The sequence below is a fragment of the Pinus tabuliformis genome, chromosome Q, assembly GCF_031772625.1.
Source record: "Pinus tabuliformis cultivar Carrire ecotype Pingquan chromosome Q, CPIR1, whole genome shotgun sequence".
In the NCBI taxonomy this organism is placed as follows: Eukaryota; Viridiplantae; Streptophyta; class Pinopsida; order Pinales; family Pinaceae; genus Pinus; species Pinus tabuliformis.
This window is the reverse complement of record NC_142296.1, coordinates 207,975,737-208,047,825: the sequence shown is the minus strand read 5'-3', so window position 1 is coordinate 208,047,825 and position 72,089 is coordinate 207,975,737. Positions and strand designations below refer to the sequence as shown.

General features: G+C 38.6%; 3 protein-coding genes across 3 annotated transcripts; 1 reads left to right on the top strand and 2 right to left on the bottom strand.

Moving 5' to 3' along the window:
- The first annotated feature begins 17,742 nt into the window (after nt 1–17,742).
- LOC149218939 (uncharacterized) lies at nt 17,743–18,702 on the top strand. The gene has a single exon (XM_089386666.1). The coding sequence runs from the start codon at nt 17,743–17,745 to the stop codon at nt 18,700–18,702; it is 960 nt and encodes a 319-aa protein (XP_089242792.1).
- Nucleotides 18,703–22,911: 4,209 nt separating this feature from the next.
- Nucleotides 22,912–24,053, bottom strand: LOC149218938 (NDR1/HIN1-like protein 10). Its single transcript, XM_089382506.1, has one exon. The coding sequence runs from the start codon at nt 23,738–23,740 to the stop codon at nt 23,063–23,065; it is 678 nt and encodes a 225-aa protein (XP_089238632.1). The 5' UTR covers nt 23,741–24,053; the 3' UTR covers nt 22,912–23,062.
- A 23,671-nt stretch (nt 24,054–47,724) lies between these two features.
- LOC149218937 (NDR1/HIN1-like protein 10) lies at nt 47,725–48,715 on the bottom strand. Its single transcript, XM_089382505.1, has one exon. It carries the CDS (start codon nt 48,539–48,541, stop codon nt 47,864–47,866), a length of 678 nt encoding a protein of 225 aa, XP_089238631.1. The 5' UTR covers nt 48,542–48,715; the 3' UTR covers nt 47,725–47,863.
- Nucleotides 48,716–72,089: the final 23,374 nt, after the last annotated feature.

Genomic DNA, 72,089 nt, shown 5'->3' with positions numbered 1-72,089 from the left:
CTGATCTCATTGTTATAGGAGATGATCTATGCTCAGATCTAGACAAGTCAAAGTGTTGACTTCTGTTGTAAATGTACTCTCTCTTTCTTTCTCTGCTGAACTTTGAAGATAAAAGAAGATTTGATCAAAGGGTTTCCCCACACATTGTGGGGTTTGTCCCTGGCTCGCGCCATATCTTGTGTCCTCTTGCCTTGGCTTGTCTTCTGCGTTTTATATTTATGTTCTATCTGCAGTTTATCATAATGTTGATGTGATTGCTAACTGTGAAAATTTAAATAAATTTCTCTAGCATAGAACATACCCAAAACTTAACACCCATTCCTTGACTTGTACCAGTGTTCAATGTGGACTGCCTTCGACCATACTTCCCACCATTGTTAGACACATCAGACATTGCAAAATAGCTCACACCTACAAAGTTAAATCCAAACTGCATGGAAAAAGCCACAAATTATCGAATCATGGACACACAAATCAAGAACACCCGACAGCAAAGGATCCAACTATATTGAGTTGTCAAAGCATGCCAACTCCTTCACCAGGGCAAGTGGTTCACCAAGGACCAAGTTCAACATAAGTTTCCTCATCTCATGGAGGAACTCAACGGAATGGGGACCATTTCTTCCTAAGGGCAGAGGAATGATCCAGGTGGATATTGGTAGCCATCGGCCTATTCCACTTAGACCCCCACCATTGTTTCTTTCAGTTTTTCAGTTTTCTTAATTGTGCCACAATTTACTATTTTTGGCAATTTTTTGGGTCCTCAACATTCAGAGCCGTTTTGAGGCCCTAAATGATGTTTTTTTAGAAAATATATGACGATAAATATGAGTTTTCAGCTAGATATTTGTTGTCAAAAGTTGTATTCCTCAGATAGATCTTTCTATCGAGGTATCATATGTGTCAAATAGAGATTGTATGCCAAAGTTACGACCCCTGAAAGTTGATGTACCAATTTACCCCAATGGAGCCTATAGTTTGGTGTTTCGTCTCCTAGGGTTGGGTTTTTGGATGTTTCAGGGTTTTCAATTGTTTCTAAATAATAAATAGGCCCTCAAGCTTCATTGTAATACAATTCAGAGGCATGTAGCTTCCACATCTCTTCTCAGAGATAAGCCACCATTGCCCGAGCTAGTTTATTTCCATTCTATATCTAAGCATATTTAAGTTCTTTGAAGTTAATGAAATGAAGTTCTATTTCTGTTGCATCTTTGTGTTTATGGTTATATCTTAAATTTGTTGTGTTCCTATTTAAATTCGAATCAGTGAATCTCTTACTCTAGTCCTGTTCAGTTCTGAGGCTCCAACCTCTTGGGCTCCAACCCAACCTTGGTATAAACTGGTATGTTGCTACACTCTATTCAGCTGAGGTTCTCTCACTCCTACTCTCCTACTCCCGGGGATCCTTTATATATCAGACCCATGACTCTGTCGATGGCCGACAGCCGATCCTCCACTGCTCTGATGGACTGGATGCGATATGGTATTAAACCATAGTTAATATGCCCGTCGGGTCCACAGCCTATCACAGTCGGTGCTTCCAATGTGGCAAGGTCTTACGACTTGTGATATGCGACGGATGCGATCATAGATTAAGTCATATTTTTAATGTGCGGTGGGTCCGCGTGGATATGCTTCGCAGTCGGGAGTTGCCCCTGGCAGAGTTCTGATGTGATATCGCTATTGGCGATCACAATGGACCGCTTGACATATTGTAGCTCCCACTTCCGAAGTACCAATGCGATACTCACTATCGGCGATTGAAAGTCGCACAGGGTCAGGGCTCAATGTTAACGTATACCCCTCATAGTGATGCGATGTGCCGAACCCGATACAACTCAACACTCCCATGTATAGAGTTTCAAGTCCGCAATCCGCATCCGATAGTGTATTTTCCCTAGAGCCAAGTCTTCCGCCTCCGATAGTGTTAAGCCTATGTATATGGGCTTTCTGTCCGCCGATAGTGTTAAGGCATGCATACATGGGTTTTACGGGTCCGATAGTATATATATATATATATATATATATATATATATATATATATATATATATATATATATGGTTTTGTGCCTCTGATAGTGTAAAAAACACATATGTATGATATATGCTCCTCCGTCTATATCTTCATGCATATAATTATTTTGTGGCCCGATAGCTCCCGATAATATAAATGCACCCATTGCTCCTCTGATGGCTCTGTCTGCTTCCTTATAGCTCTACTTGTTCCTCTGTTGCTGTGATGGCTGTCTGCGTCCTCTGTTTTGCTCCTCTTGGCTCCTTTTACTCCTCGAATATTGCCATATTAACATCAATGAGAATATGTGTCCAACAATCTCCCCCTTTGTTATTGATGGCAATATTCCTCTGCTCTCCCCCTTTGACATCAATGGCAAAGGAATGCATATGGACTCCCCCTGTCAAACTGCTCCCCCTGTCTTGCTACATCTTTATGAATGAACTTGAGTGATGATAAAGAAATAACCTCCATCTTTTGATGCAAATGTTCGCATGCTTCTTGAGGAAGAGGTTTTGTGAAAATATCAGCTATATGCTCCTTAGTATTGATATATTCTAGGACGATGTTTTGTTCAGCGACTTGCTCATGGAGGAAATGATACTTGATTGGTATGTGTTTGGTTCTTGAGTGCATCACTAGATTTTTGCTGAGATTGATAGCACTTGTGTTGTCACAATAGACGGTAATTAGTTGATCTGTACATATGTCAACATCTTTTAGAGCTTCCTTCATCCACAGTATCTGAGTACAGCAGTTTGCTGCAGCAATATACTCGACTTCGTCTGTGGATAATGATATGGATGATTGTTTTTTGCTGAGCCAAGATACTAAACAGTCTCCTAGGAAGAACACATTTCCACTAGTACTTTTCCGATCATCTATACTTCCAGCCCAATGCGCATCAGTGTATGCAATGACAATCAGTGTTGAGCTCTTTGGGTCTCAAAGACCGAAATCAGAAGTTCCTTTCAGGTATCTGAGAATTCTTTTTACATCTAATAAATGGGATTGTTTGGGAGCAGATTGAAATCTTCCCACCATTCCTACTGCCTGCATTATGTCTGGTCTTGTAGCTGTTAATTATAGAAGAAATCCAATCATTGTCCTATAATGAGTTGCATCTACTAGAGGGGAGTCATCATCTTTGCTCAATTTGTAGTTTGTGGTCATAGGTGTGCTCATGGGTGCACAGTCCTCCATTCCATATCTTTTGAGCATGTCTTTTAGATATTTGGTCTGAGATATATATAGTCTTGCTCTGTTTTGAGATACTTGAAGTCCAAGGAAGTGAGACAGCTCTCCTATCATTGACATCTCAAACTCTTTTGACATGTTTTGAGAAAATTCATGGCTCATTTCATCATTATTGCTAGCCAAGATCAGATCATCGACATAAACAAGAGTAACTAATAACTAACCTTCATCTGTCTTTATGTATAGATTACTTCCAGCCACTCCCTTTTTGAAACCTTGTTGTTGTAGATAGTGATCCAATCTTGCATACCAAGCTCTAGGAGCTTGTTTCAACCCATATAAAGCCTTTTTTAACTTACAGACAATTCTTTCCTTCTGTTAGATCAAAACCTTATGGCTGCTCCATGTAGACTTCTTCCTTGAGTTCTCCATTTAGAAATGCTGATTTCACGTCCATTTGAAAGATTTTGAATCCTTTTGAGCAAGCAAATGCCAAGAACATCCTGATAGCTTCCATACGGGCTACTGGTGCAAATGTCTCTTCAAAATCAATTCCTTCAATTTGTGAATAGCCTTTGCAGACAAGCCTTGCCTTGTTTCTAATAACCTGTCCTTCCTCGTTCATTTTATTTTTAAACACCCATTTGGTTCCTATTATGTTTTTGTCCTTTGGACGAGGTACCAGCTCCAATGTCTTGTTCTTCTCAATTTGGGACATTTCTTCTTCCATGGCTTTTACCCAATGAGGATCCTTACTTGCTTCTGCAAATGTTTCTGGTTCTATCATAGATAGAAGGGCAATGACTTTTCTCTTGGGTGTAATTGTTATCCTTCTTCAGGTCTGCACACCTTCATCTCTATCGCCAATAATCTGCTCTTCTAGATGATCTCTTTGGACAAACTTCATCTTTGAAGGGGTATGAGGTGGTTCTTTCTCCTCTTCTTCTTCCTCATCTATTTCCTCTTCTTTAGGTTCTTCTTCTTTAGGTCCTTCTTCTTCAATGAAAAATCATCTTCATATTCTTCAATTTCTTTTTCTAGAAGTAGTTCATCAACCTTTACATCAATGCTTTCCACTATTTTCTTCAGTCGAAAATTGTAGCACTTGTAAGCCTTGCTCCTTGTAGAGTATCCAAGAAATATCCCTTCATCAACCCGAGAATCAAACTTTCCTGGTGAACCATCATTGATTTTTATGAAGCACTTGCTTCCAAAGATCTTGAAGTACTTTACTGAAGCTGGTCTTCCTTTCCATAACTCATGAGCTGTTTTTTCACAGTTTGGTCTCAATTGAGTTCGATTTAATGTATAGACAGCCGTCCCTACTGCTTCTCTCCAGAATTTCGACTACAAGTCTGCTGCTAGTAACATTGTTCTTGCCATTTCTTGCACTGTTCGGTTTCTTCTTACAACTACCCCATTTCGCTTAGGTGTTCTGGTAGCAGAGAATTCCCTTTTAATTCCATGAAAATTACAGAAATTACTAAACTTGTTTGATGTGAATTCTCCCCCTCTGTCTATTCTAAGGCACTTAATTTTTTAATCTTTTTCATTCTCTACAAGGGCTTTTAGATTCTTAAAACTTTCAAAAGTTTCAAATTTATACTTTATAAAATATGTCCACATCATTCTAGTATAGTCATCAACAAATAACACAAAGTACCTTTCTCCTTGGAGTGCCTAATTTATAGTTGGTCCACATAGATCAGCACGGATGATCTCCAAGGGCTTTGATGTAGAGAGCTCCTTTGTCTTGTGGCTGGTTCTGGTTTTCTTTCCATGTTGACATGGACCACATACTCCTTGATTTGGTTTTAACAGCCTTGGGATGTCTCGTACAGCTTTGATCTTGCTGATATTGATCAGATTTTCGAAGCTTGTATGTCCAAGTCGCCTGTGCCACAGCCAACTCTCATCTGTTTGACTCAAGTAGCATTTATTTTCTTGAATCTTGTTCAGAATGTAAATGTTGTCTGATGTTCTCACCCCTTTTACCACAAGTTCCCCTGAAGCAGAGTTCCTTATTTCACACTCTTTGGTGCTGAAAACAACCTTATGTCCTTGATCACAGATTTGGCTAACACTCAGGAGGTTGTGTTTGAGTCCGTCAACTAGCAAAGCATCTTGAGCTTTTCCTTTTCCATTGATCAGAGTAACTGTTCCTTTTCCTGCAATTCTCCCAGATCTGCTTCCAAAGGACACATTCCCTTTCTTTTTGCTCAGTGAGACAAACTTCCTTCTATCTCTTGTCATGTGTCTGGAGCACCCACTATCCACAAACCAATGGTTTCCATTATTTTGAGCATATAGAGCCAGGTCGCATTTATCAATGCTGGAGTTCTTGCTACTCGTCTTTCTTCCTTTGAGTGGACAGTCTTGTTCATAGTGTCCATTCTTGTAGCAGAAACAGCAAATTAGATCAAATTTGGTCAAGGGATCAAATGAATTGAAGGTTTTGATTTGTCCCTACCTTTTGGGGGCATATGAGTTGATTATTCGGTCCTTTAGCTTTGTCTTTTCACTTCTGCGAGCCATACAATGTCTGGCTTGATGATCGAAGTTTTTACAGTGAAAGCAGTGTCCAAGAAATATGGTTTTGTACTTGTTGAAGCAACCACAGTTTGAGTCAATTTCCTTCCTGGGAATTACTCCTCCCTCGTTCTTTGGATTTGCGATGGGCCCTTGGTGGAGTACAGGTTTTTATTTGTTGTAGTGTCCATGATTCGACTCCACATTCTTCTTTGGGGTAATTCTCTCTTCATTCTTGGGATCTGGGATGCACTTTTGATAACATACTTTTTCATATTTTGGATTGCAGGAAAGTGCATCGGCATAGCTTTTCGCACTATTCTTAGTGCTTGAGGATTCTCCTTTGAAACCTATTCCAGACTTGTCATGTTGAGATTTTTGATTTTTCATAATAGTCTCAAGTATTTGAGAGCTTTTACAGCCCTTTTTAATTTGCTCCTACTCCTTTCTTAGAGACACTATTTCAGCCTCACGTTCTTCGCAAGTCTCTTCTTTTTCTTTAAGCTTTGCTTCCAAGAGATCTTCTCTCCTTCTTATTTCCTCGTTTTCCACTTTGAGAGAAATGATTTTGTTCTGTAATTTCTCATTTTCCTCAATGGCGCTTATTAACAGTTCATCTACATTTCCTTCCAACCCTGAGTCATCATCATTTGCGAGTGCCATGAATAATGTTTCTTGGCTTTCATCATGATCACTTTCCTCATTTGATTTCTTTTTGATGACCATAAACTCATCCTCATTAGACTCATCTTGCTTGGAGAAGAAGTTTTTCTTATTGAACCCTTTCTTTTTGTGTGCCATTCTTTTAGAATTTCCTTCATCATCACTATCATGTTTATGAGGACATCTTGCTACATAATGACCTATTTTACCACATTTAAAACAGATAAGAGGATACTTGCCTTTAAGCTTCAATCCTCTCTTAAAGCTTTCGTACAAATTGAGCCAATTCGGATTCCACATCTGACTCATCACTACAGTCATTCCTTTCTTTCCCCTTTTTTGACTTTGAGGCCTTGAATGTTGCACCTTTGGAGCTTGGGCCACCTTTCCTCATTTCATAGGTAGTGAGAATTCCATGGAGTTCATCCAGTTTGAGGGTATCTAGATCTTTTGTTTCTTCTATAGCGCTTATTTTGGAGTCAAATCTGTCTAGAAGAGACCTTAATACCTTTTGAACAATGGTACTTTCTTCAATTTTTTCGTCCAATCGTTTCAAGGAATTTACCACTTCAGCTACTCAGAGGAGGTATGCTGCAATATCTTCTTCTTCTTCCATCCTCAAACTTTCAAATTGTCTTCTGTGAGTTTGAAGATTTGCCTTTTTGACTTTTGAGTCTCCATCGTACAAGCCAACTAGCTTCTCCCACATTTCTTTGGCAAAGGTGCAGTGCATGGCTTTTGTAAACTTGGAATCAGTGATTCCACTAGTGATGGAGTTCAAGGCCTTTGCATTTTCAATGTAGGTTTTCCTCTCGTCTGGGTTTGTTGGAAGAGTGGAAGTCGTTTGGTATTCATTTTGAACAAAATGCCAGACTTCAGGTCCAAGGGACATTAAGTAGTAGGTCATTCTTTTCTTCCAGAAACCAAAGTTAGTGCCATCGAACAAAGGAGGTCTTCCTAATGCTTCATGATTTCTCATCACGGCTGCAGATCCTTCTTCAAGCTGTTAGGCTAGTATGAAGAAGCCTGCTTTGATACCAATTGTTGGAAATACTAGGGGGGGTGAATCAATATTTCTTATTTTTTTTTTTTAATTGTTCTATTGATTGCCAAAAGCATATATAGATATGTATATGTATACACAGAACACAGAAATCAACAGCTGGAATTAATGCTTTTATTAAAAACTCAAGACAGTGCAATGAAATAAATACAATATAAGTATATATCTGATTGTGAATAGTTGCCAACCTCCAACTTGGACTTTAGTGAGGCTCCAACCTCCAGAGCACCAACTCTATTTTGCAGTGGATCTACACTTAGGAGCACCTACCCCCAATGACTTCAGTCCTGTTCAATTCTGAGGCTCCAACCCAACCTTGGTATAAATCGGTATGCTGCTACATTCTATTCAGCTGAGGTTCTCTCACTCCTACTCTCGTACCTCTACTGCTTTTGCTGCCTCTACAACCTCCGTTGCTTCTGCTGCCTCTTCTGCCTCTGCTGTTTCTGCTACCTCACACTCTAGTTCTTCACCACAACAACAGCCCCAACGGTTCTCTATCTTTATTGTTTTATACATTCCCATGCCTTTGTCCATTCGTTTCCGCTTACACCACCTCTTAGGTTTCCTCCTCGGTCGCTGCGGCTTTCTCTGCGTTGTGCAGGTTCACTGACTTTCTAGGGATACGTAGATTCATTAGACTAGTCCAAACGATCCACAGAGAATACATCCTATCGGTTTACCGTAACAATGCTCCTTTTGGCAATGATTGCGGCATACACAAAGTTCTTTCAATTAAATAGAGATGTTTTGTCCCGATTGCAATCATAATTACCATGGTTCACCCATTTTCTCTGACGTTCATCCTTCTGAACCGTCGGAACAGCCATCGTAAGCCTTTCAGCTTAAAACACCCCGCGCAAGCCAAGCATTCCATTACACAGAGAATATGAGAAAAAACAGTCAAACAGACTAAAAGGTGGAGTTCAGGAAATATAACAATCGCACCTATTCCTGTATCGGGTCCGTGCTTAAATCGCAATCGGCAATTCGTGATTCCCGGGGGTCCTTTATATATCGGACCCATGACTCTGCCGATGGCCGGCGGCCAATCCTCCACTACTCCAATGGACTGAATGCGATATGGTATTAAACCATAGTTAATATGCCCGTCAAGTCCACAGCCTATCGCAATCGGTGCTTCCGATGTGGTAAGGTTTTACGGCTTGTGATATGCGACGAATGCGATCATAGATTAAGTCATATTTGTAATGTGTGGCGGGTCCGCATGGATATGCATCGCAGTCGAGAGTTGCCCCTGGCGAATTTCCGATGAGATATTGCTATCGGCGATTGCAATGGACTGCTTGACATATTGTAGCTCCCACTTCCAAAGTGCTGAAGCGATACTCGCTATCGGCGATCGAAAGTCGCACAGGGTCAGGGCTCGATGTTAACGTAGACCCCTCATAGCGATGTGATGTGCCGAATCCGATACAACTCAACACTCCCATGTATAGAGTTTCAAGTCCGCAATCCACCTCCGATAGTGTATTTACCCTAGAGCCAAGTCTTCCGCCTCCGATAGTGTATTTGCCTTGGAGCCAAGTCTTTCGCCTCCGATAGTGTATTTGCCTTGGAGCCAAGTCTTCCGCCTCCAATAGTGTTAGGCCTATGTATATGGGCTTTTTGTCTGCCGATAGTGTTAAGGCATGCATACATGGGTTTTATGGGCCCGATAGTATATATATATATATATATATATATATATATATATATATATATATATATATATATATATATATATATATATATATATATATATATATATATATATATATATATATATATATATATATATATAGATATAGATATATATATATCTATATATATATATATATATATATATAGATAGATATAAGGTTTTGTGCCTCCGATAGTGTAAAAAACACATATGTATGATATATGCTCCTCCGCCTGTATCTTCATGCATATAATTATTTTGTGGCCCAATAGCTCCCGATAATGTAAATGCACCCATTGCTCCTCTGATGGCTCTGTCTGCTTCCTTATAGCTCTACTTGTTCCTCTATTGCTGCGATGGTTGTCTGTGTCCTCTGTTCTGCTCCTCTTGGCTCCTTTTGCTCCTCGAATATTGCCATATTGACATCAATGACAAACTGTGTCCAACATGGAAGACATCAAACGTGATAAGATAAACCAATGAGTGTGCTTAAATAGACACGATGTCAAGCTAGCTCATTTAAAGAGCCACCTTTATTGTGAACTTGACCCTCTAGTGCCTTTGGGCTACAACACCAAAGGCCCAACTCCTATCGCTTTCTCAAACTATTGATATTCTGGAATGTTAACTCACAATTTTTTGTATTACATTACTGTAGCGAATAAGTTAATTTTGTTTAAAATGTTAGTATTTTGGACAAGTTACTTAATCAATAGGTGGTTAAAAATATTTGTTTCTCATTGGGCAGATTGAAACCACATATTGTGAACTTTGTTTAAGTTGGATGGTTGTCTGATGTACTTGGATATTATGACATAATATATATATATATATATATATATATATATATATAGTTCAACTAGTTCATGAGGAGAATTGAATGAGCGACCTTTTCCTAGGAAGTTCCTTAACAATACACCCATTCATCATCAATTCACAACCTCTTGAGAAAAATTATTTAATAATATTAATATAGTAATACTAATAAAATTTAAACCCATGGGGCTTTGGATTAATGGTGAATGGGTGCATTGTTAAGTCACTCTAGGTGAAAAGGTCATTGGTTCAAATCCTTTGTGAGTGTTTCTACATCCCTCTTGGTGCTTGGTAGTCACATTAGAAAATAATACCATGGGAAAAATAGTATACATTACAAAAGAATAGCATGGGAAAAACCATTTTATTTTGTTTTAGTTTTATTTTATTTTGTTTCATTTTAACTTAGTCAAAATGTTGAATAATACATCTCTACCATAATGGGGGTGTTTCTACATCTCTCTTGGTTCTTGGTAGTCACATGGAAAAGAATACCATGGGAAAAATAGTTTACATTACAAAAGAATAACACGGGAAAAAACATTTTATTTAGTTTTAGTTTTATTTTGTTTTGTTTTATTTTGACTTAGTCAAAATCTGGAAAAGTACTCCCCAATCGAGGTGTGAGCTAGATCCTATGGGTATGCTTTGGCCCACTATTTAATATGCAGATCCCAAGACAGTCTTGTGTCACCCTCCATATGCACGAAGCACATGGAGAGGTGGCAGTGTGCATGCAAGGTTTTAATGTCGACTCGGAAGGTGGTATAGACATTAAGAAGGTGGTAGAGACATTAAGAAGGTGGTGAATGTTAGCTTATCCCCCATCAAGTTTGGTAAGTTTGTCTGTGTGTTCTGTTCGTTGTGTATCTAGTCCGGGTTGCTCATCATTCTGGGGAAGGCGTGCATCAAACAACTTCACCAGGCTCTGGCTTAGTCTCCTCTAGTTCAAGGTTCCTGTCATGGGTATGTTTCTAGTCCTAATTCCGTCATCCCTGCATCTATGGATTTTTGTCTTTGTCTGCGGGTCTCTGGGGGTGAGGGGAAATGTGTTAGTCGGGTGGGTATGGAAGGAGATATCTCCATAATTCATCATGGTTGGGTCAATATTATGTGTAGAGTCTCTTGTTTATTGTGTTCCTATGTTAATGGTCTACATAATTTGGTTATCGTGCATGAGTTTGTGTGGGGTCTAGCCGATGGGCCGCTCAGGATTTCGTTGTGCTCTCTACCTCCGACACACAATATTTTTATTTGAAATGAGTATAGTGGGCTCGACCCTGACCCTTCAGGTTTTTGGTCAGTGTACAGTTATGTTTGTAATTATAGGCCCGACCTTCATGGGCACAATTTCATGGTCGGGACAGTTCTGGGTGAAGTGTCTCGTGTTTATTGTTTTCATGTGTTAATGGACTATGGAATTTGGTTACAACGCATGGTTTGGTGTGGGATCTGGCCTATGAGAAACTCAGGGTTTTGTTACTCTCTATACCTCTAGCGCACAAGATTCTTGCTTGAAATGAATATAGGTGGGCTTGGCCTGGAACCTTCAGGGTTTTGGCCAATGGACAATTTTGTTTGTAATTATAGGCCCGGCCTTCACGAGCACAGTTTGAACAATGGATGGTTCAGGGCCTTAGTTCTCTGTTGGTTTCCTGTCGACAGTGGGCTCTTGAATTTACTCCTTATTTTCTCGACCTATTATGCAATTTCGTTGGCAGGTGCCCTGGTCAGGAGAGACCCCCGATAGCCTCTTGCTTCTGAGTTTAGACTCTGTTCGGGCCTGCTTTCAGACATACATATAGTCAACCATCCTCCTGGCAGGTTCATCATCACAATGGCTCAGGCCAGTAAGCCCAACTCATCACGGGAGATGGTGCGTGGGTGTAAGTCAACATCTAAGATTATTAATGAAGCGGCCCAGGCTTACCATTCGGGCAGTTCTACCTTGGTCAGACAACTCATTGCAGAATGGGAAGAGGAGATTAAACAGAAAGAGGAAAGTCTGGAAATCAATTTGGACAAGTGGCAAACTTTGGTACCAAACATTGGAGATACTCGTGGAAGATCCACCCAATACAAGCAAACAATCCATTTATGTTGGATGATGAAGAGCCTTTTGATTAAAGCTCTGGAGCAGTTCCCAACATGCATGCCTATGTCATCCCATGGGTACTTGGATTATAACAAGGAGTTTTAGAAGATCCAATTTCAATTGCAACAACAAAATGGCCACCTCAGCCGCATTGAGCAACATATCCCATGTATCCCTCACATTGAGCTACCAAGCTCCACTGTGAAGGACCTTGCTCTTGTTGATTCAACTGAAGATGAATAGCATGATGGTGCACCCCTAGTTGTAGTTTTTGTATGCAACAGTTTCAAACTTTTAGGAGTGTTGTCAGTTATGTTCATATTTATTTAGATAGTAGGAAGAACAAGGACACTCAAATGTATTTAGTGTGGCTAGCAAAACTCATTATCTTTTGTTTTTGGATGGCTTATCATGTTGTTACGTGGCCAACAGACATGGTTTCCCACTAGGTAGGTTGAGGCCACCTAATCATGTGAAATGTGGATGTAACCTGTGCTTTTTGACAGAAAATTAATAGAAAAGACCTATCAAGCTTACAAAAAAAATGTTGAACAATATATCTTTACCATAATGAGCTGGAGAAGCCTTAGCCGAATAACATTTAAAGTATATTTAAAAAAACTATAAAAACACTAAAAAGAAACCAAAACATTTAAATTTTAATGAGTCACTTTCTACAGAGATAAACTCCTAACCATATATTTTAAGATTAATTTATCAAATTAATATTCCATTTTCAATTAATTTATAATTTTTTTAAAAACAATTTATAAAATTTATTATATATATTTTTTTAATTAATGAAAGTTAAAAATAGAACTCTTAACCATAAAAAATATTTAAAAATTAAAACACAAAAATCTCATACCATCTCAAATGTCCCGATCCTTGACAACTCAGTGATCATGAAATGTAGTGAGTGAGGTTCTGTTTATGCCATGCCGACCCTTTGCGACGCTTCCCACCATTAATTTTATTTACTACCGCCATTGCCAAACCTATCCTGATGGTCCACGTGCATCCACCATTGGACTTTTCCATCTTGGTTTGGACAGGATCCTAACATGGGATTATCCACAACATTTATATATATTTATGCACCCACTATTGTAAATATGCATGCAATTACCATCCATCCTACCATTGGTTTTTTCATTTTTTTTTTGGTGGGTGGATCAATTTCGACTTTTCATATTTCTTTGCAGTTTATTCTTTTGTACTAAGCGCAGATGTGGCCAATTGTAGTGTTTCTATTCGTGTGTTCGTTATTTTTATTAATTATGATTTGTACTAAGGATAAGGGTAGACATGGACCAATCTTGGTGTTTTTTTAAGATTTGCTTATTAATTATGGTTTTTTAATATTATAGGTATGTATTTGATCATTTATATTTAAATATTTAATTTCATTGATATATAGGTTTTAGTGATTTTTATTCTTTATTTTTTTGAATTTTTATATATAATTTAATCATTTTTATATTTTAGTGATTTAATTATTTCATTGTAATTACTTAATTTATAATAATGATATATATATTATTTTATTTATTTATTTATTTTTCTAATTTAATATCTTTTATATCAGACGAAATTTTTGGATAAAATTCTCTAAATAATTGGAGCCCATCATCATGATTAAGAATTTAAGTGATCACAAACTAGCATTTTGTATTCATATAGACGAAAATTTTAAAATTAGCTGTTAATTAATAATATTAAAATAATAAACTAATTGTTAAAGAAAAATATTAGGAATAATATTATTAAGATAATAAAATAGTTGGGGGACTCATGCATGATGGCGATACTAGGCGATTTCTGTAAGGGTTTAGGGTAAAACCCTAGGATTTACTGCAACACCTTGCGGGCACCTGGAGCTGGGTACCCGACTGACAGTTTTGCTTACCATTTCCGTTGGAGCCGCGACCATCTGTCTTCGCTGTCGGTTACTACTTGTATCATGAGGGATTCGATGGAAGTCGAGGAGGTCGATTTTTCTGAGGATCCATGCCCTGACCATGTCATTTTCGGAAACCCTAACCTCTCTTCGCCGTCATCTGGCTCTACTTTCCCGTCCGGCCCTACTCTGTCTGTTTCGTCGCCGGTGGTTTCCTTTCTGGGGCATTGTACTGCTCCTCTTTTCATTGGGTCGCTTTCCATTGAATCTCCAGCTTTGGATTGCCCTCCGTTATCTTTTGGTACTCTGCACATTCTCACCGCGAACACTCCTCCATCACCCTCTTTTGATCCCCATCCGCCCATCTCGACTTTCTTCACCGCACCACCTGAAGTCATCCACGCATCCGAGGTTCCAAACCCTCCCTTTTCTACACACTCATTGTCGGGATGCTTTCAGACCCCTGCGGTTAAGGTAAAGTCTGCAAAAAATACACCTTTAGAAGGTTCACCTGACCCTTTGGCAGACCACCCATCTGCACCTCGTACAGGGAAGCGAAACACAAAGTGTGTGAAGGTGACTTCAAAGGACATCGCCATCCAGTTTGGAGAGACCGTTGCTATTGGGGAAGGGGCATATATGGCCAACACAGTACTCGTGGGACATGTTCGCGGCAGAGCTTATTCGACTACCAGACTCACTCTTTGGGTTCGGGAGATTTGGGGTGGATTGCTTAAGGAGCTGCCCAAGGTACAGGTCTTACCCAGGGGCTGGTTTTCCCTACATTTTGCGAAAGAAAATTACACAAATTTGGTCCTTGCCAGGTAATGGAACATTGAGATGGCACCGGTACTCCTTAAGAGATGGAGCCCCCTTTTCGATCCTAAGAGAGAGCAAATTGGAGTTGGGCCACTCTGGGTGCGCTTTCCAGGGCTCCCATTACAGTATTGGTACGAGGAGGTCTTCATCAGGATCGGGAATGCCCTCAGTACCTACCTGGACCATGATCAAACCTTTGTGGAATCAAAGAATAGAACCCTTGCTCGCATCTTGGTCCACTTGGATACACGCGAGGGATTGGAGGAGAAAATTACACTTCAATGGGGGAAATTCACCAGGGTCCAGATCCTGGACTACGAGGGAGTTCCCTTCCGCTGTCGGCGATGTCACAAGGTGGGTCACATCCTCAAAGACTGCCCTCTCATCAAAAAATTAGAGGACCCTCCAAAGACGTCTACAGCTCCTTCCAAGATTCACTCGACGGCCGTGCAGCTCTCTCTTGTTCTGAGTCCTTCTCCCTCGGCCAACAACCCCCTCCCAAAGTCGGTGGACGAAGTGCACAGATCAATTTTGCCTCCACTCACCAGATCTCGGGCTGCTGCTAAAGCTGCAAAAGCATCGGGTATTCCTTTGACCTCTCTTACTCCTTCAATAACATTTTGCTCATCTTTTGTTCCACCTTCCTTTATCACTTCTGTGGCTCACTGCACTATGGCTACTCCTCCCTCTATTGCCATCGCTGCCCCCTCTATTCAATCATTATCCACTTCCTCCTCCTCTCCATCTTCCAACAGGATTTCATCATCTCATCATTATAATCTTCGCTCCCGTAACCTATCTAGTGGTACTCCAGTACATCTTGCTGGCTTGGGTCTCACCCTACCTGGCTCAGTTTCATTAACTTCAAGGGGGAGGAAATCAGACCTCTCAAAATCCATCAAATGAGCAGGGGCTGAGGTTGCCTTTGGCCGCCTATCCACTCTCGACGAGGTTCTTAGAGCATTGAACACCCCATGTAGGGTTCCCCCATGAAGTGTCCATCTTTCAATTGCAGAGGCATGGCTAGTGCCTCCAAGAAACTAGCCTTGCACTCTTTGAGGTTGAATCTATTGACATTATCCTGCTCCAAGAAACCCTAGGAGAGGCTAATCACATTACCAACTCCCTAAAATCTTTTTTACCGGGATGGAACTTTATGACAATGGATGCAGTAGGGAGATCAGGGGGCCTTGTCATTGGATATAAATCCAGTTCCATCAGAGCTTTAGCATCTTGGGGAGGCCGCAGATTCATTGGATTAGATTTTTTCTTGGCAAAGCTTGGCATTAACCTAAGGATTGTAAATATATATGGCTCCTGTCATCAGAGGGAGCATTTCTTGCAGCACCTGGTTGATCTCACGATTTTCTCCCCTGATCACATCATCCTAGGAGGCGATTTCAATTTCTCCCTCGGTTTTGGTGAATCTTGGGGGTCTATGGCTCAAGTGGATTCTATTTCGGGGTTCATGTCAAACCTCCTGGAGAAGCATAACTTAGTGGATGTCTCCATGAATAAACCTCTTCCTACATGGTGAAACAGAAGGGTGGGTGAGGCTGCACTTGCTCGAAGATAGATAGCTTCCTTTTGAAGGTCCCCCTCATGCAATATCTGCATCACTACAAGCAATGGGTCGGTTCAAGGGGTATTTTGGATCACTCCCCCATTTATCTGGAGGTTTTGGTCCTCATCCTAAGCCTAAAGCCCCATTCAAATTTAACCATGTGTGGTTATAGGACCCTGCATACATTAACATGGTTTCGGAATTTTGGGCTACAAACCCCATAAACAGATATGACTCCTTCGCTAAAGGTTTCTGCCATAACCTATCTTAGCTCAAACATCTTTCTATTAATTGGGAAAAAGAGAAACATCAGAGGGAGGATTCGCGTCTATCTCACATCGAATCTGAGCTGAGCTCTCTGCTAGATGAGCGAAGCCTGGGGTTTATATCAGCAGAGGACAAAACAAATTTGATTGAGCTAGAGAATCAGAAGGCTAAGATCTTGAAGGAGCGATAAGAAACTTTGAGACTCAAAATTAGGGCCATATGGTTGAAAGCAGGTGATGACAATACTAGATTCTTTCATAATTATGCAAATGGTAGGAAGGTAACAAACACCGTATGGAACTTACCTTTACCAAAGGGTGGAGTTGCTGATACTTTCAACAAACTCTCCCATCTCGGCTCTACACATTTCAGGAATCTATACAAAAACCCACCTGGTTCAAATCTGGCTGATATCATCAGTGTAGCCGGACATTTCCCAAGATTCGTTGATCAGAATGAGGCCGAGGAATTATTTGCACCTGTGACTCCAAGAGAACTCGAAGGAACGTTGAAATGGTTCAAAAAGGACAAGATCCCGGGACCAGATGGGTGGACCATAGAATTCTATCTTGTGTTTTATGACCTACTGGGGCATGATCTATTGAAAGTTGTGGAAGAATGCAGATTGTCTGGATCGATGTACAATGCTATAAATTCGAATTTCATTGCCCTCATATAAAAATCTGATTCCCCATCCTCCTTCAATGACTATAGGCCCATTTCTTTATGCAATTGTTTGTACAAAATCATTTCCAAGATCATTGCAAACCGACTCCACCCTATTCTATCTCGTCATATTGCCCCACAACAATTTTCCTTTCTTGAACATCGCCAGATACATGAATCCATTGGCTCGGCCCAGGAGGCAATTCATTCGATCTGGACTAAACATCATAAGGGCATTATTCTTAAGATCGACCTGGCAAAAGCTTTTGACCGTGTCAGCTGGATTTACATTAAGATGCTTCTCATTCATTTGGGCTTTCCCCATGATTTCATCACCTGGATTATGGCTTGTATTACCTCCCCTACTTTTAGTGTTCTCATAAATGGTTCTGCCTCCCATTTCTTTCATTTTGAGAGGGGGCTTAGACAAGGCTGCCCTCTCTCCCCCCTCCTTTTTTGATCGTCATGGATGGGCTTAGCCACTTGCTTGCATCGGCTAAGCGTGATGGAATTATTTGTGGTCTCAAGATATCTGATGACTGTTTCCTCACCCATCTACTTTTTGTGGATGGTGTCCTCATCTTTCTAGATGGGAGTATTCCGGACTCTCTGACTTTCTCTAAGATTCTTTCTCTTTTCTCGGCGGCTACTGGGATGTTAGAAAATCACTCTAAATCTAGCATAACTTTAGCTCGAACTTCCATCCAGGATTCTCAACTTGCCCTCCAGCATTTCCCTTATTATATCATACCCCTGGACAGGGGTTTCAAATACCTAGGGTTTTGGATAAAGCCTCTTAGTCAGAAAATCGCAGATTGGGTTTGGCTTGTCACCAAACTAGAGAAAAGGCTTTCTATCTGGAGTCTCAGATATTTATCTAGAGCTGGCAGGCTTTTTCTCATCAAATATGTTCTTGAGGCCACACCGGTATTTTGGATGGCACTTGCATGGATCCCCAGGAACATATTGGCTCGTCTACAACAACTCTGTATTAGATATCTTTGGAATGGAAATCAAGACAAAAAGATTTTTTCATGGGTGAGCTGGAACATGATTGCTCTACCAAAGAAATGGGGAGGCTGGGGTCTAAAAGATCTTCCTCTATTTGCACAAGCCATTGCTGCAAAAATGGGCTGGACTCTACTGACAGGACAAAATCTATGGACTATTATCACATATCATAAGTACATATGGCCTCAGCAAATCATGGACTGGGTTCGACTGCCGAGCTGGCCCAAATCTAGCATTTCATTAGTCTGGAAGGCACTTTACATTCCTTGCCTCACATCAGGGACAATCTTGTCTGGAGAATCAACGATGGCTCATTGGCCCGCATTGGTTTGGATCCATGGTCTAGAAGTGGTGGTAGGTATCAGCTATCTAGGGACCTCATACAACATCTTCATTCCCAAGAGATCAAGGTGATTGCACATATAGTGGACCCTCAGAACTCCAATATCTTCTCCCAAGGATGGAAATATGCCTTACAACTTGACTTACCACCACATTGGCACTAGGAATGGCATGATTACATTTCTGCATTATGCGAATCACATATCAGGATAAAAGAGGGACCAGACAAACTCATCTAGTGTCTTGTGGAGAATGGTACATACTCTCCAAATACTAGATATCTATCCTTGATCTCCCACAAGAAACCGGAGCAGACCACTTTCTGGTGGAAGAGTATATGGAAATTAATATCGCCTCCTTGGACCAGACTGTTCTTTTGGTGTATACTCAAGGAAAAAGTCCCCACAAGAGAGTCCCTCGCCCATCAATCCTTTCATGGGCCGAGCTGGTGTATTTTGTGCAAAAACTCATCTAAATCAACCCATCACCTATTTCTGAAATGCACATCTCTGATTAACCTCTGGCAAAATATCTCCACTTCCATCCACTTTTCTAGGCATTGGGAAAGGGAAGATATCGGCAGTGCATGGGAAGTTTGGTACAATCAACATTGGGGTTCAAAGTTACAGAGTCTTCCTCTGATCATCAGCTAGCATATTTGGCTGGCGCGGAACCGTTATATTTTTGACAACAGACCTGTGTGCTGGCCTCACATCACTGCTTGTATTATATCAACTTATAATGAGATGCCTGAACCTCATCAACCTCGACCACGGAGGCCACATGCCCCAACACCCATTGATAAAAACATTCCTTGGGCATTTTTCGATGGCGCGACACAACAGCATGGATGTGGTGGTGGTTTCATCTTTTACTTAAATGAACAGCATTATTTTAAAGTAAAGATGGGACTAGGAGCTGGAACTAACAATTATGCAGAACTCATTACCCTTCGTCACCTCCTGCATTTCTCTTTGGGACATAATTGCATGAGTTTAGATATTTTTGGGGACTCAAAGATCATTGTGAATTGGTTCAATAAAATTACTGTCTATCACACACACACTCAGTAATATATTGGATGAAGTAAATATATTCAAAGCACAATTTAACACCATCTCATGCAATCATATTTACAGGGAACATAACGGCTGTGCTGACGGGCTATCCAAGGAGGCCACGACACTTCCCAGAGGAGAGTAGATGATCCAGGAACAGTGAGGGACAAATGAATACTGCTACTATCATCGGCCATATATAGATCAAAATTACCACAGGGCCGTGAGCCCTTGATCATTGGTTTTTTGTAATTTTGAGCAATGTATTTTGACAAAACTCTGTATATACTATTTCAGATTATATTTATGTTTTTTTAAATGCCCTACGTGGCATATGTACAGTCATATCTCAGACTGCCTATTATTGAAATGAACACCTTGTGTGATGAAGAAAGCACAAAATAGCTTAAAGATTTTTTATGAACTCATAACTTTTTGACCTAGCCCTCATTGGCTAGAAGGATACAACATATGCAAATAGCATCTACAACATGTAATTTTTCAAAGTTAATGAAAGATTACGATTTTTCCAGTGGAAAAAAGAAGAAGAAGAAGAAGAAGATAATAAAATAGTAGTTAAAATAAAAATCAAATAAAATAGAGGAACAAGGGGAAGAGAATCATAGGGGATTATTAAGACTATATTAAGATTAACTAATTAGATGTTGAGAGTCAAACCAAGATAATTGAAAAATTAAAAGGAATGCCAATTAAAAATAATAATAATAAATAAATTTACTATTGAAAGAAAACAGTTCAGCCCTCATATCTACCTAATTAATTAATTGAGTAGGGGTAGAGAATTAAGAAGAAAATGAGGATAATAAAGGGATTAAATTAATAGTTAAGAAGTACAAAGATTTAAACAAATTGATTAATTAAAGGGATGCAAATTAAAGAGAAATTTAAGTTAATACTAATAATAATAAAGAGGACAAGGGAAATTTAGATAGCATTAATTAACAAGAGAGAAAATTTAAAAATAGCCAAATCACCAAAGCGGAGAAAAGTAAATAATTATAAAATTGAAAATGAAAGATTAAAATATTTATTTTTGGATTAAAATAAATGAAATATTAGTTAAATAATAAAATGAATAATTGGTTAAATATTTTTAACAATGATTGAAGGAAAGGGAAGCCAAATAGGGAGGGTAAGGAGAGATAAAGAAAGGAGAAGAGAAAGAAAGAAAAAAGAAAAAAAGGTAAAAAGATAACGAAAATAGGGGGGAGTGATACTAATGAGTTAGATGGTGGATAATAGGATGTCAATTTCAAGGGTTTCTCTATTTCAAGGGTCTCCCTAATGATAATGATTCTCATTTGTAAAAAGGAATAGAGGCAAGAATTTTGGTTTCCTTAAAATAGACAAGATGCTTTGAATTAAAAAATTCTCAGTTGTAAAAAGGAATAGAGGCAAGAATTTTGGTTTGATTAAAACAGACAAAATGTTTTGAATTAAAAGAGTATTTGGCTATGACAGACTTCCTTGGAGATGATTGGTGTCAACAATATGTTCTTTAATTCGAGAGATGATTGGTGTCAGGGATATGTTCTTTAATTCCTAAGACTTCAAAAGCCGTAGATGATTGTTGTGAGAAATATGTTTTTTTAATTCTAGCTTTCAAGATGGCTGATGGATGATTTTCCACATGAATAGGGAATGGGGTTAAAGTTATCCTTGGCTAACCAGAACAACTGCTTCAAAGTTTTATGAGGTTTAAAAACCCTCTTCACGCTTCTAATTTAGCAAGAATTTTGCTATAACATCAATTGTCCCTTTTATATAAGGGAGAGAAACTTGACCCACTTTTATGAGGTTTAAAAACCATCTTCACGCTTCTTTTTTAGCAAGAATTTTGCTATAACATCAGCGGTCTCTTTTGTGTAGGGGAGAGAAACTTGATCCTAAGGAGGAGAGGAAGGAGGGCTAATAGATTTGGGTTTAGAGACAGCTATGAAAGCTTTGTTAATCTGAGAAGAAGAATAGTCGTTAATCTGAGAAGAAGAATAGTCATTAGCTCTCAGAAGGAAAGAATTGTGGGGTAGAAATTTTAGGGGCACAAGAGAAAACGGTTTTAAGAAAACCAAGTTTTTTGGATGCTTGGCCATGAGAATAAGCATGAAGATAATGATTAGTGTGGGTACTTTTTTGTAAACTCGATGGGTCAGGGAACCATCAGAAAGATAGATGACAAGGACATTTAAGAAATGTAAAAAATTATTAAATTCAATTTGAGTGATGAATTGAATATCAAAAAATTATATATAACTTAAAAGTATTAATTTTTCAAAAAAATTAATAAATATATATATATATATATATATATATATATATTATTTTATTTTAGTTTCTGAAGAGCAATAAACTCTATGCTACATGAATATGAAATACAATTTTTTTTATCTAATGAGTACTTAACTATTAATAAAGTAAAGTAAACAAAACATGTACAAATTGAGCATAAATATGAAAGAAAAAACGAGTGGGTTGCTATATAGTCACCCCTAGCTAATCCAACACTAAGTAGACACCACCATCCAAAATCGCCCCACAACAATAAAAGGAAAATTGTTGCCAGGGCATAAAGATTGTTATTAAAAATCAACTAACAATTGTTCTGGTGTTTGTTGAGGAATGCCCATTTATTCTGGGCAATGTACATTTATTTTTACAACAGCTTGACCAACTTGATGGGGCCTGCATTCAAGTTGCTGGAACTGCCTGGAATTAGTTGACTAGGCGGGAAAGTCGATGGACACTAGCAACTTATAACCCCCAATAATCCAAGAGTTAGTTAAATGTTTGTGTCAAGAGTTGGTTAAATGTTTGTGTTAAGAGTTGGCTCTGCAAATGAATGTGCATTAAAGTTAATATTTCTTTTTTGGGCTTTGTTGGCGGCTGCAAATATAGCCAGTGATATTTTCTGACATGGTGTTCAACTTCCCAGCCGGTCAAACTTTTAATTATTAAAACCACATCTTTGCAAATTGATAGTTTCTGAGATGCATATTTAAAAATTTTAAACTAAATAAATTAATACTTCTTAACAGTTCTAAAGTAATGCTTCTTAAGAGTTCTAGCACTCTTAAAATGCATGTATAATCAGCTTTGCAGGCATGTATTTCACTTGTTTTTATTAATCATTTTGATTGAATATTGTCAGTCTGAATCCATACCAGGTATGACGTCAGGTGGCAAAAGTAATTTAGAGTCGTATTAATGACACAAAAAATGTAGAACAGCCTTTATTGTAACTGAAACACATGATACAAAGAATACAGAACAAATGAATCTGCACACAACCTGCTGCAAAAAAATGAAATCTAGATAACTGTGACCCATATCACCTAATATACAGAGGAAGCAAAATTTTATCTGTGATAGTCAACTTTGCATTTTGTGCCCTGGAAGGCACCAGCAGTGTTATTAAGAGGTAGCGAAAGGTGGCACTTGGCTTTCATGGTGAAGCGCCTGGATTTGATTTTGCCCACTTTCATCCGAATCCGCGACCGCATCCTCACTTCCACATCCACCACGCCCACGGATTTATCAGAAGACAAGCTATTCGATACTGTGGAGGGAAGAACCAGAGATGGATCAGATGTTAAAACGGCATCCACAGTACTGGTATTCTTGTGGCCCTGATAAAATCCCTCCACCTGCGTATACCCAATCATTTGTGATCCTCCATAATACGCAGAAAATTGCAGAACATCATAGTAGATGCCGATCTTTTTATTTCCATTGCGAATACTCATCATCAACGCGATGCTGCTGTTCAGCGCGTTGCCGGTCACATCGAATTTTGGGACAGAGACGGTCTCCACATAAACCTTGGGCGTGCTCGGCCGCAAGACCAACCAGATAACAAGCGCAGCAATGCCGATGACGATTATCAAGGTTATTACAAATCTGAGGAGGCAGCAGCAGCAGGAGCCGCCATGGCTACGACGAGGGCGAGGGAGCTTGTGAGAGGCACTATGTGGGTTCCTTCCTACAGGACCTCCATAGTAGGCTCCGCTGAATCTCGGCTCTGCATCTCCCGCCATTCAAAATAATCGAAACTGCTTGCTTAATTTTGAAATCCCTCCACCTATTCTATGCTCGAAACTGCGAATTGGGATTTCACAAGAAGAGAAAAGACAATCACAAAATTGATATACAGGAGAATTGCAATGCAATCGATCGCACCGTTTGAAGAATAAATGTGAGTGAAGTTAAAGTCCAGGATATGGATATTTAAGGCGAACCAGCAGAGACTAAGCACACGGTTTGAATTATTCAATACGCGGTTGGTTCGTTTCCTGTGTATGGCCTTAGGTAGGTTAGGGTCAGTTTCGTGGAAATTCTGAAGAACCCAAACGCGTCATGTGTTGCCTAACGGTCTGAAACTCTGCTGAGCCTTCGCCCATCTTTTTCCAAAATACTACACCCAGTCATCTCCATACCTTGAAGTCTAAATTGTTAATAATATTTATAACCACCCCATTCTTACTATGGATCACACGAAGCCCCTGTACGGTTTCGACGGAGACTTTGGTTACAAGGATAGCATTCGGCATACCATGTTGGAGAAAAGGGGGAGTGACGTGTTTCTTGGGCGGACATCTTCCTTGGTGCTTATCTATCCCTTTCAACATGGGCGTGACACGTTTCTTGGGCAGACATCTTCCTTCGTGCTTATCGGTCCGTTTCATTTGAAAAGAATGTTTTATGAGAGCCTGAAAATGGTAACGTACTTATGAAGGAATGTGAGAAATTTCACCTATATAACACATTACACAAATGAATATGTAAAATAATGGGTTAGACACATAAGTTTCACACTAGACAAATGTTTTATCTCAAATGGAGTGACACTGAGCTCTAAGATTTTCCATTTGTACACATCCACCAATCTAGATATAGGCTCACATTTCACACAGCCCACACTCAAGTTTGGTCTCTAGTGTGATAAGAGATTGTCTTTCTTTCCCATTGTGAGCAACTCCTCAGACAACATGCAAATATCAATTATTGTGGAATTCCTAACACCAAACAAAACATTTGGAAATGTTATATAATCTATTAACTTTGGTAAGTTCTCTAAAAATATGGAGCAATAATAATGATTTAATTTAGAAATTTGGATTCTTTCCGTATGTTAAGGATGGTTGGTTAAAAAAACAAAAATCGCATAAATATGAGGTTTTTTGATTGTTTTTTTTAATATAATTACAATTTTATCGAAGATTGTATCCACTATCACAAAAAACTTTACGTTTTTGTTATAACCTACTATCCCTTATCGATGGCGAAACCAACCACCATAACCATGGGTAGTTTTTTTTTGTGTTAGTGTAGTTACACTTTATCAAGGATAGTGTCCATTACTACCAAGAAGTTCTTTGTTGTAATCCAACATTCCCTATGGATGGTCAAAATCAACAGTTATAACGATGGTTGAAATTCAAAAATTTATCTCTAATATGATAGCTGTAAACACACTTCCCAAAACCCATCATCCCTTATGGATTGTTAAAATCAACAAGCACATATTTGAAATCCAAAAAATTATCTCTAGTGTGAGGGCTCCCATTTCAAATGAAAAAATCTTCATGGAAAAATGATTTAAGAATATCCTTTTATTCTTTAATGATATATTGATCATAACACTCACATTCTATTAGGCTTCCCACTCTTCACTCATACTCCACATGATTTAGGTGGCAATTTGAAAGTCCTCGAAGTGATTATCCCATATCAATTGTCATGTAAAAATTAACCATGAATCTCATCAATGGTAGGTCTTATATTTTTTAAGCTTGATTCAAGGACTGAATGAACTTTTTAGAGGCAAAGAAGGGTTTAAATGAGACTTGCATGCATTTCCAAATATATAGATCATCAATATATTTCTAAGGAGGTATCATGGTCTATCTTAATACTAAAAAGAAATGGTTTAAAAATAGGAAATAATAAATGAAAATAAACAAAAATAAAGTGAACAAATAAAAAGAAATGGCTATCAAAGTTGGAATGCACAAGGAATTCACTAGTAAACCAATATCATATTACATGGGTTCATGTTGTAGGTTAAAAAATATTTAAAAAGTAACTCAATATATTAGATAGCATGAAGAGAATGAGAGTGATTTTTACCTAACTAGGGATATTCATATTTGTTGAGTGTTGTGTGGGAGGTTTCAACTAACCTCTTTTTGTGGAGTCGGGAGGTGGTGGGGTGGTCGAACTATTTATTTATCTATTTTTTTTGAGCTGGGGTGATCCGAATTGGATCATTATATTATTTTCATCCATCATGATGCTTTCAATGTTGAAAAAGTAGACAAATTAGCTCACAAGAACATTTTAACCTGCGAGTCCTAGTTTAGTAAATTGGGGTTTGAAACCTTCCAGAAGTAGTTTGAGGCATCAAATGGAATTTTTTAGGGGTAACACTTAGTTGCCTAAGAAAGGACCTTCTAGCACTATTCTACACAGATACATTCGCAACAACGCAAGAATCACCTCAATTAGAGTCCATATGCAAAAGTTATGCCACCCAAAAGTTGACCTTCGTGTTTTTACCACCATGATTCAAGAGGATGCCACATCGACCCCTAGTATTCATGGAAAAGGGGCTAGCTACTTGATCATGATGAAGAATACTCTGGAAGCGTCAATTTTGTAGCTCAATTTAAGAGTTGAGGAGTCAAACTTGTCCACTAGTAGGCTATCGGGTTGTGTTATAACTGAGGCACTAGGAGAAAAAGGGGTCCATTCTATTCATGTGCATTTAGTTCCATAGATGGAAAGAGAGGCCGAGTGTGAATAGGGAGAGAGAAAACTGAGATGTTTGTTGCACTATAACAATTCATATTCCACGAGTGTAACTTATTTATAATTGCATTGATTTCCATTCAAAGAAAGAGAGAGTGGAGCACCCTCACCTTCCAGCTCGGTTTTCTACCGAAAAGGTTTCCTAGGACACATCTTGTGTTGTTGTGGTTTGTGAGTCATAGTTCTATTTGTTCTCTATTTTCGTTATAATTATAATTTGCATGCATATGCAATAAATAATAATTAACAAATCCAAAAATCTAAGGAGAAATAAACCCTCATAGTGTAGATTTTGGATTTTATAATATATTTTAGTAGATTTGTTGTGACAAATTATCTAGTAGAATATCCATGGAAATTTATGAATCATATTGATATCAGAGCACATTTATTTGGGTTTATTGTGGGGGTTACAAGGGATCTAGATTGGTTGAGCTAAAAGTCACAAAACCCCAGTCACGACCAATGAATCTATAAATAACCCTCAAGATCCCGTAGAGGAGAGGTTTGCATGATCGTAAGCATAAGTCCCAAATATAAATCATAATGTGAGCCTCCTTATGGTGGCCCTGACCAATGAGCTTATGTTATTTGGAGAATATAAAGTTTTTAACGCGGATGTAAAATTAGAGGGGAAATCGATAGATCGAGAAGAACCAAAGTGGGTGTAGAAATTCCTTACAGATTCAAATTGCTAATTGAAATTTACTAAAACAATAGACTTGAACCTACTCTACTCATCAACACGAAGCATACAAGAGAAAGAATTCAGTCAACACATTACACAATGATTTCCTTGGGAAGTCCACAACTAAACCTGCTATTTGTATATTTCATTAGTCAGAAAATATGAGAAGAATACAATGTTTTTCTCAAGCGCGAGCAACCTCTGCATTATCTCTATCTATCTCACAACTTCCTAGACAAGCCTAGGCCAATACTTAACCAATTTCTTGCTTGCCTAAGTCCCTATTTCCTTGAGTTGTTTCTTTGGGAATTAGCCCCCTATTAATTAGGGAAATTCCTCAATTGGAATTGTGAAATCCTTATAGGCCTTCCTCCAACTGCATGCACCACCTACACAATTTAGATTATTATACAACTAATAGTACATTGTCCCTAAACTCCAAACTCAACTGGGTAACTCTTAGATCTGACATGCCTGAGTTAATTATGAGTGAATCATTAGTTAACTGGTTGATCACTACAGGCAACACCCCACTCCTAGACCTCCCACTAGTTCCTCCATCAGTTGGAACTAGTTTCACTGACTTTAACTCAGTTACACTGAATTAATTAATTACAACTCAAAATAAACTCAACTAGGGATTCTATAAAGTAGGAGACAATCTACATGACTCAAGTTAGACCCTCAACTCGAATTAATTGATCCAACCCACTAGTTTCAATCCCACTTCTTCACCCCTGTGAGCATCACCCGATGCAATGAGTGCTAAGTGAACTATTAAAAAATCATGAGAAATTAGTCAGTTACGACTACCTCTCATGGAAATGGTCATACGTGAATGACTTACTTAACGCAGTTGAATCCCCAAAAAAAATGATATCTAATATAATGCACTGCGTAAACCCCCATACTTAAATTCAAAATAAGTCAAGGGATCTCTACTTGAATGGTTCATGAGGCACAATACTTGCTAAGGTTTTGCAAATGGGGTAGCAAGCTAAGTGGGCTTGATTGTGGGGAAAACTCCACAGTTAAGCGCGCTTGAGCCAAAGGAGTTCTGGGATGGGTGACCTCCTGGGAAGTCTTGGTTACCGGGTGCAAGCCCCGGAAGTGATGATTGATGCTATGTGATTCATTTCACTAGTTTCAATCCCACTTCTTCACCCCTGTGAGCATCACCCGATGCAATGAGTGCTAAGTGAACTATTCAAAAATCATGAGAAATTAGTCAGTTACGACTACCTCTCATGGAAATGGTCATACGTGAATGACTTACTTAACGTAGTTGAATCCCAAAAAAAATGATATCTAATATAATGCACTGCGTAAACCCCCATACTTAAATTCAAAAAGAGTCAAGGGATCTCTACTTGAATGGTTCATAAGGCACAATACTTGCTAAGGTTTTGGAAATGGGGTAGCAAGCTAAGTGGGCTTGATTGTGGGGAAAACTCCACAGTTAAGCGCGCTTGAGCCAGAGGAGTTCTGGGATGGGTTACCGGGTGCAAGCCCCGGAAGTGATGATTGATGCTATGTGATTCATTTCACTAGTTTCAATCCCACTTCTTCACCCCTGTGAGCATCACCCGATGCAATGAGTGCTAAGTGAACTATTCAAAAATCATGAGAAATTAGTCAGTTATGACTACCTCTCATGGAAATGGTCATACGTGAATGACTTACTTAACGTAGTTGAATCCCAAAAAAAAAAAAATGATATCTAATATAATGCACTGCGTAAACCCCCATACTCAAATTAACTTATTTAACTAATACAAGTTGTCATGTGATGTGGAATTACAATTTTATTCCTAATTTAATTCGAGGAAAAAATAAAATTAGGATTTTCTTGTTGCATTTTCAACACTCACTCTCAACAAGAACGATATTATCTGCTACCCTGATCCTGCCTCTATGAAACTCTAATTTGCATCTTGACAATGCATTTTTCAAAATATATGCATCTTGTTCCTATGTAGGAATGTACTCCAACAACATGATTCTCCTCTACACACAAATATCGTAGATGGTGATACTGGATATCGATATGCTTGGACCGATCATGAAAAATTGGATTCTCAGAGAGTTTGATACAACTCTTGTTGTCACAGTAAATCCCTATAGGATCCATCTTTTGACCAAATAACCCAACAAGGATCTTCCTTGTCCAGAGAGCTTCACAAGTTGCTTGACTAGCAGTAATGTACTCTACTTCTGTCAAACTGAGTGCAACTGATCTCTCCTTCTTGTTGCACCAAGAAACTGTTGCGGACCAAATACTGAAGATTCCCCCTGATGTTCTCTTCATGTTGGATGGACTCCCTGTCCAATCTACATCTGTGAATCCTTGAAGCTTCACTCCCTTTGTTCGTCTGTACTAAAGACCAAACTGAGTGGTACCTATGAGGTATCTCAACACATGTTTATATGCTTTCCAATAGAGTTTGGTTGGCTTAAACATTGCTTGACTAAGTTCATTAACTACAAAACATATGTTCGGTCATCCGTTCACCAAGTACATAGTGAACCCACAAGCTTCCTGTAAATAATATCCTCCACTACTTCACCTAAAGTAACATCTTCCTTCCTCCAATTCCCTGCTAGAGGAGTCTCCATGGGTTTGTTGCTCTCCATGTGGAACTTCTTCAGTATCTTGTTGGAATACTTTCCTTGAGAGGCAAACAATTCCTTATCTCCTTCTTATACTTCCATACCAAGGAAATAATGCACGAGCCCCAGGTCTTTCATCTCGAATTCTCTTGCAAGATCCTCTATGCAAGATTTTAACAGCTTCTCATCACCTGTTAGAATTAAATCATCGACATATAATACTATAATCAACCATTTACCTTCGACCACAATATGGTAAATGTTTGCATCTGCTTCACTTTTGGTGAAGCCCAACCTGGTGAAATAGTTTTCAATCCTATTGTACCAAGCATGAGGTGCTTGTTTCAATCGATACACTGCTCACTTGAGTCTGCACACATGGCACTCTCTGTTGAAGGTCTCAAATCCTTCCGGCTGCTCATTGTGCACCTCAACCTCAATCACTCCATTGAGGAAAACTATCTTCACGTCCATCTGATGTATCTTCCATCTCATTTGTGCTGAAAGTGCTAGAATAGATCTGATTGAAGAGTACCTTGCTACTGGAGCAAAGGTCTCCTCATAATAAATTCCCTCCACCTGAGAGAAGCCTTTGGCCACAAATCTGGCCTTGTGTTTCTCCACACACCCATCTGTTGCTTGCTTTACCTTGTAAACCCATCTGGAACTCACCACTGACTTGTCTGCTAGTCTTGATACTACCTCCCAAACACTATTTTTGATAATGGAGTCATACTCCTCTACCATGGCATCAACCCATATTGGCTTCTGCATTGCTTCCTCGAATGATGATGGCTCAATCTCTACACTCTCGCTCATCAGAGCCATGTAGCCAGTGTGCTGATCTGGTGACCTCCTCTACCTACATTATGATGTGGGTTCTCCAACATTCTCTCTAGCATCGTCCATCAATATTTAAACTTCTCTCGTGTGCTTTCTTCCATCTATGGAAGTCTCTGCATGAGTGGGTGCTTCCACTCTCTGCTCCTCTGCATGTGGTTGCTCCACATCATCCTGAGGTTCTTCCTTTGGAGCTAAAATCTCCTCATCTGCATGTAACTGAAGCTCCCTCTCAAGGGAACATATCACGTTCTTCTCTTCATCGAACTTCACATCTCTACGAACCACTATCATCCTATGAGATGGAAGGTACACCCGATAGTTGTGAGGTGTATCAGTGTACCCCACAAATATGCCCAAATCAGTTGTTGGCTCTAGCTTTTTCCTTGCATCCTTAGTAACATGACAGTAAACTGATGAACCAAAGATCCTGAAGTGTGCCACATCTGATTTCTTACCTGAAAAAACTTCTTCTAGTGTACTCATCCCAAGAATCTGATGAGGACTTTTATTCTATACATATGTAGCTGTGTTGCATGCTTCAACCCACGAGTGCAACTGTAGGCCCTGATCATGTAACATTTCTCATGTAGCTCCCACAATACTTGTGTTCTTCCTTTCAGCGACCCCATTGTGTTGTGGGTTATGGGGTGTTATTAAGTCTCGTTGAATGCCTTCCAATGCACAAAAGTTCCAGAATTCATTCGACACATATTCTCCATTGTTATCACTCCTAAGAGCCTTCACTTTCTTGCCAATGTTTTTCTCAACAAATGCTCTAAATTCACAAAATTTAGTGAACGTCTGATCTTTCTTCTGCATGAATAAAATCGAGCACTTACCTGAGAAATCATCTACAAATATGACATAATACTTGCGCCTGGACATGAAGGCTGTCGAGAATGATTCACACACATCTGAGTGAACTCTTTCAAGGATCGCTTGGGCTCGACTGTCGTTATCATGAAAGGGTGGCTTTGGTGTACTTTCCCAATGCACACACCTTGCATGTATATCTTTGCTCCAACGTACCCTTGGGAAGTCATACAGAAATCCTACATGATATTCAAGGCTCTATGGTGCAAGTGACCCAAGCTTTTATGCCACAACTCACTGATGTATCGGCTCTGCACCTTCTCTACTTTTGTGCTCAATGCAACACAATCTTCTACATCCAATTTGTAGAGGTTCTTCACCTGAACTCTGATCCGCTTCACTTTTCCTGAGGCTATGTGATGAAGAGAAGCTTTTCTTTTGCTAAATATCACATTGTAACCACGGTCCTCCAACATAGAAACTGAAACCAAATTATTTTTCAAACCCAGAACATACATGACATCTTTTAATGTGAGAGGAGAACCAAACTCCCTTTGAAAAGTAACACTACTGATGTCGGTCACGCGATACGTTCCACCATCTCCCATTTCGATGTGCATCTGTAGGTCCTTCTCCTCCAAGTCACTAAAGAATTCTTTTTTTCCTGTCATATGGAATGATGCTCCACTATCCATATAGCACACATTATCCATCATCGATGTCACCATGTGAGTGATGAGGGTGAAATCCAACTCGAATTGTGAAGCAATAGCTTCACTTGTCGCTTCTCCTGAGGGCTTCTTGTCGGCCTTCTTGTGCGGACACTTCGTGGCATAATGTCCCAGCTCGTGATAGTGAAAACATTTAATCTTCGACAAGTCCTTCTTGCTGCCCTAACTGGAATCTGATTCGAAATTGGATGAATTCATATTCCCTTTCTTTTCCTTTCCAGCTAAGGCACAGTGCTCCTCATCATCATGCTTGGGTGAGGTTCCATCCATTAGGGGAATTTTGAGGTCTAAAATGGGTCTCCTAAGAAAAATATACAACCAAAATAAACTTTATAAGAACCAATAGGATTAAATATGATGATGTTAACCATGGGGGGTAATTTACCATTTTTAGAGTAAAAAAGTAAAGTTTTGAAAACATAATAAGATAATAAAACTACTTTTTCAACTCGTATTTTCAACTTATCTCCCTAAGGTTTTACTCAAATTTCAAGCGAGAGTACTCACTGGATGAAAAGTTTTATTCCTCATCCAAGGAGTACCCATGTTGCATACTTTCGATGGATCTTGCTACATGAAAAATGAGAAAGACATGAAAACATGTGATTGCAATCACATGTTTTCATGTCTTTCTCATTTTTCATGTAGTAGGGTTCATCGAAAGTATGCAACATGGTTACTCCTTGGATGAGGAATCAAATTCAAGATTCAACGAGTGTTGTCGTTGGGCATGGAATTCCCCACAGCAGGTTTTGGGGCTCAAAGCCCAAGTTTTGGTCAAAGGTTTTGAAAAACTCCGCGAATTGCAGGCGCGGAGCGCGAAGTAGAGGTTAAGTCATAGGGTTGTTCGCCCTAAAGTAATGTAATGTAATGTAAAGTCATGTCGGCCTACCCATGGTCTGCGGACCATGGGATCGTATAAAAAGAGCAAGGCTCTAATTTGTAAAGGTAGTAGATGATAGAGAAAGTAGTGAAGGAATGGTTCGAGCTTAGAGTAGGATTCTAAGTGTATTGGGTTGTAGTAGTAGGAAGAGGCTCTGCAGTTGAGTGCGTAGAGGCCTAGTAGAGTCCACAGCTGAGTGCGCGGACCCCTGCAGCTAAGTGCGTAGGGAGGTGTCGAGTTTGTAAGCAAGATTGAAGATTAATAAAAGAGAAGTTGATTCCTATTCTTATGTAATTGTTGTGCATTATATTATTTACGTCTGTATTCATTTATGTATTGCATGCACTGATATGATTGTTGAATATGTTGTAATAACCCTGAATCTTACATACACAAGTTAAGTAATCGATTAATTAGCAAGGAACTTGGATATTATACAGGTCGCACCCTGAGTAGGGTTGTGCGGAAGCCACACCACAGGTTGCGAAGGGATTGCAAGTGCACGTACCGACAAGTCAGACTGTGGACCTACAGAAGCCCCTCAGATATCCCAAGGGTGTAGAAACCTGGTTCTAGCACCCTCCCATACTACTTCGGGTGAGACCTCAATCCACGCTCTGTGGACTGTTACCGAAAGGGCCAGTAGTACCAGGATTTGCTTGGCTAAATCACCTCTAAACCTGGGTCAGGCCCATACAATCCAACAAATGGTTTTGTTGCCGAGACCGGGATTTGCATAAAGGATATCTGATGTCATGCCACTAGAATCCTACAAAGAAATAAATTGAAGAGTGGTTGGACAAGAAGATTCGTGAGTTCGTGGCGCAAGAAAACAGAAATCCGCGAGTATCTAAGGAACAGTGGTTGGATCACTACTTGTACACTGAAATCCACGAAATTTTCTTTGCATCCTTTCCGTCTGAGCTGTATGAGTGGATCACAAAGTTAGCAGATAGCTAGGGAAGGTGTAGGCTCGACAAACCAATAGTGTGGACTCCAGAACTAGTGCGCAGACTAGAAGCCTCAGAAGAGAAGATAGCGCGAGTTGTGGACCATTGGCTCAACCGAATAATAGGAGGATTTATCACTGAGTTCATGGTAGACACAACCGTCAGCTACAGTGAGGCAGAGCGACGTTTTCTCAAGGGATCGTGAGGTAAGTATATTAAATCTTTGAACACTTGGATTAATATGCTATTGTGTGAAAAGCAGGTTATGCGAATAAATTAATGTTTGGGACTATGAAAAGCAGAAAAATATACAGAAGCAAAAGTAGTGAGGAGTTGGAAAACAGTCCCTTAATTTCACCATCGCGGGAAAGTGGGGAGGAGATCGTGAAAGTCTCTCCAAGAAGTGCGGTTATTTTGATAAGATAGAGAATTCCACGTTTACCACCCCCACCCACACCACCACCCGTTTCACCCTCCTCACCTCCATCTCCACCCACTCCACCTCCGCCACCACCATAGTTTAGTATGGCAAGTGCAATCAAATTGTCAGTGTTCAGAGGAGTAGGAAATGAAGATCCAAACCAATTCTAGTTTGTGGTAAGAGCAGTATGGGAAGCATAGGGTGTCGTGGATGATAATATTAAAAAGGCTACATTGGTGAGCGTGCTGCAGGATCGTGCATTAACGTGGTATATCAAGCATTCTAATGACCACCCGAACGCAGGAATCGCAGAGATCCAGATTGCGCTGAACAAGGAATTTAACAAGCCAAAATCAGAGAAACAATCAATCATCAGGTTTGAGGAGAGCACGATGCTCCCGGGAAAGACCCCCTGGGATCTGGACCAAAGGCTGAAGAGCACGATCCGCGAAGCCAATATGACGTTAATAGATGTACAACATCATGCTTGGTTTTTGGCCTCACTTACGCCACACTTAAGGACGTCGTTGTCACAGCAAAAACTTTCCACCCAGGCCGAAGCATTGGAGATGGCAATGAGATTGCATGAGACCCCTATACAAGACCCTAGGTGGGAGTCCAACAAATCCATGTGCAACTGCAGAATATGTGTTTAGAGATGCAAATTTTGAAACAGGACATGACAACTCGGCCAGAGGTGCACAAGGAAGTATGGTGCATAAAATGCAAAGGCCAAGGCCACGACAAGGACCAATGTCCAGTGTTTACGAACTACTTGGCAGGGGGAGGACCAATGCCATTAAGACCAGAGGCACAAGCGGGGCCGAGTGCAGCATCTGCATTATGGTGCGTGATCTGCGAGATAGGAGGAAAACATACCACGAATAATTGTCATCTGTTGCAGAAGTATACACAGACGTCCCAACAATTGTTTTGTAATTTCTGCAGGTCAGTAGGCCATGATGAACACACCTACCGAAGCTATGAACTAATGATGGATCAGACTCCTGCCTACAGGGTAGAGACTAAAACACGAGCCCTCGACCCAAATGCAGGGATGGCACGCACTGGGTTTCAGGGGCGCGGTCGGGGTCGAGGTGGGATGGGACCAAGAAAGGGTTGCAGACAGATAATTTGTTACAATTGTGGAGGGCCAAAGCACTATGCCCGTGATTGTATGAACCCAACTAGGATATCATGTTGGTATTGTAACCAGTTTGATCATGAGGCAGAAGATTGCCCTTCGCTGATAGCGAAGATGTGCGAAAAGGGGGTGCTCCAGCCCCCTCCGATCCAAAATTTACAAATGATGAGGTCTGAACCGCGCGAAGAAGACCCAAATGTAAACATGATGCTCATGAGTGGTATGGCCATGGGAGATGATAAAGGGAAGCATCTATAAGACAACATGTGGGTTCGCAAGGCTCCTACAAAGGAACTCAAGTTTGACTTAGAATGCGCAAAGGAGACATTCATGGAAGCTAAGAAGAGCTTCACGGAGGCCTCCACTTCAGGTAGTAAGAATCAACTAGAACCAAGGATGGATTCTTCAATGCTCACTACCTTTCTGGAAACATGCATGAAACTGTTGCACGAAAACAAAGCAGTTAAAGGGCTACAGGAACTTATCACTAGGTGCGTGGGGTTAGGAGAACCACGTGTGGTCCAAAAACTTGGAAAGCATGCATTGCGCACAGGAAGGGAGATGAGGTTTTTTGCGCAAATAGGCAAGTACGAAATGGATCAGGTAATCCTGGATATGGGTTCGGACGCGAATGTACTACCGAAGAAAACATGGGAACGCATGGGCAGACCCGCGTTACAATGGTCCCCTATTCAGTTACGATTGGCGAATCAACAAAAGTTTTTGCCCATGGGAAGATTGCAAGGGGTGACAGTCGATATTGAAGACGCGAGAGCGCAGGTGGATTTTGAAGTGATAGAGATTGTTGATGATAGAAATCCCTATCCCGTGTTACTAGGAATAGACTGAGCTACCGATATGAACGGAGTCATAAATCTGAAGAAGCGCAAAATGACCTTTGAGAAAAAGTTACTACGCATAGTAGAACCGCTAGACCCAACCGAAGGAGCGCGATACACTGAACCGGTGCGTGATGACGATAGTGATGACGATATCGATTGTATCTACAAGATAACTACACAAGAAGAGAATTAGGTGACTCCATCTGCAGATGGAAGGATTTCGTGGGATCGCAAAAGCTCCTGCACTTCGAATTCAGACGAAGAGATAAAGCGATGGCAGAATCGGCTGCACGAAGTAACAACACTGAACTGCAACATGATGATCAGGTCATTGCATTGCGTAACAACAGAGGCAAGGGAGTTGCTGACATATGATGGATTTTCAGCGGTGGATGAATTTCTAAGCAAATTCGAAAGTGCAATACCAGAACAACAACGGTTCGATGCGCTAAAGTGGGCACTGCGCACAACACCCGCACGATGGTGGGGTACACATCAAGGAACTTTTGAAGATTGGCGCGGATGCAAAAGGATGATGCGCCTACATTTTGGAAAACCCCAGCTTCGAACGAAAGCTAATCAGTTGGGGCGGAACAACTTGCGCGCCCACCTTTCCCGATGGGTACAGACATATGTTGTATAGTTTGCACAAGCGCACACCACCCCCAGCCTAGAGAATCGGAACAAACCACAGCAGCAGGAAAGGCAACGCACGTTACCAATTCTCCATGACGAGGCATTCCATAGGGTGCGTGGAGTACTGAACAAGGTTCACCAGGCGAGACAAACTGATTGGGACCTGTGCGTCCCAACAGTTTGATAGGCCTATAGGACCATGTGCAAAAACCTGAGCGCAAAAATGATTCCAAAGGTGCGAAATAGAGTAGAAACTGAAATTTCTAAAGGGAGTACCAAAAGGAATCCACACAAAATAGCTCCCACAATTATGACAGCACGCAAAGACCAGGACGAAGGAATCACACAGCTACGCAAGGACAACCATATAAGGATGCGGGAAGCCATTCAATGAGGGAACCTTAGACTTCGCGAACTCAAAGAAGATCGGGTATGATTGAGGAAGAAAAGCATGTTGATGGACGCTGAGATCAAAAGACTGGAAAACGAGGTCATGCAAGCATGTCTTGTCGATAAACCAAGGATGACAAGGCAAGATACAGATGGTCATACCACTACATTAGAAGATTGTCGCCGAGAATTTATGACTCTGCTACCATGGCTGAGACCGCACCTTACCAAACACAGTAACAAGGGGAGCACACCACATAAGATAAAACACGCAGCGCCAGCTGTTGCGAGGGAAATTGAGGAGTGTCCACAGACTATATTGGAAGGCAAATTGAAGTCTCGCACAGATGGTGCAACCACCTGACTAGCCGTAGGGAGCACAGTCTGAGCACTCCAGACAGTTGAAAGAGAGCGCGGGACTCTAAATGAGTCTGTTTGGGAATTGCGCGGTGAAGGAGGTGTGCGCAAAATTAGCACAGTACAAGGTTTGCGCCCATGCACGGGGGGCTGCGCTGCCGCGCGGGTAAACTGGGAAGTAACTGTTGGCATCACTATTCATGATGAGATGTCCAATTTAAGGCAAAAGGGAGTAGGTGGCGGGCAATTAAGACACAAATTAAGAGCTAGATTTGGGACGATCTGCCACTAAGGATGCATTAATGACTCAAAAGTGAGGGGAACGGTCAAATTCAAATACAAAAGACGCTATAAAACTTGCAAGGCTAGCCACGAGACAACACTTGTTCGTTTGAGATTTGAGCTATTATGAAGAGCACAGAGTGTTGAGCGCCAAGCAGTATTTGAGCCCCCAAGTTCGTGAACAACCATAGACAGTTCGAACAAGAGGAAAACTGCCAGGAGAGGTGTCGGTTTTGTAGAGAGTACTGCCAAGGAACCAACGTAGAGCCCTAGGGTGCAGGTGGGGGATGCACCGGAAATTCCGAAATCACCTCGGATGTCGAGGCCTAAGAAGGATAAACAAGTAGCAGGACCAGTCCACATGTCCCCGCGAAATCTGCGGTTTGATAAACTTTCCATGGCAGAAAAGGGCAAGGTTGTCAACATTGCGAAAGATGATGAGGAGGAGGACCTCCAGGCTCTCGTAGATGAGATAGAAGGAGATGAATAAATGGAAGAATACATCCAGCCGGTGCGCGCTACAGCAAAACTGCCCGAGTACGTTCCTCTGCGGAAAGGGAAAGTTAAGGTACCCAAGGATTTAGATGCTACTAAGAGCACACTCAAACCCCGCTCCTCCCAGATGGAATTTTGTTTGAGGGCTCGCCCCTTGGCCACGTGCCCATAATGAAATTTGAAGACTGGTACTTCATGGAGAGCAAAAAGTTCCCACATTTAGAGACTGGGAACCTCATGAAACAGAGCAAGGAGGGGTCAGTTACAATGTTATAGTTGCAGAAATGGCTGCGTGGTGTGGAGAAGGCCAGACTACTCCACCTACTATGGATTCCACACTTTCACCGCGCACCTATCACAATCTTTGTCATCAGGCAGCTGCTTTTCCTGGTGCACGATGGGTACTTATGGCTAGATGAGCCTATTCCCATAACGGCGGAGCTTATCCATAGGATTTCTCGACTTCCCTGTAAGGGAAAGGACCTCGCGGAGATAGTTGACAAAAGCGAAGATTTGGCGCTCGCAGAGGCCATGAATAAAAAGTATAAATTGGGAAAGAAGAAGAGAGGCTACGCAATCAGTAGCATTAAAGACAAAGGGGTGTGCGTAGCCACCCAACTGCTGGCTGAAAAGTGGCACCAGGAAAAAGCAATAGCAGAGGCAACCACACAGCAAAATATGGCCGATGCCGCAACAACACAGACAGCAGAAACAACAACAGTGCCAACAAAAGAGGCCGAGGAGGGCCATGAGAGTTCCACAGGGTAGGGGGCTGAGGACATAGACCTGGCGGAAGAGCGTGCAGACCTAGAAACCACCTCACAATAGTTGAAACTTCTGCACATCCCTGAGAGACCGGTCCCTAGAAAGAATGTTAAAGCATCGAATACGTCTATCAACCCAATCACGCTTACAGAAGGTGATCTTTTTGACATCGACGAAATGGTTCGCGATGTCACTAAGGATGCGCTCCAAGAGGTGATGATGGAGCAGAACACTGTGTTGGGGGCACTAAGAGCGCAGTTACAGGAACTACAGGTGCAACCCCCACAAACAGGAACAATGGCCCCATATGTCGCAGCAGGTACATTAGAGGCGGAACAAATGTTGCGCACCCGAATGACCAACACTTTCATGTTCCTCGAGGGCACAGCAGCAGCGAACAAAGTTGATCGAGCTGCGGTGGGAAAGATTAAGGGATTGGGCTTAAATTTGGCTACCCTTCCGCGAGAAACCCTGTACCAGTTACAGGATGGGGTCATAGCCGAGCTTCGCGCTAGAGAAGGCCGCACGCTACAGGTATTGAGCGAACAAAATATCAATATGGAATAGCTCAGCCGACAGCATGATGAACTGGTTGCGCAGACTCAAGGACTGGAGCAGGTGGTAGACAATGCTTGTAGAAACATCCCGAAATTGGCCATCTCGGTAGATCTACCCGTAGTGGAGCGGATCCATCGATTTGCAACCGGAGTCTACGAGGCCAAGGCTGAAACAACGAAGGTTCAGTTAGAGCTGAATCTACAGATCGCCGAGCTACAGTTGAAGGCACAGCCATCCACGCCCCTAGAAGTCAGAGAGCAATGCACCCACGCTATCCAAACGGGGCTAGAGGAAATAAGATAGGCAGTACAGAACTGCACTGCTATGTTGGAAGAATCCTTCGTTTTCCTCACTTCATTATAGGAGGATCCCAACATACAGCGCCTGGAAACGGAGGCGCGGGAGCTTCAAGTGCAGTATGACAGTGTGCGTGGAATGACACAAACAATTGTCCTGACCCAATGACTAGCGAAGCTACAGTAGGCAAAGGCATTGAAGGAACAGGTGGATGCCGCGTGGCAGAAAGAGGTAGTCCTTAAAGCGCGCATCCAACCTTGGATTGATGAGGCCTTCCTCATCACTGCAGAAATCGAAGGAAAGCTCGCACAGATGAAGGCGATGCATGCCTTAAGACAGGGATTTGCCCCTGACAGTGAGACTTTGACCGAAAGAGTGGAGCAGATCCAGCAGACTACATAACAATGCGTTGTGGACCTCTGCGCAGCTCAGGATCGGTAGGAAGGGCTTCGTGCCAAGATCGTCGCACTAGCAGAGTGACTCGGGACAAGTCACGATGATTGTGTTGGGGACCCGTTGGGCATGGAATCCCCCCACAACAGGTTTTGGGGCTCAAAACCCAAGTTTTGGTCAAAGGTTTTGAAAGACTCCATAAATTGTGGGTGGGAAGCGCGAAGTAGAGGTTAAGTCATAAGGTTTTCCGCCCTAAAGTAATGTAATGTAATGTAAAGTCATGTCAGCCTACCCATGGCCCGCGGACCATGGGATTGTATAAAAAGGGAGAGGCTCTAAGTTGTAAAGGTAGTAGATGATAGAGAAAGTTGTGAAGGAATGGTTCAAGCTTAGAGTAGGATTCTAAGTGTATTGGGTCATAGTAGTAGGAAGAGGCTCTGCAGCTAAGTGCGCAAAGGCCTAGTAGAGTCCGCAGTTGAGTGCGTGGACCCCTGCAGCTGAGTGCGCAGAGGCCTAGTAGAGTCCGCAGCTGAGTGCGCGAACCCCTGTAGCTGAGTGCACAGGGTGGTGTCGACTTTGTAAGAAAGATTGAAGATTAATAAAAGAGAAGTTAATTCCTATTCCTGTGTAATTGTTGTGCATTATCTTCTTTATGTTTGTATTCGTTTATGTATCGTGCGCACTGATATGATTGCTAAATATGTTGTAATAACCCTAAATATTACACACACAAGTTAAGTAATAGGTTAATTAATAAGGAACTTGGGTATTATACGGGTTGCGCCCCAAGTAGGGCTGTGCAGAAGCCACAGCACAGGTTGTGAAGGGATCGCAAGTGTGCGTAGCGACAGGTCAAAACGTGGATCTCCAGAAGCCCCTTAGACATCCCAAGGGTGCGGAAATCCGGTTCTAGCACCCTCCCATACTACTTTAGGTGAGACCTCAGTCCGCGCTCCGTGGACTGTTGCCGAAAGGGCTAGTAGTACTGGGATTTTCTTGGCTAAATCACCTCTGAACCTGGGTCAGGCCCATACAAGCCAATAGTTCCTGCACAAAATTTGAGTAAACCCATAGGGAGATAAGTTGAAAATACAAATTGAAAAAATAATCTTCTTTTTTTTTCCCTCTAAAATTTAATGATCTAATCTAATCTTATTTTATTATTTCCACTAGTATTTTATAATTTCCTTAGGATGCTCATTTTAGAACTCAAAATTACCCTAATGTCTGGTGTTCCACCGAATCACTTCTGGCACCAAATCGGACCATAAACACTCTCACTCTGGTAGCTTCTCCGTGCTATTTACCCAATCCTGGTAGTTGTGCCAACTCTTGGGAAGGACTAGAAGTGCTAGGTTGACCAAATCATCTTCAATAGTTGTAACACCAACACTTCCAAGCTCATCCCAACATTGGGTGAACTTGGTCAAGTACTTTGGTATTGTGTCACTCTTCTCCATCTTGATTTTTCTGAGCTTATCCTTTAGGGTCAACTTCATGTGGTCACTGCTATTTTGAAATAGGTCTATCAAGGCCTTCCACATTTCATATGGAGTCTCCTTACTGTGGATATTTGAGACAATATGATCTCGAACTCCTTCTAGGATAATCCTTCTTGCTTTTGAAACACATTTTCCCCACTCTGCCAAATCTTGAGCATCAGTTGGCTTAGGAATATATTTTTTTATGAATTCCTTAAACTTTTCGTCTTCCAACACTGCCTTCATCCTGCCCTTCCAAGCAATATAGTTCGAACTACCCTCAAGAGCATATTCAAGTCTCAATCCATAGAATGACATCCTGCTGACTCTGAAGAATGATATTGCAAATCCGATTTCCCCTGCAAAAGGCAAACTCGTATTCTCCTCTTCTAGAGTGATTTCCTCTCTGATACCATGTAGAAATTTCTTGTAGATTCAAAGTGCTAATTACAATTTACTAAAACAATAGACTTGAATATACTCTACTCATCAACGGAAACAATTAAACAATTGTGAAATCATGAAGCATACAAGAGAACGAATTCAATCAACACTTTACACAATGATTTCCTAGGGAAAGACACAGCTAAAAACCCATGTTATCTATATATTTCATTAGTCAGAAAATATGAGAAGATTACAATGCTTTGCTCAAGCCCGAGCAACCTCTACACTATCTTTATTTGTCTCACAACTTCCTAGACAAGCCTAGGCCAATACTTCACCAATTTCTTGCTTGTCCAAGTCCATCTTTCCCTGCGTTGTTTCTTTGGGAATCATCCCCCTATTAATTAGGGAAATTCCTCAACTAGAATTGCACAATCCTCATAGGCCTTCTTCTGACTGCATGCACCACATGTACAATTCGGATGATTATACAACTAATAGTACACTGTCCTTGAACTCCAATCTCAAATGGGTAACTGTCAGATCTGACATGCATGAGTTAATGATGAGTGAATCATCAGTTAACTAGTTGATCATTGTAGGAAGCACCCCACTCCTAGACCTCCCATTAGTTTCTCCATCAGTTGGAACTAGTTTAACTGACTTTAATTCAGTTAAACTAAATTAATTAATTACAACTCAAAATAAACTCAACTAGAGCTCCTATAAAGTAGGAGACACTCTACATGACTCAATTTATACCCTCAACTCAAATAAATTGAGCCAACTAAGTCAAATTAACTTAGTTGACTAATACAAGTTGTCATGCGATGTGGAATTACAATTTTATTCCTAATTTAATTCAAGGACAAGATTAAATTAGGATTTTCTTGTTGTATTTTCAACAGTGGGAGTCTGAGAAAGAACCTTAAAATGATCAACCCAATTCAAATGTCATGAACCATTGATAGTCACTGTTGAAAATGGAAATGAAGGTTGACATCAAGCCATATCAAGGTGAATTTGACACTCTAAAGTTAAATCACTGGTTGTAGAAATTAGAAGCTTATTTTAGTGTTCACCATATAGAGGAAGAACAAAAGGTTTCATTTGTTCGACAGATATTAAAGGGCCATGCCCTAACCTAGTGGCCCAAGCCACATGGAGACCTTGAGGTTGAAGGGATATCCTCTCGTGACTAAGTGGGAGGATTTCAAAACCCTCATACAATTACAATTTTACCCCATTGGGTATGTAGATGACCGGTGGATCCAGTGGCATTACTTTAGGGAGAGATAGGGGAAGAGTGCATAGGAGTACACCATATAGTTTAGAAATATGGGCATAATGTTGGGTATCTCCCCAAAGAACATATATGTAATCATCAATTATATGGGGGGTCTACAAAACCATCTATAGAAGCAAGTGATGTTGTTCAAGCCCAGATTGATGGATAAAGATTGTGTATATGAAGAATACCTAGAAAAAATAGGTCAGAAGAAAGGGAAATCAAGTGGGTCAAAGTAGAAAGAACACTAGGAAGCTTCCAAGGAGGGGAGGAAGAAGTGGAAAGGGGAAAATGACATAAATACATCAACCACAACACACCACTATGAAGATCCCAACAACCACTACAATGACTATAGTATAGACATTCATATAGAAAAGTTTTGGAAGTTGCATCCAGAGCTCAACACGAAGAACAAAAATAAAGATACTAAGAATAAAGATATAATGGCCATTGATTCAATTAATCAAGTGGAAATAAGCTTCGATGTGGATGACAATATTGTTTGTGCATAAGTGCAGAAGGGGGTGAATCTGAGTAGCCTTTAGAAATAGGAAGAGAAAGAAAATACTAGGCTCTTAAATGTAAATATACAGGTCAAGAAGACAAAGATGGATGCTTTGTTCAACTCAAGATCATAGGAAAATCTCATTGCAATAGAGCTCATCAACAAATTGGAATTGGAAGTTCATGATCATCCAATCGCATATCCATTAGGTTGAGAAAATAAGGATGTAGAAATAAAGGTAACAAAATAGTGAAAAATCATATTCTTATCAATGTTGATTTTATTGATGAAGTAGAACTAGATGTAGTTTCCCTTGACATATGTGGAGTGGTGTTTTGAAATCCATATATGTACATGTGGGATGTAATCTTCATGTGGAGAGCTAACCAATACCACCTCATCAAGGATGGAAAATCCTTCACCATAAATGTGCACAAGGGCAAGTCCAAAATTTCACTTGTGAGTGTCAACCAAGTTAAGAAACTGATCAATTCTATCAATAAATATGTTTTGATGTTTTTAAGAGAAAATCAATCTATATAAGAGTTAATAAGAGAACATCAACCCTAGAGGGGTGTAATAAGGAACATAAAAAATAATTGTAAAAGCTTCTATAGGTATACAAGGGTGTGTTCCAAGAGTCTAAAAGGCTATTGCCCAAGAGGGAAGTGAAGCACAAGATTCAGCTAATGTCATACTCCCCATTGCAATAAAATTGGCTATACAAGCAGTACATTAGATAAGTAAGTGAGGTGAAGAAGAAATGGTAGTAGCTACTAGAACAAGGTGTCATTTGACTAAGTACCTCACCATGTTAGTCACCCATCATCATTGTTCTAGAAAAGGATGGGAATTGGCAAATGTGTATTGACTAGAGGGTGTTAAACAATATCATAGTCAAGGACAGGTAATCCCTAGCTAGGATAGATGATTTACTAAATCAATTGAAAAAATTCAAATACTTCACCAAGCTAGACTTAAAGTTAGGATATCACTAGGTTTGGGTGAGGGAAGAAGATACCTAGAAGACCACCTTCAAAGCTAAGCATGTGTGTATGAGTGGTTATTCATGTTGTTTGTCCTATGTAATGCACCAACTACAATTATGAGGTTAATGAATGATGTATTTTACCCCTTTATAGATTTATTTGTTAGTCTATTTGGATGACATACTGGTATATAGTACTACATGGGAAGAGCATATCTCACTTTTGATGTAGGTGCTAAAGACATTAAAGAAGCACTAGTTGCTGGAAAATATAAAAAAGTATTAGTTTGCAAAACAATCTTTGGTATAACTAGGGTATGTGATTGATGGAATAGAGTTGAAGATAGATCCTACCAAGCTAGAAGACATCCTGAAGTGGTGGGTGACATCATGAAGTGGTCGGTGCCTACTAATGTTTTTGAGGTCAAAAGTTTCATTGACACAACACAATATCTAAGGACATTTATAAAATTAAATTAAAATAAATTATTTATAAAATATTTTGATTTTGAAATGATTAATGGTTTTTGGGCATGTAGTATTGATAATCCATGGTATTGACCCACAATATTGTAACAAAGTCTATTTATAAATTAATATACATATTAAAATATTGGAGGTGAATCTCCATGGTTAAGAATCTTGTTATAATGTAACTACTATATTTTAATGTGATTATTATTTAAATTTAAATATGGTTGTAGAATTATTATTTTAATTTAGATGGTAGGATAGATCTTAATTTATATCTACTATTTATATGTTATATATTTTAATATGATATGTATATTAAGTTTTCTTTTATCTAAATTTTTTTATAATTTTATTAATAAAAAGAAAATTACAATATAACAAATTGAAATTTATTATTTTTTATTATTTATAATTTATTATTATTAAAATATCTATATTATTTTTAATTTTTAATTCTAATTTTTTTAATTGATTCAGCATGTAAATATTTATACTACTAAAATATTACTCTCTTAGTAAATTTTAAGACTAAAATATAATATCTTCATATAAACTTAATGACAAATGAGATAAATCTACATAAAAGAAATTAGCTAGATTTTGATAAATTTGTAAAAATTCAAGTTTTCCATGCTTTTGTTTTCTAATTAAATTTGTAGTAGAGTAAATTGTTATTTTTGTTAGATTTATATAAACAGTTTCAATATGAGGTAGTTTTCCTATACCATTTATTTATTTTTGGGAAGAAATTTTGTTTAGAAATATTTTTCGTTTAGAAAGTTTGGATGTGGGAGGGAAAGTAAAATGTTATTTCATAAGCAAGAAGTACCATGTTAGGGATAGTTGGAAATAATTAATTCCTACTTGTCTTAGTTGTGATTCTTACTAAGTTAAGGAGTCTGTTTCTAGTAGTTAGGATCTATTTCCTACATTGGTGTGTGGTTGAGATATTCTCTCAACCAACATATTGTGTGTGCATGTAAATATATAATTGCATTTGATTAATGAAATAATTCACCTTCAAGGGAATCCGTGGGATCGGAAAAGTTGTGGATCTGTGCGAGGGTGGCAGATTGTGTTTTTGGAGGTTTTGTACATGCAATTCTGATAGTGGTGGATTTGACTATCATGACAAGTAGTCATTAAGGGGGGGAGTTGGAAATAATTAATTCCTACTTGTCTATGGTTGTACTTTTCTATTTGAGGAGTTTGTTCCTATGTAATAGGAATTTAGTTTCTCCTAGTTTAGTGTGTGGTTGAGAGAATCTCTCAACCACACTACTGTACGTCTAAGATAGCATTCCTATCTTGAGACTATTGATTGTATAAATATATGTGTAATTTCCTCATTCAACAATTAAGAGAATATATTATTGAGTGACTGTATTTTATCTGGGATGAGGGAGGGAAAGTAGCCTATCATTTCATAAGCAAAAAGCTTATAGATCTACGAAGTAGAAAAATAATTCTAAAAGAAAAACAGTTTTTCCTTTCTAAAAGAAAAACAGTTTTTCCTTAAAAGTGAAGTAGAAAAATAATTCTAAAATAAAAACTGTTTTTTCTTAAAAGTGGGATAGATATTTGTGTAAGATCTGGAATAACAAGTATATGTAAAGATTTTTTTATATAATAAAATATTTGTAATAAAAATAAAAATGGTCAGTTTTGATTCCATGTTGCCAGTCTGAATCAATACCAGATGTGATGTCAGCTGGCAAAAGTGGTGCAACTTTCTTTGACGGGAACAAGTTTTGAGTGTTTGCATGGGGAATCATTTCGTTCGATTTAGGGTTGTATTAAGAATTGAAGACTGATATTACAGGTTTAATCTCACTTGAATACTAATCCAATTCCTTTGCTGATGCAAAGCAAGGCCGTTTACAATTAGGTGCCAAATTTTGCACTGTAAAAACCGTTAAGCATGACGAACAAAGCCTTTCTAATTTAGAATATAGAACAAATGATCTGAAACACATAACACAAAGAATATAGAAAATCCTTTATTGTAACTGAAACACATGATACAAAGAATACAGAACAAATGAATCTGCACACAACCTGCTCCAAGAAAATCAAAACCAAATAAGTGTGACCCATATCAGGTCATATAGAGAGGAAGCAAAAGTTTATCTGTGATAGTCAACTTTGCATTTTGTGCCCTGGAAGGCACCAGACGTATTATTAAGAGGTAGCGAAAGGTGGCACTTGGCTTTCATGGTGAAGCGCCTGGATTTGATTTTGCCCACTTTCACCCGAATCCGCGACCGCATCCTCACTTCCACATGCACCACGCCCACGGATTTATCAGAAGACAAGCTATTCGATACTGTGGAGGGAAGAACCAGAGATGGGTCAGATGTTAATACGGCATCCACAGTACTGGTATTCTTGTGGCCCTGATAGAATCCCTCCACCTGCGTATACCCAATCATTTCAGATCCTCCGTAATACGCAGAAAAGTGCAGAACATCATAGTAGATTCCGATCTTTTTATTTCCATTGCGAATACTCATCATCAACGCGATGCTGCTGTTCAGCCCGTTGCCCGTCACATTGAATTTTGGGACAGAGACGGTCTCCACATACACCTTGGGCGTGCTCGGCCGCAACACCAACCAGATAACAAGCGCAGCAACGCCTATGACAATTATGAAGGTTATTAGAAATCTGAGGAGGCAGCAACAGCAGGAGCCGCCATGGCTGCGACGAGGGCGAGGGAGCTTGTGAGAGGCACTATGTGGATTCCTTCCTACAGGACCTCCATAGTAGGCTCCGCTGAATTTCGGCTCTGCATCTCCCGCCATTCAAATTAATCGAAACTGCTTGCTTAATTTCGAAATCCCTCCACTTATTGTATGCTCAAAGTGCGAATTGGGATTTCACAAGAAGAGAAAACACAATCACAGACTCGATATACAGGAGAATTAATGCAATCGAAGATACGGTTAGAAGAATAAATGTGAGTGAGGTTAGAGTCCAGGATATGGATATTTAAGGCGAGCCAGCACACGGTTTGATTTATTCCATACGCGGTTCGTTTCCTGTGTAAGGCTGTAGGTAGGTTGGCGTGAGTTTCGTGGAAATTCTGAAGGATCCAAACGCGTCCTACGTTGCTTGGTAGTTTGAAACTCTGCTGAGCTTTCGGCCCATTTTTTCAAAATACTACCACAGACATCTCCATCCTTTGGACTCTAAGTTGTTAATAATATTTATAACCTTCTAACTAATTCTTGCTCTCGTTCACATTTCGAGCGAGACTTTATAGCTTTAGGCATACCATGTTGGAAAAAAGGGGCGTGGCCGCATCATCTTTCATTCTTATCTGTCAATTTCAATTCAAAGGGATGTTTCATGGGAACCCTCCTCCTTTGACATGGTGAAAATGGTAACGTATGTGTGAAGGTATGTGACTAATATGAACTATACCATACTTTATACAAATGAATGTATAAAATAACCGGGTGCACCCATAAGTTGCACATGCGAGAAATTTTATCTCAATTGAGCTACATTGATCTCTAACATTTTCCACTTGTACCCATCCATCAATGAAGATATAGGCTCACATTTCACAAAGCCCACCCTCAAGCTAGGGTCTCTAGTGTGATAAGGAATTGTCTCTAACATTTTCCACTTGTACCCATCCATCAATGAAGATATAGGCTCACATTTCACAAAGCCCCCTTTGAAGCTAGTGTCTTTAGTGTGATAAGGGATTGTAACAATTTGCTCAATGCAACATAAGTACTAATTGTAAAACAACTTACACTAAATAACACATTTGGAAATGTTACATAAGCGAGTAACTTTTTTAGGATAACTAAAAATATGGAGTGAATAATGCATTTAATTTACAACCATGCATTCTAGCTTACAATGTTGAACATGTCATGTTAGGTCAACAAGAATCACAATCATAACTATTGTGTTACTATAGTTATAATTTTATCAAAGATAATACACATTACTACAAATAATCTTTATGTTTTTGTTATAACCCACCATCCCCATGGACGTTCTAACCAACAACCATAACCATGGATAGTTTTTTTCCTGCTAGTGTAGTTACGCTTGTATATAGGATACTATCCACTATTATAAATAAACTTTATGTTTATGTTTTTGTTGTAACCCACCATCCCTTATAGATGGTCAAAACCAACAACCACAACCATGGTTGAAATCCAAAAAGTTGTCTCTAGTATGAGAACTGCAAACCTTCTCCACAATTCTTGCAACCCACGATCCCCTGTGGATGGTCAAAACCAGCAAATGCAACCATGGTTGAAATCTAAAAATTATCTCTAGTATGAGAGTTCTAAACCTCCTCCATGGTTGAAAATGAAAGAGTCTTCTGTGGAGAAATCTAAGGGCAACAAATTAGATGATTCCTCTTACTTTAATAATCGTTTGTGATGTATTTTAATTAACTTGATTAGCTTCTTCTTTCACTTTATCATTATTAGTGCTCTTGATCATCAAACAGCTACCAAACAATGAAAAACAATGAGACAAGAAGACACAAGATATAAGGGATGAGCCAAGGCCAAAACCTCTCCTCTTGAAAGGAAAACCCACAAGAACTCTTCCCCTCTTATAGAAATTCAAATGACAAATTCCAAGACTTATGAGCCTTGACCAAGACCCTTCCAAGACCAAGTCAAACCTCTCCTTGATGAGCTTCTCTTCCACAAAGTCAACTTCAGTCAAACTAGCCTTCCAACAGTTGCTTGCTTCCTCTTTGATCTCAATTTCAGACTTGTACTTTTGACTATGATTCTCAACCCTCTTGCAACAACCCTAATTCGCATGTGTGATAGGAATATGGTAGAAATGGTCTCTTTTTCTCCTTCGCTCGAGCAACAATACTTTTTTTCAATAATTAGACTTGTATACTAGAGTGATATTACCTCACAATTTGACTTCTTGCAAAGACTCTAATTGAGTTTTGTTGTAGTTGTGTGAATGCCCTAATTCCCTCTTTGCACATGTGAAAATTTCATCCCAAAGACAGTCCAAAAATATGATTTTTCCTTCCTTTTGTCTTCTCTTTTCTTTGTTGATCTTCTTGTGTTTTTTGTGCTTGAGATCGAACTAGTTGAATGTCCTTACAAACGAGGTTGAACCCTTTCTATATAGCCTTTTGCCTCAACTGTAGGCCAACTTGACACTGCTTCAAGGTCGACTTATCATATTTTGAAGGTCTACTTGTTGTAGCACTTGTGACAAGGTCTTAGAGCATCTTTGACTATTATTTTGACTCAGATAACTTTTCTTTACAAAATGTAACATGCCCAAAAGGGTCTTCCATACATGACAATGACTCACTTGACTTGTGGACTCAATGATAAGCCCTATAGGCACTCAATGGGCACTTAACCTATAAAAATAAATTTCCCTTGAGCATCAAACCCATGCCTCAAGAATTACAATAATAAAATTATTTTTCTCTTTACAACAAATACATAAAATCATGATTACATGTCATTATGAAGACCGAACCTAGTGACATATTTCAGCACTCCCTCTTAACTAGGGAGGTATTCATAATCCATACAAGGTACTTGGACATTCTGAAACTAAAGAATTCTCATAAGAAAAGTCAGATTGGTAAGCCATCTCATAAGCTATCTTATAAGCTTGTACCAGAGCATCTAATCATAACAACCAACATTGTCACATAAAAGGGACTTGACTAACATCTCTATCTATCCACAAGATCAGAGCACAACGTTGGCGAGACCAATGATTGATAGACACCATCATCATTGTCTCTTAAGGCACATACCCCACTCGGGTGTTCACAAAGTATGCCCTTTTAGAAAAATTCCTATCTTGGAATAACACATCCTCAAGGAATTTCCTCTTCGATTACTCTTACCTATTGGATTCCCTACCACATCCTCAAATATTATTGGAATCAGTCTCAGATGCTTACCCAATCATCCATTCTTTCTTCATAACATGAAGACAAGAATGATGTGTCTATCTCTCCCTCTCAACTAGGGAGGATATACTTATTCCCATAGAAGGAAGATACTCAAGCTCCCTCTTAACCAAAAACTTGCCCAAGCTCCCTCTTAACTAGGACTTGTTTCCAACAATAGTTATTTGTTCTTTGGTGGAGATCATGCTACTATCAACTGCTCATAGGGATCCTCCTTTTGATGTCATGAATTTGATCCTCATCATGGAGCATTCATCTTTTGGATTTTTTTCTTTGCAGGGCATCTACCATCCATCACTTTCCTTCAATGAATAATAGGGTTGACCCAATACTCATTCCATCCTTCTTTGCATCAGAAAGTGATATTCCGGTCCACATCTGGCTTTTCTTCACATAACTACCTCTTTCAAGTCATTTTTATTTCAAGATCCTCCATCCATTCCCATGAGTACTAGTTGTAGGTGACATCTACAACTTTCTTTTAGTAGTCTTGTTTCAAAAATCAAAATGAACATCAAATCAAAGTTACCTTTTATGATGGTCTTTCATCATGACTTCTTCTTGCTTGCAACATCAACCTCTTGCACATTCATAAACATATCTCTAAGACATTCAATGTCAAGGGTCTCCTTCCTTTACAAACTTCATCAGAGTCTTCATACTTTCTCTATGGAAATTTCATAGCCAATTATTCTAGTCATAGGATGTTCATCACTTATCTTATGTGGCTATAGTCACCATTTTTCATGAATTCTTCTTCCTTTCTTCACATATTGCTCGTAGTGAACTTCTATACATATTTCCTCCATATTTTTCAACCACCTCATATTTTGTATGAGGATATATTATGTTGATTTCATCTTGTAAATATGTGAACTAGTTCAAGACATATGTCATCACGCATCTTACCAAAGGAAGATATCATTCTTCTTTGATCATTCCCATGAGGTAAAGCATTATGTTATCTACAATTATATGATGACAAGAATTAATATATCAAATACATACATGCATACCTCTTTTATTTTATTCACCTAGACTTCCTTCAGAAACTCCTTTCCTCACTTGAAAATATTTCAATCATCTTTACATGCTACACTTCTTTGTCATCATACCATCAACTTTTGAAACCAGATATCCCACACAAGGTGGAATGATCAATGAGACACTTGCTTCTTACAAGTAGAGATGAACCTTCTAATGAATATTCCACTGGAGGATCTTGATTATCCTCATCCTACAAATTCTCCCTCTTAATGGTGATGATATATGATGAATTATTTTTATCTTCTATCATGCTAGATGAATTTATTCATATGTACTACTTATGCTTTCAATGAGGTTACCAAGAGCCACTTCCTTTATATGAGGACTGCCACAACCATGTAGACTTCTACTTCAGATATTCTTTCAAGATTCTATGATGATGCCATGAGCTCTTGCTTCATTCGTATGCTTCTAATATGATGCCATCTTCTAGTATGATGCATCCTATCATACTTACAATGCTTCCTACCATGATAGCTATCTTTCACAAAACTGAAAAGAACTAAGTGAAGAAGATTATCTCAGTCATAGTAGAGATATTTCACTTCTTCCTTCTTTGGTTTCTTCTTCTCAAGTTCTTCCATTTCTTCAGTGACACGAGCTTCATTCCTATCATTCCTTTTCTTGTTTTCCTTCTTGAGTTTTAGACAATCTCTCTTGAAATTCTCATATTATTGACAACCATAACATTGTATCTTTGACATATCGATCTTCTTCTTTTGAGGACCAAACTTCCCAAACTTTCCTTTTCTCTTAGCCATGGCAGCAAATGCTTGATCTTGTTCATTTGATCCCACGTCACTTTTTGCCTTCAACCTAGTTTCTTCAATCTTAAACAATGACCAAAGTTCATTGAATGGAGTAGCTTCCTTATTTCCATAGATGCTTGATACAAAGTTGCCCCATTCCTCCAGTAGTGCATTGAGCACAATAGTGGCCATTTCTTTATCGAATATTATTTCCCTTAACTCTTGTATTTGGTATCCTATTTGAGATACTTTCATAAAGCATGAGGCTATTCCTTCTTCTTTTTCTATCTTCATTTTGTATTTGCTTGGTTCTCAAAGATATGATTTCTCTAGCAATGCTTACAGAGAACAATTCTACTAGCTTATCATAAATTTCTTTTGATGTCTCCAACTTTTCTACATAAGGTATGAGGGGATCCTTGATGGATTCTATAAGTATCCTTTGAGCCTTTATTTCCCCCTTCATATATTTGGATAATTCTTGATCTTGCTCTTTAGATGGTTTGGAGACTTTACCATTAACATGCTCAATAACTTCATTCTCTATGAGTATCAATTCTACCCTCTTTTTCCATGCAAGGAAGTTCAATGACCCAACCAATTTGTTTCTTTCCTATCCAAATGAAATCATTTTGATATATTTACACATATATGTAAGAATACTTACTTGTCAAGTGAAGTTACTCTTAGATGATGAAGTCTTCAACTTGATGCATTTCTTGATGGTGTTGATAATAGAGGATGTCTTCTTAATGAAGATGTCTTCCTTCAAGTATGCTTAGAAAAGTGATCCTTTCTTCAATGAGAGGGAGATCATGTTGATATCTTGGATGATGATGGAAACACTTCTTCTTGCTTCCTTGGATGACAGTGAAGAATGTGGAGGCTTCCCAGGGTTCTTTAAATATAGAATCTTTAAGGTCTTCTTCTTGATGTTGCTTCTAGATTGTACAATCCTTGATGAGATGGGTAGTCTTTCTTGATGTTCCTTAAATCTTTTCTCCAAGATGATATGTAAACTAGCCTTTATTGATGATTTGATGTCCTCTTTGATGTCTTTTGTGTTTCTTGATACTCATTTTGATGATCCTTCTTCAAGTTTCCTTTCCTTTCCTTGTCTTGTCACCTTAGCTCTAACACCATGTTGAGAAATCTAGGGAAAGAAAATTAGATGATTCCTCTTACTTTGATAATTGTTTGTGATGTATTTTAATTAACTTGATTAACTTATTCTTTCACTTTATCATTATTAGTGTTCTTGGTCATCAAAAAAATACCAAACAATGAAATACAATGAGACAAGAGGACACAAGATATAAGTGATCATCTAGGGCCAAAACCTCTCCTCTTGAGAGGAAAACCCACAAGAACTCTTATCTTCTTATAAAACTTCAAATGATGAATTCTGAGACCTATGACCCTTGACCAAGACCCCTCCAAGACTAAGTATAACCTCAGAGCTTCTCTTCCACAAAGTCAACTGCAGTCCAAATGGACTTCCAACAATTTCTTGCTTCCTCTTCGACCTCAATTTGAGACCTATACTTTTGACTATGATTCTCAACCCTCCTGTAGTAATCCTAATTCGCATGTGTGATAGGAATATGGTAGAACTAGTCTATTTTTCTCCTTCGCTTGGGTAGAAATTTCTACTTCAATCATTTGGCTTGTATACTAGAGTGATATTACCCCACAATTTGACTTCTTGCAAAGACTAAAATTTGGTTATCTTGTAGTTGTACGGATGCCCTAATTCCCTCTTCGCACGTGTGAAAATTTCATCCCAAAGACAATCCAAAAATATGATTTTTGTTCCTTTTGTCTTCTCTTTTCTTTGTTGGATATTCTTGTATTTTTTGTTCTTGAGATCGAACTGATTGGGTGTCCTTACAAATGAGGTCGAACCCTTTATATATAGGCCTTTTGTCTCAACTGTAGGTCGACTTGACACTGCTTCTAGGTCGACTTATCATGTTTTGAAGGCCGACTTGTTGTAGCACTTGTGAAAAGATCTTAGATCATCTTTGACTCTTATTTTGACTCAAATAAATTTTCTTTACAAAATGTAACATGCCCAAAAGTGTTTTCCATATATAACAATGGCTCAATTGACTTGTAGAATCAATGACAAGCCCTAGAAGCACTCAATGGGTTCTTGACCTATAAAAATAAATTTACCTTAAGTATGAAACTCATGCCTCAAGGATTACAATTATAAATTTATTTTTCTCTTTACAACAAATACATAAAATCATGATTACATATGTCATTATGAAGACCGAAACTAGTTACATATTTCAACATCTTCATGGAAATATGATTTAAGAATAGCCTTTCACTTTCCAACAATATTTTGATTAGACCACTTTCACTTTTTAGTTGGATTTCTACTCTTCACACATGCCCTTCATGATTTAGGTGACCATTTGAAATTCCTCAAAGTAATTATCCCATATCTCTATCATGTCAAAAAAAACTCTAAACCTCATTAATTATAGGTCATACATTTTCAAGGTTTGATTTAAGGACTGAATGACCTTTTCAGGGGAAAAGAAGGGTTGAAATGCAACTTCTATTTATTTCCAAGTATTAATATCATCAAAATATTTCTAAGGAGATATCAAGGAATATCCCAATACTCCAAACAAAATTGGTCCAATGATAAGAAGAAATAAAATAAAATGAACAAATAAAAAGAGATGGGGATCAAGGTTGCAATGCACCCGAAATTCCAAAAGATGGAGAAAGACATCTCTATGTAATTTATAATTAAATAATTAATTATACTTGATTGTATTGATAATAAATTGGATCAAATATAAGGGGGGACTCTTTTAACATATCTTTCATGATAACACCTCTCCACTAACATTGTGGTGCAAGGAATTCTCTAGTAAACCAATATCATGTCACATGGGTACATGTTGGAGGTTTTAAAATGTTTAAAAAGTAATTAAATATATTATATGGTATGAAGCGAGTGAGGGTTTTTTTAACTAGACTATGGATATTCATATTTGTAGGGTGGTGGGTACGTGGTTTTAACTAACCTTTTTTGCAGGGCGGGGAGGTAGTGTAGTGGTTCAACTAAGTATTTATTTATTTATTTTCGAGGTCAAGTAGTTTAGATAAATGTTTATCGATTCGTTTATTTTCAAGGAGGCGATGGTGAAAATGGGTGGTGAAGGGGAAGGGGAGGTGAGATTCAACAATGTGAGGAGACCATTTTTTGTTATTTTTTAAATGGAATTAAAACATATCCTGAAAGAGTAATTTGATACATTTCTAGTCCTTATACCTTAGAGAAACATTAAATGAAGAAGAAATTCTTGGAACAAGAAATGAATAGGACTACATATTTCAAAATAGAGGAATCTAAAGTTGAAATGGTTTTATGATTCCTAAGGATCTTGTTCAATAAATTTTATTGAAAGATCAAATAACATATGATAAACAACATTTTCTAAAATATATGTCATATGTCAAATATTGTTACCAACATTCTTGGGCTAGAAATAAAAAGGGGTGTAGAAGAAGGTTGAAAAGGTTAGTACTTGTACAGTATTTTGTGAAAATAGGTAGTAATATTACTTGAAATTTTTTATTGGGAGCGAGTATTAGCATTTAAGGTCTTAAGGATAGATATAAACTTAGGCAATTATTTAATACCTCACTAACATGCTTTCTATGTTAAGGTTTATTAAGTGAATTCCTTGTGTGTTTTGGTGTATCATTAATGCATATAATTAACACCTATTCACTAACTTCGTGATACATAATTAAATAGAAAAATCTCAACTAAATTAATGATTAGGCATTAATAAGATTGCAAACAAAATGGATGTTATAGAAAACATGTTATGTACATGTACACAACATATCACATTAAGGAGTTAGGGTTTGTATACAAAACTTATGGCGTCAAGAGATAAGAATCCTCACCTTTTTGTGACCCATATTTTTTTCACTGCCTCAACTCCAAGGTTTAGATTGCTTTAGGTTTTATGTAATATATGGATTTTGCTTTCATTTTAATAAAATATGTTTTCCTCCTAGTTAGGGGATTTTTTATAGTGACCATAGTCGTTACATATCTATTTAGAGTAAGTAAAAATATTTCTCACCAATATGTATAATGATTTTCAAAATTCTTAAACATATTTCACCATTACTTATGAATAAATGGTTTTCATTGTAATAAAATGTTTTCATTATTTTATATAATGTTAGTTTCTAGAACATTATGGATTTTTTCATTTCTTTCTTAGATTAATCCAAAGTAGTGGTATTAGAGTAATATATAATATGTTGTTTTCTCATGCATGTCTCACACAATGCCAAAGTACAGGAATTTGGGCCCAAGCTAAGTAATCCTCCACAAAAATTGTCATTGGAGCAAATAACGTCACATGGAGGAAAAAAGTATGATGGAGTGTGAGATCCTATCCAATTGTTGCTCTAGGAACAACTCAAATGAGAAAATTACATGATGACAAATCATTTCATTTATATTTTCCAACAACTATATATATTGATAGAGGAATCTCTAACAAACAACCATCATGGAGGAAAAATTCCCTTCATGGTACAAGATCATTTTTGTTTCCTTGTGTTTGAAGGAAAGATGGGCATCAGAATTTTAGAGATATGGTTAAACTAGTTAGATGGTTATTTTTTAATTCATATGTTTTCTAATAGTGAGAATATTTCCTTCTAACTTCTAAAGTCCCTTTCCCATTTCAAATATTGGGTATTTCACTATGAAAATAAAATTCAACAAATTTGGAGCATATGAGATAGGACCCATTTGGTGATATTTTTTTATGCACTCAAGGATGTTGGAAATTATGGTGGTGTTTAGTATAGGTTTTAGAAAAGTCCCTTCACCTTATTTCACCATATAGGAGGTTTTTAGCTAAAGTTAGGGCATAGGATTTCACAAAAAAGTGTGTTTCAATGTGTCATAATTAGCTAGTGCATGGGTGCATTATATGAAACGAAACACCAATTCATCAAAATCAAAGGTACACCATGGTATCGGGTAAAATAAAAAAACTAGCCTAACCATCTTGCATTTTTACCATCCTTCAGTGCTTTCCTCCCTTCCAAGATTGATGCTTCTTTTCACCATACCCCTACCCAAAAATGGTTATTTTGAATTGCCAAATTTTGTTGCTTTTCTCTAATTGCAAGAGATTGACACTCTCAATTTGATTATAAACAAAAACACACTCGAGAATATTTCACATTTTCGTGGTTGATTTCTTATTAACTAGAGTGTCCACACACTACAACAATTTGCAAAATCATGCAATGACAATGGTGATGTGGATGAAGCACCACAATATGAGGTGCATTCAATTTTACTAGATGTGTATGTATCTTGATGTCCCAACGTTGTTGCATTTTACCATGCACAAACCTCGATGCATTTAGGAAACCTTAATTCATTACTAAAGGAATTATGTGTAATGTGGATTTTGTGGTTTTTTTTTTGTTGCATAGATACACCATGGCTGATGTAGGGTATAACATATTGATATGTGTGTCAACACACTAGTGGGATGATATTTCCTTACACACACCATACATGGGGTGTGATGGAATCATAATCACATTGAAGAGTAGAGAGTAGTCAACTTGCATTATCCTAGGCTATTATATTTGCTAGAAGTAAAGTATATGCTACATGTGGATCAAACCCACTTTTAGTGCATTGTTGGAACCACAATGCACGATGTGTCTTTGAAATGACAATGCAAAACAATCAAAAAACAAATAGTTTTCTTTATATCAAGGTGCAGTGATGTTGCTTCAACACACAACTAATAAGGTAGAGAACATGTACTAAAGATAGAATGGTGCATTGAACTTATGAAAGCACAACACATGTGATTCTCTATGTGGTTTCCATTCTTTGTACCATAATTATATTGATGTGATTTATGCATGTTATTATTAGAGGTGCATAAAAGCGTATTGGGTTACTTTGAAAGTGCTTAAGGCATGCTTTAGATTGATTCATGTGATGTGGGGTGCATAGTGTGTTGATAACCTTTCGTTGACCATGATGGAGATACATATTAGAGATAACTTACTCTTGGAACTCTAGACCTTATCTTGATTCTTTTATGGAACACTTCCTTGGAACATTGAAGACCTAGATGGAATCATGTGTTTCTTAATTAGGTGCACATGTGGAGAGGCTAGTTGCTTGCTTGGGAGGATAAATTACCTTGGAGGATTATTATTGGGAATCTTAGGTTGCAATGGGTATTGAGCCCTAGCTAGCATGGGGAAACTTGGTGGCTTACATGGAGGCTTGTACTTGGTTTGAGAATGTACAGGTCAAAGAATGATCATGTGAGTGGGGTGGACCCGAGGCACACATGAATTAGGAGATAGAGTTGAAGTATTGAAGGCATTTGAAGGAGGAGGCTTAGACAATTTTTTAAGAGTTTTTAACCTTAACACTTACTTATTGACCATGCATTTCTCTGATCTTGGCATGTGTCACCTAAAGTTGGAATAAGGAATTACTGGTGGGCGGGGGGGGTGGTGAATCAGTAATAATGAATTTCTTTCAAATTTTACGTATGTCTTTATATCTTTTTGACTACGTTTAGTTACTTGTGAGAGCTTTCATACACAATACAAATGATCAACACGATAAGGCATTCACATGCACATACAATCTATCACATGAGCAACATACACATATTGACACAAGTATTTTTACATGGAAACCCAAAGGGGAAAAACCACCAATATGTTTCTTACTATGATGTAAATTATGAACCTACTTAATTACATCAATTTTTTTGTGAGCACCCATTCACAGGAGGCACCAGACCCCTTAAGATAGAAATCACCTAATTTCCAAGACGCACCAACCTCTTATGAATGCAGACCACCACCTACTCTAGCCACTGTTCTAACTTTCATACAATTTTCAAACTAGAAATAGGTGAAATTACATATACAAAGAAATACAAATTGGATTCATTGCAGTGTCATAATTTTTCTCTTGGCCCTCTACACTTCTACAGGAACTCTCAGCCTCACACAACAACACTGGCCCACTTTGGACCTTTTCTCTAAACTGTACTCCTTATTGCTACTTTAGCTCTTAATCACAACTCTCTGCAACACTCTACCTCAGTTCATCACTTGGACCATTTGCTCAACTTTCACATGCACCACTCCACTCTCTTTAGCTCACACAATAATATTGTATCCCCCTCTTTTCTCAACTATGCTCCTATGTTTTGTTCATCTCCATTGCTAGAAACGATGCTCTCTCTCTCTCTCTATTGACCATTAACCTGCCATTCTTGTTGCCCAAGAGTACTCCTGCATGGTTTACGAGTGAGTCGTAAATACAATGAGCAATGAAACACTCACTTATAGTATAGTATATGACCACTTTATGAAATTCTCAAGTGGGGACTGCTTTGCACCTTCTCTTCTCAGCGGGATCGGATCAACCAAACTGAACCTTACTTGATTACTGCCTTTTTTTTCCATGTTGTTGTTGCATCAGATAGTTTGATCTTCTCAGCCACATTAAACTTTGGGAATGGGCTCCTAAGAGTTTCCATGTTGAGAAATAAATCCTCAGTCAACCTGCACACTCCAACAAGGCTCTCCATTCTTATTAATGTCTCATACAGCTTGACAGGTACTTCGACATGGATTCTCTATTCTTCATTTAAATCAATGAGGCATGCACAAGAGATCAGAGGTAGCTTATTTCAACTTTGAGATAGGCCCAACACTCTTCTCTAGCAATCTTGACAATCACCATTTATTCTGGCGACCAACTCTCCTAAACGCATTTACTCCTTAGCTTCCGACCCATACATATTTTATACTCCTATGTATTGTAATATCGGAGCTCCCACATATCATAACTTGTTATTAACATGAGCTTATGATATTACGAGACCCTGATTGGCCTTTGGCCCCTGTTTCTTAGCCCCCTCTTATTTTTCCTCCATGGGACCGGGAATTGTGACCGCCGGCACAAAATTTAGGTGCTAAGCCTTGGAGGACCTGCCAGAGGCCTATCTACTTGTGTTATCATTCTTTTCCCTTGGTTCTTTAGCCTTTCACGGCCAATTTCCAAAGACATCGGAAGCCCCTAGCATAATAAATTTTCTCAAATTGTATTTATAACGAGGTTTTGAAATCTCTGAACTTCAATATGCTCCATCGCGCTTAGGTGCTAGGCCTTCTCTACACCATCGGTTCTTTGGGTATTCATGACCAAGTTCCAATAAACATCAAAAGCCCCTGGCATCCTAACTTTTTCAAACTTACAATTACAAAGGAGTTACAAAATCCCGACCTCTAATATTACATCATGCTCTAGTCATCATCTCCACGTGCAATCTCCTAGGTGGTGACATGTGTCACTCGGATTTTCCCCATTAGGCCACCCAATAGTGTTAATTTTGACTTCCACATGTACTCCATACTGCCACATCATGCTAGCATCATCTGCCACCGTAACCTCCTGAGGGCCAATCAACTTTTACGATGTCTCCCGTTAGACGAGAAGGAAAGGGTCCCTTAGCCCTTGGTTTGCAAACTATTTCCTTTGTATTTCTCACTCCCTGCAACCCTCGATGCTTTTCAAAGAAATGCAATTTTTCAAGAGTTACGAAATCTCGAAACTCTGAATTTTTGAAGGGTTCTGATGTAATGTCCTTCTGAGGCCCCGAAGTCTCCAACCCTCTGACATTCTATAGTCTGGCCTGCTTCCTGTTCCAAAATTCAAACCTCTGAAATTCGGCCCTTCCATCGTCCCGAGCTTTCAAGCTTCCGAGGTCCTGAGACTCTTACCACTAAAACTTTGATGCTTTGAAATTTCAGCGTTTGCCTCTAGTTATGAAATTTGGTTTGCTTCTATGACTTCAAGATCCTTACTTTGGCTAACAATAACTTTTGATCCCGAGATCCATTCAAGGAATTCCACATACCATTGGAAATACTTTTCAAAGCACTTTCTAGTGGAGAAGGTTTGATGTAGACTTTGAGCCCGTTTTCTACCTGAAACATGACTGAAAACTTTCTTCTTGGAATCTTCTTCAATTCTATTCCGATTGACATGAATTCCAACATACCAAGTGCCACCAATCAATCAGACAATGTCAATTGTCCAACAATCTCCCCCTTTGGCATTAATGGAAACAACATAAGTTCCACCGGAAACCATGCATGGCCTTATTCATTATTTTTGTTCTCCGATGAAATAGTAATCTTCACTCCCTTTGGCATCAATGGAAAAGGATGCTCTTGAAAACTCCCCCTAAACCACTACAACCTACTCTTCAATTGATCCCACATGTTGAGTAGCTGCTAACACATATTATAATTGAGTCATTTGGGAGGAGTCACAACTCCTATATGCTATCTGAGATATTCAAAGGGTTATCTTGCATGTGGATTAGTAAATATATCTGCAAGTTGGTCTTTAGTGGCCACATATTCAAGTTGAACAACATTAGCTGCAACCTGCTCTCTTAAGAAATGGAACTTGATAGGGATGTGCTTGGTCTTTGAGTGCATGATAGGATTATTAGAGATATTGATGGCACTAGTATTATCACACATGATTGGAATGGGATCAATCAACTCTACCTTAATGTCCTTTAAGGTTAGCTTCATCCATAGAATTTGCGAGCAAAAAGTGGCAACTTCAATATACTTTGCTTTAGCAGTTGATAAAGAAATGGATTTTTTATTCTTGATGACCCAGGACACTCTCAGTTTCCCAAAAAGAATGGTGCACCAGAGGTTCTCTTCCTGTCATCAATACTACTTGCCCAATCACCATCAGTATAGGTCTTCATCTTAAACTCTCTTCTTTTAGCATACCACAATCCATAATCATATATTCCTTGACGATATTTGAAAATCCTTTTGATAGCGATGACATGAATTTCATGAGGGAAAGCTTGAAATTTGGCCACAAGACCCACTATTTGCATGATGTCTGGTCTCGAAGATATGAGATACAACAAGATTCCTATCATTGATCTGTACTTAATCTGATTTAACAGCGGCGTCTCATCTTCTTTGAAAAATTTGAAGCTTGTAACCATAGGTGTGCTAATTGGCTTTCAATCTTCCATCCCAAACTTCTTAAGAGTTTCTCGTAGGTACTTAGATTGGTAGATAAATACCCCATTTTTTTAATGAGATATTTGCAATCCTAAGAAGAAGGAAAATTGTTCGGTCATGGACATCTCGAACTTTGTCTGCATATAGTTTTTGAATTGATGTCCCAATTGTTCCAGGTCATTGTCCACATACACTACTACAATTAGTAGATGATCATCTTCAGACTTTATGTAGAGATTGTTGCATACAATACCTTTGTTAAAGCCTTGTTGTTGAAGGTATTGATCCAACATTTCATACTAGGTTCTCGAAGCTTGTTTGATTCCATATAAGGCCTTTTTCAGTTTGCACACAAACCCTTGATTTTTGGTGAGCGTGAATCCTTTTGGCTACTCAATATAAACCTCTTCTTCCAAATATCCATTAAGAAATATAGACTTCACATCCATATAATATGAATCGATGTTCTTATGACTAGAAAAGGCAAGAAATATTCTGATAGCTTCCAATCTAACTATTAGCGCAAAGATTTCCTCAAAATCTATCCCTTCTATATGGGTATACCCTTTGCAAACTAATCAAGCCTTATTCCTAATTACTCAACTTTTCTCATTTAGCTTGTTATTTAAGACCCATTTTTTACCTATGACATTTTTCTCTTTGGGTCTTGGAACAAGCTCCCAAGTGCCACTCTTCTCAATTTGGTCAAGTTTTTCATTCATAGCTCTCATCCAGAACTTTTCCTCACTTTCCTGGTTGAGGTTTTTAGGCTTAACTTAAGATAGTAGAGCAAGATTTACACAACTTGAAGTGCCAAAAAATTTCCTCCAGGTGTAAATACCAAGTCTTTGATCTCCAAGAATTTGACTCTCAAGGTGTTCTTTTTGTACATACCTGGAAGGTGTTTTGGGCCTTGGAGTTGTGCTCATTTCCATGTATTCATTATCTAAATCTGTTTGATCTTGATCTGAGGGCATGATGTTTGAACTCTCTTCTCCATTTGAGTTCATGTTTCCTTTAGAGTATTCAAGTTGTGAAGTTATTTCATCTACTACTACATCAATGAAATCCTCAAACCTGTTTGTTTATTTGTTGTAACACTTGTATCCTTTACTTCAAGTAATATACCCTCATCAACGCGTGAATCAAACTTTCCTAGATTTTTATCATTCCTTTTGATAAATCATTTTCTCCCAAACACCTTGTAGTGTTTAACTGATGTGGGTCTTCCCTTCCACAACTCATAATGAGTTTTATCACTATTAGGTCTGAGTTGTGCTCTGTTTGATAAGTAAGTTGTTGCTTGTGTTGTTTATCCCCAGAAGATGTGAGGTACATATTCTTCATCCACAATAGCTTTGGCCATTTCCTAGATTTTTCTATTATTTCTATCAACTACTCAATTTTGTTGTGGATTTCTAGCCACAAAATATTGCCTCCATGCCATGCTCTTCATAGAATTCTTCAAATTCTCTTGAAGTGTATTATCCTCCTCTTTCTGATCTTAATCATTTTATCTTGAGATCTTTCTCATTTCCTACTTGAGCTTTAAATTTTTTAAAGTGTTTAAACACTTCTGATTTTTCCTTTAAGAGCATGATCCAAGTGGCCCTAGTAAAATCATTAATAAGCAGTACAAAATAGCTTTATCCTCTTGATATTTTTGCTCTAGTTGGGCCACAAATATCTGTGTGAATTAGCTCCAGTGGTCTAGATGAAGAGAACTCTTTTGTCTTGAAATGAGTCCTAGTCTACTTACCAAATTGACATGACTTGCAGATTGAATTATTAGGCCTTGACAGTCTTGGAAAACCTCTCACAACTCCCATCTTGCTGACTCTTATCAGAATGTCAAAATTCATATGACCAAGTCTCTTGTTCCATAACCAAGCTTCACTCGACTTTCTTAAATAGCAGCTTACTATGAAGTCATCAAACACATATACATTATTGTGAGTTCTGATTTCTTTTCCCACCAGCTTTCCATTTTCTTCATTTTGGATCTCATAGTCCTTGGATCGAAAGGTCACATTAAAGCCATTATCACACATCTGACTTACACTAAGAAAATTGTGTTTGAGACCTTCTACATATAGCACATTTTTGGCTCTAGAATTTTCATCAAGACTAACTATTCCCTTACCCTTAATTCTTGTTGGGTCATTGTTGCTAAAAGTGGCATTGTTCCCTCTATCCTTTTCTTTTAGCAATATAAATTTTCTCTTATCCCCAGTCATATGATTCGAGCAACCAGTATCTTCATACCATTTGTTTTCTTAATTATATGTTGATAGAGAAAGTCCACATTCCATGCTCTTTCCAAATTTTCGTTTCCAATTCTCCTTATCTTTTCGAAAGGTTGGATGCTAAGTGTTCTAATACTTAGATGGGTACTCAAACCTACTTCTGCACTCACTTTCCTTGTGCCCAAAATTATTACATTTGAAGCATTCAAAATCATTCATTAGGGGAGATAAGGCATTTCAAATTCTGAGAGTAGAGTTTTGAGATCTAAATTTATTATACTTATTGTATCTAAAATTTTCATCTCTTTCAACTTTGACCCTTCTACAATAAACAACCTTATTTCCAAATATGTGACATCCATAACAATGCCCATAACATAAATGAGAGCACCTAAAGTTGGAATTTTTATGAGTTTGTGCATGAAGGTACCTATGTTGTCTGGCTGATTGATTCATTTTGTGCTGGTGTGGTTCCTTGGGGTAGATGGAGTTATTATTCCAGTGGCGGGATCCTCTTTGACTTGCTCCCTTTTTGTCTTCATTGATTCTTTCTTGATACATCTTTGCATAGCTTTAAGGTTCCTCAAATCTTGCGGACCTGAAGTGCATATGTCCCATAGAATATTCTTGTGGTCTAGAGTATCCAAGGCCTTTTTTATTTCCTGAAGACCTTTGACTACTTAGAATCTGATCTAGCTTTCTTGTTCCTTCTGCAAATTTTTCATTTATGCCTTTCTCGGTCTCCATTTTCTCAAGGTTTGTTCTCAGAGAGATGACCTTTGCCTCGAGACTCTGGTAGTTCTCTTCCTATTCATGGATCAAATATTGAAGAACTTCTTCCTTTCGTTTAGCTTCTTCTAATTTGACTTTCAAGGAAAAAATTTCGTCTTTGCATGTTTTTGAGATCGTTTCCTTCTTTAACTTGAACAACCCCTGTTTTATATGCTTGTTCTCTTCTTCTGTTTTCTCACATGTTCCTTCTTTTTCTTCTAGTAGAAAGGCTAAACTATAATTTCTTTTAATGGATTCTTCATTTTTTTCTTTTTGATAAACAAACTCCTCATTGTCAGAGTTATACATACCTTCTTTAGCACGATGTAGCTGTTATTTTAATTTCTTGTTCTTTCGCCTTGCCTTCTTTAACTCATCAAGAGCACTGATGAGTTCCCCTTCAAAGTCCACTACTTCTTCTTCCTCTTCAGAGTCATTAATATTTTGTTTCTTGGAGTCTGCTCCAAATGCCATAAGTAAATACTTATTTGAATCATCTTTTGAAGATTTTTCGTTGTCTAACTTTGGTGTCGAACTATCCTCTTTGGGTTAGAGCCCCTTTTTCTTATAGAACTTCTTATTCTAATGTTTCTAAAAGTTGTTTCTAAAATTTTTATCATATTCCTTTTTTTCCTTTCTTTTCAAGGGAACTTGGATGAAAAATGTCCAACTCTCCCACAATCAAAGCATTTAAAGGGAAACTTCCCTTTATATTTTCTTGAGCCACGCTTGAATTTCTTGGCAAATTGATCCATCTCCTCATCAAATTCACAACTAGAGCCATCTTGATGATCTTTGTGCTCCTTGGCCTTCTTGGACACTTTGAACATTGCCTCCTTGGGTTCATACTTCTCTCTTCCTACTCTTATCTCATATGTTGTGAGAGTACCAAGCAACTGGTCCATCTTGAGATTATTTAAATCAGTCATTTCTTAAATAGTGGAGACTTTGGCATTAAATCTCATGGGTAGGGATCTTAAGACCTTTTAAACAATCATATCTTCCTTGACTTCTTCACCAAGTCCTCTAATCATATTGGTTACTTCATCAACTCTGAGGAAGTATTCTGTTATGATTTCTTCTTCACTCATTTTTAAGCTTTCAAACCTCATTATGAAGGTTTAAAGTTTGGCCTACTTGACTTTATCATCTCCTTCATGACTCTGATTGAGCTTCACCCACACTTCCTTGGAAAACTTATAGTGCATAACCTTTATGAGTTCATATTGACTAAGGCCAAAGAGAATGGAATTCTTGGCTTTATCATTATTTCCATACAATTTTTTACCATTTGCATCAGTGGGAGGGACATCAGGGACATCATAATCTACTAGTACAGAGCTCCAAACATCTACTCCTAGAGACATAAGATAGGCTTCCATCCTAACTTTCCAGAAGGCATAGTTTGTCCCATCAAAGACTGGTATCTTTCTTGAGTAAGCATCTTGACTCTCTTGCCTAGACATAATTCCTTATGGATCTACCTTCCAGTGGTTAGACTGTTCCTGAAGGAACTTGACTCTAATACCAATTGTTGGAATAAGGAATTACTGAGAGGGCGGTGAATCAGTAATAGTGAAGTTCTTTCAAATTTTAAGTATAAGTATTTAACTATTTTCACTACGGTCAGTTACTTGTGAGAGATTTCATACACAATACAAATGACCAGCAAGATAAGGCATTCACATGTACATACAATCCATCACATGACCAACATACACATATTGACATAGGTATGTTGACGTGGAAACCCAAAGGGAAAAAAACACCAATCTATTTGTTATTATGATGTAAATTAATCACCTACTTAATTACATCGATTTGTTTGTGAGCACCTACTCACAGGAGGCACTGACCCCCTTAAGATAACAATAACCTACTTGCCAAGAGACACCAACCTCTTATGAATGCAGACCACCACCTACTCTAGCCAATGTTCTACCTTTCATATAATTTTCAACTTGAAAACAAGGGAAATTACATATACATACAAATACAAATTGGATTCATTGTAGTATCATACTTTTGTCTACACCTTATGCGATTCCACATGAACTCTCAACCTCACATAGCAACACTGGACCACTCTTCCCCTTTTTTCCAAATTGTTCTCATTGTTGCTCCTTTAACTCTTAATCACATCTCTCTACAACACTCTGCCTCAGTTCATCACTTGGGCCATTTGCTCAACTTTCGCATGCACCACTCCACTCTCTTTAGCTTGGACAACAATATTATATCCCCCTCTTTTCTCAACTGCGCTCCTCTGTTTTGTTCATCTCTAGTGATAGAAATGATACTCTCTCTCTATATATATATATATATATTCAAGCTTTTGTGATCCATAATGAATTAAACAAATTCTTTCGGTAGAAATCACATGAGAGAATTTTTTGGCCAATGCGTTTCGAACCAACAAGTGTGGTTCATCATGAGGACCAGATGAAGAGGCAGACCATGGCAAAGGCTTAAATAGAGAGCAATGTAGCGACATAATTTCAAGTAACGGCTATATTTGAACAATAGTGTTTAAATTATGGTATTAATTTATTAATATTTTAAAAACAAATATTATTAAGTAATGGCTAGTTTTTGAAAAAAAATATATTTAAATAATGATATTATTTCATTAATTTATTAAAAATATTAATAGGTAATGGCTATATTAAACGGCTAGTTTTTTAAAATTTATATTTAAATTAATTTATTAAAACCAAATATTACTAGTTCTTGAAAAATAATATTTAAATAATGATATTAGTTTATTAATTTATTAAAATATTAATACGTAACAGCTATATTAAACGGCTAGTTTTTGAAAAAAATATATTTAAATAATGATATTAATGAAATAATATCATTATTTAAATATTTTTTTCAAAAACTAGCCGTTTAATATATCCATTACTTAATAATATTTTTTTTAATATATTAATAAATTAATATTATAATTTAAACACTATTGTTCAAATATAGTCATTACTTGGAATTATGTCTCTACATTGCTCTCTATTTAAGCCTTTGCCATGGTCTGCCTCTTCATCTAGTCCTGATGATGAACCACACTTGTTGGTTTGAAATGCGTTGGCCAAAAAATTCTCTCATGTGATTTCTACCGAAAGACTTTGTTTAAGTCTCTCTCTCTATTAACCATTAACCTGTCATTCTCATTTCCCAAGAGTAATCCTACATGGCTTTCCATGTTGTTGTTGCATCAAACATTATGGTCTTCTCAACCACATTAAACTTTGGGAATGGGCGCCTAATTTTTTCCATGTTGAGAAATAAATCCTTAGACAACCTGCACACTCCAACAAGGCTCCCCATTCTTATTAATGGCTCAAAAAGCCTGACATGTACTACAACATGGTTTCTTTGTTCTTCATTTAAATCAATGAGACATGCAAGAGAGATCATAGGTAGCTTCTTTAAACTTCGAGACACGCTCGTCACTCTTCTCTAGCAATCTCGACAGTCGGCATTTACTCCGGCAACCAACTCTCCTGAACACATTTACTCCCTAGCTGTCGACTCATACATATTTCATACGCCTTTATACTGCAATATTGAATCTCCCGCATATCATAACATTTTATTAACATGAGCTTACGATATTACAAGATCTCGATTGGCCTTTGCCCTTGTTGCTTAGCCCCCTCTTTGGTTTCCTCCATGGGACTAAGAGTTGTGACCAGAAGCACAACACTTAGGTGCTAAGCCCTTCAGGACCTGTCGGAGGCTTATCTCCTTGTGTTATTTCTCTTTGCCTTGGTTCTTCGGGCTTTCAAGACCAAGTGCCAAACACATCGAAAGACCCTGGCATCATAACTTTTCTCAAATTTTATTTATATTGAGGTTATGAAATCTCCAACCTTTGATATGCTCCATAGCACTTAGGTGTTAAGCCTTCTCTATGACCTCGGTTCTTTGGGTCTCCACGACCAAGTGCCAATCAACATCAGAAGCCCCTAACATCATAACTTTTTCAAAATTACAATTACAAAGGAGTTACGAAATCCCGACCTCCGATATTCTGTCCTCTGAGATGACATCATATTCTTGTCATCATCTCCACATGGAGTCTCCTTAGCGGTGACATGTGTCACTCTGATTTTCTCCATTAGGCCACCCAATAGTGTTGATTATGATTGCCACATGTCCTTTGTATTGCCATGTCATGCTGACGTCATCTGCCATCGTCATCTCTTGAGGGCCAATCAGCTGCTGCCATCTGTCTTGTTAGAGGAGAGAGAAAGGGTCCCTCAGTCCTTGGTTTGCAAACGATTTCCTTCGTATTTCTCACTCCATGCAACCCTCAGCATTTTTCAAAGAATTGCAATTTGTAAGGAGTTACGAAATCCCAAAACTCTGAATTTCTGAATGATTCCAATGTTTCGTCCTTCCAAGGCACCAAAGTCTCCAACCCTCCAACATTCTGAAGTCCAACCTGCTTCTGTTTCTGAAATTCGGCCCCCAAAATTGGTCCATTTTGACTTCCCAAGCTTCTGACCTTCCGAGGTCCCAAGAATCCTACCTCTAAAAGTCCAACTCTCTGAAATTTTAGCCTTTCTCTCTGGTTTTGAAATTCGGTCTCCTTTTAGGACTTCAAGATCCTTACCTTCGGTTGATAATAAATTTTGATCCTGAGATCCATTCATGGACTTCTACATACCGTTGGAAAGATTTTTCAAATCACTTTCTAATGGAGAAGGTCCCATGCAGTATTTCAGCCCATTTGCTACCTGAAACATGGCTAAAAAATCTCTTCCTGGAAGCTTCCTCAATGCTAGTTTGGTCGACATCAATGCCAACATACCAAGTGCCACCAATCAATCAGACAATGTCAATTGTCCAACAATGTGGGCCAATATTTTTATAGTTAGGACATTTTGTAGTGTATTAGATCCACTTTATCTAATTTTCCTCCATCACTTTCATATATATAAAGGGAAGAGAGTCTCCTTTCATTCATTATTGTACTCACATAGTTGTGTTAAAAATGTGAGATCTAGAGTGATAGTACCGTCACTTTCATTATGCTCTTGTTCATGTGCATTTTATTTTTTTGTCTTTAACACAAGGGCTCTTGGAAGAATTTTGAGGGAATACTAGGGTTAGGGTTGCACCTTAATGAGATAAAGAAGATTTAGGCTCTAGGATAAATCCTAGATGAGAAAATATGGCATTTTATTTGGTAGCACATGTGAAAGAAAAGATTAAGGTTTTGTGGCATTTGCAAACCTTTTTGCTAATTGGAGTGGTTGATGTGGAGAAGATAAAAGAAGACTATCTTTTTCACTTGCGTGATGCAAGTGGAGATACCAAGGAGGACTTGCCTATGTGGATGCTAGCTTGTTGACAATATTTGGAGTGGTGAACTTTGGTCAATAGTGATTAGTATTTATGAGTTGGTGGCTAGGGATTTTCTTATTTCCCTAGTTAGGGTTTGGGGAGCTTGACTTGT

Excerpts from the sequence above, each read along its gene's own strand:
- LOC149218939 (XM_089386666.1), top strand. The coding sequence starts at position 17,743 with ATGGATGGGCTTAGCCACTTGCTTGCATCGGCTAAGCGTGATGGAATT.
- LOC149218938 (XM_089382506.1), bottom strand. The coding sequence starts at position 23,740 with ATGGCGGGAGATGCAGAGCCGAGATTCAGCGGAGCCTACTATGGAGGT.
- LOC149218937 (XM_089382505.1), bottom strand. The coding sequence starts at position 48,541 with ATGGCGGGAGATGCAGAGCCGAAATTCAGCGGAGCCTACTATGGAGGT.